Source organism: Hibiscus syriacus, unplaced genomic scaffold (genome assembly GCF_006381635.1).
Source record: "Hibiscus syriacus cultivar Baekdansim isolate YM2019G1 unplaced genomic scaffold, ASM638163v2 tig00110607_pilon, whole genome shotgun sequence".
Lineage (NCBI taxonomy): Eukaryota > Viridiplantae > Streptophyta > Magnoliopsida > Malvales > Malvaceae > Hibiscus > Hibiscus syriacus.
In genome coordinates, this window is record NW_024062799.1 from 1444674 (window position 1) to 1511295 (window position 66622).

Genomic DNA, 66622 nt, shown 5'->3' on the forward strand with positions numbered 1-66622 from the left:
GGCACAATCAAGAGTATGTTTCTCTGTTTTGTGACAGTCAAAACGCCTTGCATCTAGCAAGAAATACAACATTTCATTCAAGGACAAAGAACATACGAGTTCAGTACCATTTCATTCGTGAAAAAGTGAAAGAAGGGTCGGTAGATATGCAGAATATCCATACCAAAGACAACATAGCAGATTTCATGACGAAGGCGATCAATGCCGATAAATTTACCTGGTGTCGATCCTCTTGTGGTCTGTAAGAGATGTAAGCAACATGAAGGTACAAGGTAGAAAGAATGGTGTGAAGATATGATTGTTCCAATCAAATCTTCAAGTGGAAGATTGTTAAAAGTCATCATGGGCGGCTAATCTTCTAGATGGCAGCCAACTACTTTGATTTAATTCAAAGATGGTTACATTTTGTTGAAAAGTCAAAACAACAAGTAGTAAATTTTAGGTGGCTTTCGGTGGTGCAATTAATGCACCGAAAAGTAGCTGAAAATATTGAAATTTGGCATGGTAAAATCACTCATTTAATCACTAAACTTTAGAGTATTTACAAATTAGTCCTTAGGCTTTAACTATAAATATCCTAGCTCATTTAGCTTCAAAATCATCCCAAAGCATTCTAGCTTTCTTCTAATACTAGAGAGAATTTAGAGAGTTTCTTGAGAGTTGTTTTCTCCTTTTTATCAAGAGAAAATTATCATTGTTTTCTCCTTGGTAGATCGAGAGAGGTTGTAATTCCTATTTTCTCATAGTGAAATTCTTCTACCGTTGCCCGTGGTTTTTACCCTATATTATTTAGGGGTTTTTCACGTAAATTTTATGTCTCTTTTATCTTCATTTTTATTTTCTAAAAATTACCAGTTGCGATTTTGCTCTATCCAATAGCCGTCTTCCGCAACAATACAGGCTGAAGTTCTTGCAGTGTGAAGCACAAGATCTGAAGATAGAATCTCATGCTGATAACGGATGATTACCATAACAATGAAGTATCTTTGAGAATATCAGCATCGGTTACCTCTCTGATAATATTTTTGGTGGAAGGCAATCCAGCTACCACGTCTTCTTCGATACCGCACTCATTGGATGCCCTTCTTATCTTGAAGTAACCCTCCTGCAATGTGAAATACGAATATGATGATCAATATTTAAGCATCCAAAATACATTTTCCCCCTAAATGAACGTGGAGAAAAATATTGATGGAAAACATACATCACCCCAGCCTGTATTCCACTGGTTTGCAAGAAGCTGCAATAGGAAGAAATCCACTCGGTCATTTACATGATTCTAAATATTCTCAAAAAAGATGGAAGCATTCAAACATACCCAGTAACCCTCGCCATCATCTGAAGTTCCCCACCCGATAAGCTTAACTGAATGACCTCCCAAAACACCACCGGTCAGTGCTTGTAAACCCCAGTTTTGTAGTGGGCAAAATCCTGGAGAATCATGAGAAGAAATTAGAAAACCAATTACTTCTTATCTCTTCTATATGTTATGTGTTCATGCATTTTGGGATTGAACAGCCAAGTAACGTGCAATAAGTAGCCATTGTGAAGAAAAACCAAGACTGATAACTACTGTGATTGTTAAGGACCAAAAGCATCCTGGCCCTTGCTTGGAATTCATACATAAGTTTTAACTTCAAAGCCAAGCTACCCCATCAAAATTGCACACATCAGAAAAAACAAAGCGGCCAATTTAACTAGAAAAAACTGCTTGCTTTCTTTACCTCATAAACGGTGAAGGCGACCTCAATGGGTCCATTCTTATAACCTCATTGATATCAGCTGGATCCAAGTTGATTCTATATGCACTGACGCTATAGCGCTTGGACCGACTCCAGAGCTGGTTTCCCTTCTCACACTTCTTCACACATCTGGGAGTAGGATATGCACGCTCACAACCAGGGTGAGAACAGCCAATATCGTCAAAGTACGGATCACACTGCAGGACGAAGAATTTGCTCATTACTGAGAAAGAAGTGCATCCTTCCGTCACCATGCAGGAGTACATAATATAGAACAATGTATCAAGTGAATAAGAGGCAAGTAAAATATAGCAATAATTTTCAGTAATAAAATCAGGTTAGAATTTCAGAGTTTAATAGTAATAGTACCTCCTCGGTGACGACACCATCGCGCACAAAGTATTGCCATGCAGATATCTGAATCCTCCCATCACAATCATTTCCACATAGAAAGCCACAACATGAGAAAAGATCATTAACAGACAGATATATTCTGCACTGAAATATTTATAAATATGAACAAATTTGCCGTGAACTGAGCAAACGATATCCTGTTTTCCAAAAAAAAAAAAGTTCCATTTACCATGCCAAAATGAATACAGAACAGATCAGACAGTGATTCAACAGCACCAAAAGCCCAGCAAGAACCACAGTGACCCTCAACCATCAGCAACTCAAGAAAATAAGAATCTACATAAACATGAGATATAAAAATCGAGAGAAATGAAAATGGAGTTACCTGATCTTCAATTTCGAAATCATTCCAAGAATTGATTCATCGTACAAAGAGGGAAATGATCAGTTCTTCGTTCAGAGATAGCAAAATTTATAAACTAGCACATGACTCACCAAGAATTCTTCCAATTGTGCTACATTGTGGCCAAGCTGTTATCGCATCAAAATTATCAGACAACGTTAAGGAGTTGTCATGTGTTATAACAGGGACGCCCAGAAGTGACTTCTTTGGTGTTGGCTTGACTCCAAGTATATGCTTAAACTCACCAACCTTTGCAGCGAAAATGACAAATTTCGAACTAGTAAGTTTCCAGGACTACACACATACGTCTTAGAAAGAGAATGATCACTAAAAGGCCCTGTGCAAAATAGCCAACTTACTATGTAATTCGAAAACCGAGGATTCAGGGCAGCTTTCCATCCAGCCTGTGGGTTTTCATTTACTGTTTTGACAACCGAATCCTACATCATAATGGTGAGAGTGAAGAACTAATCATTTTTCATGCACCTCTTTTTTCACTTTAAGTCATTCAATTGAGAAATACCTGAAGGATTCGAGAGTTAAGCTTGACCTTAGAAAGTTGTTCCACGGTGATGACCTGCTAACAATACGGTTATCCATCGATTACCGATTAGAACTTCTAAAAATATTTTTGTCCAATAAAGCAACAACTGAAAATGAATAGACATGAAGAATATCTAATCTAGCACAAGAGTCCATCAATAGCTAATCTAGCACATCAATGATGTCAACCACAGATAAAAAGCAAAACTACGGGCATTACACTAAGAATTCTGTTGCTTCCCCTAAAGTCTCCCTTTGAGAAAACCATATGTAAAACTGGGTTATAAGTTTCAATCGTATATAAGCAAGCTCTATGAATCCTAAAGAACACATTTTGAAAAATGGTATTTTTCTCCACTCAAAAAAGGCAGAATTTTAAGAGTTTCAATCGAAAATACTGAAGCCAATCTGGTAGAACTCGTATTCTAAAATATTATTACCATTTCTCAAAGCCAAGCATCATGTCAGCTTCACATAATATATCGAAACAATCGAATGGAAAAAGAAGTTAAATTGGACCCAATTTAAGAAAAAGAAATCTCAAAATACATTTGGGTGAACCATGGAGAGAAGTAACTGGAAGGTAGTCAAAAAGCGCAGAGGAGTCGCCATTTTCCTCATCTCCGAGGTTGAAGAAAAGGGCAAAGAGCTTTGATTTTAGTTTACGGATCTTTGATTTTTTTGTTTCTCTAATACTTCTCTTTATTTCATCATCATCCTCTGCAACAATGAAAAACCCAATATTATCGTAACATACTTTTACGGAATGTCAGTTATCCTATGTATTGTTTAGGCAAACGACAATGCCAAACATCTCTCAATTATTGTGATTAATATCCTATGTTATCTTGTTGCTTATCGTTGAAGCTTTTCTATATACAAAGGAATACAAAGAATTCAATCTCCATATTTGATAAGTATGTGGTTTCATTTTCGTTAAAATGGACTCAAAACGAAGGAAGTATTAGATAAACAAAAAAAATCAAATATCCGTAAACTAAAAAAACAAAATGACATGGTTTTATTTTTCAATTGTTTGGATATTTAAATTTTGCAAATACTCGAACCCAAAAATCAAACTAAGGGTCTGTTTGTTTAGCTGTAATTGGTTTTCCAGAAAATGAATTACTGGAATTTGAATTACTGGAATTTGAATTCTGGAAAATGAATTACATTTCTGTAAAATGAATTACATTTCTGGAAAATGAATTACATTTCTGGAAAATATCTGGAAAACGTTTTATGATGTTTGGAAGATGTTATTTAAACATTTTTTCGGTATATTTTACTGAAATAAAATTTTATAAATTATATTAATTATTTATTAAAGTAATAGTACTATATTATATTTTAAAAATATTAATTAGTATATTTTAATATCTTTACTAAAATATTATTGAAATATATAAATAATATTATTCATTATTAAATATATAAAAAAATTATTATATTATTAAAATAAAAATATAATATCTTATATTATTATAATATAATTGATTATTTTATATAATATTAAAAATATAATATTATATTATTATAAATATTAATAAATATATTTTAAATATTTTAATAATTAATATTTTGATGAAAATGATATTAAAATATTTTATTAATATTAAATTCATAAAATAAAATTATTTTGAGTATTTTTGCTTTGAAGTGAAAAGTTCGGAAAATGACTTACGGAAAATGAATCCGTAAGTCATTTTACAGAAAACACAAAAGAAATTCTGTTACTAGGAAAATGAATTACATTCCGGAAAACGAATTACGTGAAACAAACACGGGAAAACGTTTTCCGGAAAACGAATTACGTGAAACAAACACGGGAAAACATTTTCCGGAAAACGAATTACGTGAAACAAACACGGGAATTCGGGGAAAACCAATTCCGTAATTCCAATTACGGGAAACAAACAGACCCTAAATGTTAAGTTTAAATAACCCAAAATTAAAAAGAAAAAAAAAAGTTATTTTTTCAAATCAAATCAAGTTTTGTTCACACCTCTAATGAAAAGGATTATCATGCAATTCTAAGATTATCACAGAGATGTCCAAGTTCAGGCGTTGCATCCATCCAAGATGTGAATTTTGTCTCAGTTGGAGATGTGCAGTAAAGGTAAGACCGGAATGTGAGAAGGAAAAAGTAACGCCTGCGAATGAACAGCCTTAATGCCCATATCCATGAGGTATGCTCGGTGTTCATCGTCATCATGGGGAACTGCCTCAAGTTCCTTGCTATAATGAAGGATATCATCTCGTAAATGCCCTGCACCAGCACACCTTCACAAAATGGAAGAAACTCAACACCATCAAAGGGTGAAAAAGAACCAATAAGTTGGTTAAACGATATGAAATAAACTAAAAGATGTGAAATGAAAAATAAAACAAGCAACACGAGCTCATGTTCAACTTAGTCTAGAAAGAAAAATAATAATATAAAGATCAATGACCTGAATATGCATACTGCTGGTACTGTAAAATAGTGAAGATAAAATTCATTCCAATTCCTTTAAAACTAAAAAAAAATAGAATGAACAAATAAATGATATAGACCTTCCAATAATGATATCAATATCTGCTTTGCTTTTTGGACCATGACTGAGAACTTTAGTAAGGCTTAGTATGTCACGGTAATCAACCATCCTTCGTGCTTCTTCTTCAGAAGTCCAAGATGCCATGCTTTCTTCAAGTGAAGAATTTAGCTGTGCATCTGCCAATGATTGTGTTGCACTGGATGTCCCAAAGTTCACCTCGGCACCAAGTCTGCATATGCGATTCCACCGAATCCAGTATGTGATACATAAAGGTAGCAGATAATTTAAGCCCCATTCTGCAGCAGATACTCTTTCAAGAGTATCGATTCCTAAATAAATAAAAATAATAATAATAAAATAATCAAACTAAAATCCTAAATTTACAAGGTTTATCACAAAAGATAAAAATAATTATTTAAGTCATACTGTCCTGGTTGAATTCAACTTCATCTTTTAGATGACCTTGTCTCATGTAAATTCCAAATTAAATATTCAAAATAATTCTACTCATCTTCTAGAAGATGAACTGGACCTTCGACATCTATTAGTTTTAGGCTAATTAATCCAATGAGGCTCATGTTCAAAATAAACCCAAAATAAAGATAAATCAGTAATATCTAAGCGATAAATGATAATAAAATATATAATATTAAACTCCAATCAGATCCGAAAGTACCTCTGCGTTAAACGTGAGGTGGAGGATCTCGACATTCTTTTATAAGTTTGTCTAAGTTCACAAATCACAATCTTAGTAGTTGGATGTATTATTATCTCAATTTTTTGTGGAACTTAAGCAAATAACTGTTCGTTTGGATAGAATTATTTTCACGTCTACACATATGGTCAGTGGATGATTCTCGATGCTCTGATGAGATAACGAAGAATGTGACATCATCTCGACGCTCTATAGGGATCAAAGATAAGTTTCTATAATCGTTGTGGAGGCATCTCAACTCTTTTTGGCCGATTGTCAAAGAAATTATCGGAGGCAACTCAACACCCTTAAAAAAGTCTGATAGGTGGGAAAAGACATCGTCACCTTGGTAGAAGTAATGTGGGAATTCCTTATCGGGTAAATGCATCTCGATACTCATTTATATCAATGAAGAGAGTCTTATTACTAGAGCCGAGCGGAGGCATCTTAGCTCTTTGGAAGATTCTTTAAGCTGTAGCAGTTAAAGTGAGAGGCAACTCGGCATCCCAATAGACTATCGCATAAGAAGTGGAGTCATCTCGACGCTCTCGAGGTGTAGGCCTCTAAATATTCTGTGAGCAACAATGGATAGAATCATCTTGCTAGAATATATCATCTCGGTTCTCTTTTGTATGGTGTTAGAGAGATAGCAAAAGAGTCCTTTTAGTTATAGAAGAGCATAGATATCTCAATACTCTCGGCTCGAGAGGAAACAACTCAGCTCCTGGAGAAGCACTACAGGATGAGCAGAGACGTCTTCGTGTACTCGGAGAAATACTACAACATTTATTGAGGTATCTTCACCTTGGTAGAAGCAATAGGGGATTCCCCTTGCTAGGACAAAGACACCTTAACACTCTTTAAAACACAATAGATGAACTTCTATTGCTGTAGTAGAGACAACTAGGCCCTTTGAGCCTAAATATCTGTCCCACAATCAATAATTGGTCACAAAGTCAGTTATCTGAGTAACAATAGGGAATGCGATGGTATGATGCAGAAAATCATGAGATGTAGAGGTTAAATCAAAACAATACAAGTCATGAGATGCAGAAAAGTCAGTAAAAGTGTCCTTACTATTTCATCCTTCAAAAAATATCTATCAGAATGAAATTTAAAAAAAAAATCAGATTAAGCTATGTAAACCTAGCACAAATAATAGATTTTTGGTAATCTGGCGAGCACAAAGCATATGGCCAAGACTTTAATGTCGTATAGCAGCAGGTATGACTACTTTTCCTATATGAGAGATTAAGAGTAGTAACCATTTACAAGAGATACCTTTCCCTTACCTGTATACTATTGTCGCTGCTAACCTGTCGCATGATGCATAGCATCTGAATCTGGGAGTCATTGGTCAACAATAAATATAATTCCTCGTGTAATCGTATTGTATGGTGTCGTTTCAAAAGTTGGCTTGAATGTCATTAGTAGATTTAGATAGTTGAGATACAACCCCTTTAAAATCTTGATCAAACTAAAGTCGGCATCCATTAATCACTAGATACTCCAGTTTGCCATATCATTGGCATTAAGGGTGAGAGGTCTACCCCTGATTGTTCACCGGAGCTACGATCATTGGATTGTGTCCCAGTTTACCATATAACCACTAGGACGACAATGAAGATAAGAGTCCGACTGTTAACGATCAAGTCATCAATTTATTATAAAATGATATCATTTTTACCTTAAATCTTAACAAAGTGTAAAGTTTCTCAAGCTTTTTATCTGTCTAGTTATTTTCCATATTCCATTTTTTAATAGTTTTTTTTCAAGATAAAGAAAGAGAAATCGGAGGTTATGTGACTTCCAATCTCTATCTATTTAGTTCCATAATATTGAATTGGATTTAATAATGGATAATATTATCCATAAATATTTTTTCAACACATTCAATATATTACATTCCATTACTCCTGCAAACCAATCTATTACAGCATATCAATAACACAAACACAAATTACCGCAGTGTCCAAACAGACCCTCAAATCATTTCAGCAATTTCCAATGGCCTGATAGTCATTTCTCTATACTAACAATACCCGACTGATTTCCTTAGAACAGTCGCAACGCATGTCGACTGGGCTGCAAAGCTTCAGTCAAAGACTTGAGTGCCTTGTCATATGATATAAACCCCAAGAACCAAAATTCATATCCATCTCTGGTGATCATATGAATATACTTTTCAGATGGCTTCAATCTGTTTGCTGAAGGATTAACCGCTGCCAACTTATCGAGCTCGATCACCACCTACATAGCAGGCAATAAGGCAATACAATAGCAGCATATCAGTACAGACGATTAGAAATTAAAAGAAATATATGATGATTCTAAAGTAATGGAGATACCTTATAATACATCCACTGCTGGTACCCTGGTGAATCATAGTAACAGAGGGGATAATCACTACAAAAAGCAACTCTTTTAGTGGATATGTAAAGAGTACCGATCACCGGTCCGGAGGACGTCGATAGATAGCAAACATATGAATGTAAGAGCTTTTCCCCAGGCAAGATCTGAAATGTCTGCTGGAACAACCTATCATGGCCTCCTTCTGCAAGCAGCTTTGTCCCTTGAGCAAGCCTTGCCACTGCAGCTTCAGTGATACTAGGACTCACCTTCACTGCTTCCACAGACAAAAAAAGATTACATGTAAGATCAAGAATCACGTACGGGAACGAACTTAGAACATTCTAGAAGGCAAAAACATATTACTGATACAAAATATAAAAAATATCTAAAATATACGATAATTCAAAATTTCTAGAGACGTCTGTCCCGTCCCGTCCCTCTGTACATCCCTGATCACACGTACATGTACAATAAAATCAAGAGGAATTCAAATTTATTGCTAAATAATTGTATCGAGAAAAACTTACGGTGGTTCCAAAAGTTGTCAGCAAGGTCTTCGATCTTTTTCCCACATCGGCTCAAGGCATCACATATACTAACCCCTGTAAAACCAACAACCAGTCAACAAGCGCAGTTTCAAGATCAACCAACAATCTAAAAGATCAAATAAAACTTACTCCTGCCGGATGGAGGAACTGGTGAAATGGAGAGGTAAGGACTGTTGTTGTGAGAAGCCATGTCGAATTGGTGGTTGGAGGAAGAAGATGGAGCTTGAGGTTGGGGTATCATCCGTGTAGTCATTTTACAAATGCTTAAAGCTTCTTTTTTTCTCCCCTGTTGGCTTCTCCACTAGAGAAATTAAGCCTTTTTAAAATCAAATTGTGGGTTCTGAGAATTTCCAAAAGGATGAATTCGGCTCAGTTCCTTGGACTGTTCGATCATGTTGATGGTGTGGGAAAGGAATAAGTAGTCGGAATAGAATTTGCGGAAAAGGCAGCGAATATAGGAGCAGAGAATGTAAGCCACTAAAGGTACTTATCTTTCAAAGATGCCCCTGTTTTTGTTCCTTCTCTCTCTCTCTTTTTTTTTTTTTGCCATTATTTTGACGTATCATATTGCCAAGCTAAGAACCCGATTGTAAGGTAATTGATCACGACCTGATCAACCATAATGTTAGCTGGTTTATTGGATAACATTAAATTATACATACTTCCATATAAGGTATAGTAAATCGAATTTGAACGAATAAAATTATATTTAAATTTATGTGTTTTTGTTTAAAATATTTATATTTAATTTGTTTAAAGTTAACAAACATGTTCATTTAATGTTTTCGTACATATTTGTTTAACATTATATTATGCAATCAACACTCTTTTTACCTTTTCTTTTTGAGAGCCAAAGAAAAATGTTAGAAATTATACTATTAGACCTCAAGTTTTCTAATGATTCACCAATATTTAAAATTTAAAAAAAATGAGAATTGAGTAAATAAGCTTTCAGGCGAACTCGTTCGTGATCATAAATGAACCGATCATATCTCTATTTGTTACCGTTCGTTTATTTAAATGAACAAAAAAAATTTATTCATACTCATTTATTTAACTTAATAAATAAAGATAAACAACGCTGTACAAACCGTCTATCCATTTACATTCCCTGCTTCCATGAAAGATCACTAGTCACTGGGCTGTTTAACTTAATCCTGATGCAATAGTTTTCGAAGGTCGAGATCCTCAAATTTTGTAAATCTCATCTTATGTAAACTCTAGATTTTCTTTTTTTTTTTTTCTGATTTAAGTTCCACCATAAATATGCATTATTTATATTTTGGTCCTAAACCTTTCATCAGATCTTATAGTGCATATCACTGAAATGAAAATACAATGGCCGTGATCGGATTGATATTACCCTTAATTGACATTTTACAGTGAAAATATATGTGGAGAAAAGTTGACAAAAATCTGAGGACGATAATAAGAACTTTCTGACATATATACCGACTTAAAACATACAAAAGAAACCTCTAACAGAGGGGTGATTTTACCACAAGATGTGGGAGGTTTTTATATTCGGATGGAGGAGCTAACTACATACTAGGCCTTACATGCTGTTCAAGATTCCCTGTTCAAAGGAATGTTTTCCCAACCCATGAATTTTATCTTCAATGTCTTCACATTCTCCCCAAAGGTTGGTTTGGTTAATTTGGATTAACAGAACTTATATCAGTACCTGTTATCAGTGAGTTGGTGAAGCCTGGCGAGTTTTTTGCTTGGGGCTTTCTTCGTTTGTATGTCAAAGGATGGGTATCATACTTGATCTCTGAACCACTAGGTTTACTTGGCTTCTCTGTAATTTCAACTTTAAAATCACTTGGGTTCTTCATTTGGTTGGGAAAAGCCATCAACTTGTCCTGCATGCCTCCTTCAATTCCTGAACCCGAGACTGCCCCAGGAACTCTTGGAAGAATGGCCATACACTCTTTTTGCATGATTCTGGTATGCCTCTCTCCTTCATGATATTGGTTGGTGAATGGGTATGAAAACAATCCTTTCTTCCCCATGTCGAGGTTATGCCCCATATTCTGATCAAATTTGTATCCCTTTGAGTCAATTACGCTTTCGTCATCAAGTTCAAACAATTTATGTTTACCTAAATCAGCAATGTCAACTTCCTTGCTTCTACTTTCACTAGAGTCCTGTAAATATCTACGGCTTCTTAAAGCACTATCCTGATGAATTAACATACTTCGAGATTGCTCAGGGTTCATTTGGCCACCGGAAACCTTTTCCCATAGAAACAGTGGCCCACTAAAGTTACCTGCATTTTCCATGTACGCAGGTGCTGGCAAATTAGGCACTACGCGGACCTGTAAATTTTGGGCACCCACATGCAATGCCTTCTGTGACCTTCTTGAGAACACTTTTGATACTTGGAGTAAGACATAAGGAACTTTGGGAACTACTTTCAATAGTCCCTTTGGTACCGGTCGAATTTGTTCCAAAAGGTCATCCACAACCATCTTTTGGTTGTAACTGTGAGTCGCACTGCCAGTAGTCTTAACCTCCAGAACACCCTTTGTACTGCAGTTTGGCAGAATAGTGTTCATTCCATTGGCAGATGCACTGGCAACATTAGCTTTTTCTTTAACACTATCCCAAATTTTCATTCTCTTTGGTAAATGGGGCATGACTGCATCCGGGTTAACATCCTCAGTTAACAAATATCCATCACTAGGCACTGCATTAAGGTCAAGCAAAATGGTATTGGCATCCCCACATTTCATCCTTGTTCTCCACATATAAAATCTTTCGGGGATGCCAACACTTATGTCACATTCATCCCACAACCTTCCCATGTCTATGAACATTTGTACCATTTTGTGATGATAAGATCTTATTGCATGGTAATATTTTCTCCTCTCAAGAAACTGCAAGGAATCTCTAAGTCGAGAAATCTTTGGAGGATAAAATCCACTTCTCAATCTTTTGAAAAATGTAGCCACGGGATTCCCAAAATAAAAATCACTACCACTGAAAAGATCTTTCATAGTCAACCAGAAAGTCCATTCGTCCATATCTGGAAGGTAGGCTGACAAAGAGAACCACTCTTCCTCTGTCAAGCACGAGTTCCATGTCTCTAACGACAGTATCTCCCTTAAATCCGGTAGATCAAACAGTTCATACGGTATACTGCATATCTGACCTTCCACCATGCCAAGCTCACAGCCAATTCCCTCGAAATCACAGTCATCCAGATCATCACCCGAGTTGGCCCCCTTAAGAGGGTCATCATGTTCCTTTTCCTTGCCCTCACCTTTTAATGAGACAGGAAACCAACCATGGCAACTACTAACCCCTGATTTCCATTGCCAAATCTTCTGTATGCCCATGGACACCAGAAGGATGTTTAGGTCCACAATCTAGTTACATTGACAAGGAAAACAACCGTGCAAAAACTTTATTGCAGCACTAAATCTACCTGCAAAGCACACCGATGCTTTAGCCACCAACACTAGAACAATGCACCTGAACAGTAAACTCAATTTCCCTTAGTTTACTATCAGCAATTCAGAATAGCTTCCACAGCAGAAAGAAATTCGTGGATACATACAACATAAACATGATAAAAATTTCAACACAATACTCCAGTGGAAAAAAACATTGCTAATATACACTGTTAATTTCGGTTCAAACTGATTTCTAACAATAAGATCACAAATTCTTCATCTTGAGAAACCAATGGATTAGATAAAGATATAATAAGATTAAGCAGTTGAAAAATTCAGTAGAATTGAAGAAAATATAAAGTATACATGCAAGAATTGGGAAAGATGAAAGCAAACGATAGGTTGAGATTAAGACGATGAAAAAGGAAACACTCACTGATAAGTGGGGGAATTGGAGGTAAGCCGAAACAAATGAGATGATCAAAGGATGAAGCAAATCCACCAGAGAAGAATTAGTGGTGGGACAGTGGGGAATTGAGCGAAAGAAAATTAGGCAACAGTAAAGGAAAGCGTGAATCTAGGTATTCATGAGTGGCTTCGCACCTTTACCTTTTGTTGCATTTCGAGAGAAAATGTGCAATTTTTATTGATGTTGTACATGCACTGTACGTCCAGTCTCCTGCGTGACTCGGGAATGTCTCAGAGAAATACGGGTTAATATACTGTTAATATATGGTGTTATCGGATATATTAAAAGATATTTAATAAATTTAGTTTAGCGCTATCGGAAATGTTGACTAATAATAATGTAGTAAGTCTAAGTCATGAAGAAATATTAAAAAATTGTGCAACCGGCAAACTTAACTTGTCGGTTCGTGTCGATCCAAATTAAAAATGTATCGATCCACAACGATATAACAGGTAAAACTATGACAAAACAGGTATTGAAATGATAAAACCGGTAAAGCGGTACCAGATATATTTAAAGTGTCGGTACTTTAATATAAGGATCGACACTTCGTTAATTTAAAAGAGAAGTAGTTTTAGCGCCTATAAAGTGTCGATATTTTAAAAAAATGTATCGATCCACAACGATATAACAGGTAAAAATATGATAAAACCGGTATCAAAATGATGAAATCGATAAAACACTATCGGATATATTGAAAGTGTCGATACTTTATATAAGGATCGACACTTTGTGAATTTAAAAGAGAAACAGTTTTAGCGCCTATAAAGTGTTGATACTTTAAAAAATGTATCGATCCACAACGATATAACAGGTAAAAATATGATAAATTGGTACCAAAATGATGAAACCGGTAAAACGCTACCGGATATATTGAAAGTGTCGATACTTTATTTAAGGATCGACACTTTGTGAATTTAAAAGAGAAGCAGTTTTAGCGCCTATAAAGTGTCGATACTTTAAAAAAATGTATCGATCCACAACGATATAACAGGTAAAAATATGATAAAACCGGTATCAAAATGATAAAATCGATATAACGCTACCGGATATATTGAAAGTGTCGATACTTTCGTAAGTACGTGTAATAAATTATCGATACTTTCAAAGAAATACGTAATTATCCTTTCAAAAGTATCGACACTTTTATATTTGTATCGATTAAATATAAATAACATATCCGATGAAAATATAAAGGCCATAGCTAAATATCCTCTGAAAATAGATAGAACGGACGAGTTTTTGAAATCGAAGCGTAATTGTTGCTGCATTTCAGAATGCGTTTCTAAAGCGAAGTTTGTTTGTTTGTTGCTGCAGTCGAATCGAAAAGTATGTTGTCGAAACCCTAGTTTTTTATTATTACAGTAATCGCGAATAGGGTTTTTATGTGTTGTTTGGGGTTTTGGAGTAAAGAAGCATTTGGGACCGATTGCAGGTAGAAAGTGATATTCAAGGTAAAATATAAATGTCGATACTTTTATTAAATATTATAAGTAGAAAATAATATTATAGGTTGTATAAATGTGCCGACACATTTTGTAGTGGCCATTCAAATTCTTTTTGAAGAAAACCATTTTACCACAAGAGTAGTTATCTATATTTGTATATTGAATAAAGTGTATGTAACAAAATAATTTGATTTGCGTAAACTGATATATGAAGGAAAAATGGAGTCAATGTGTTGGAAAATTGTTGGTGGCGCAGATGACTTTGAAATTGAGGCCGAGACTCGAAAGCAACCAAAGGGTGGATATATGTACTTCTAGTAAGTATCAATGTCTTTTTGTTATTATTGTTGAAATGGTAATTGGATTAAAGTATCGATAAACTTTAAATTGATTACAAATTTTAAATGTTGACAGTATAGTCGAATGCAAAAGGATGAAGGAAGATGGCACACAGAGAGGTTTGGTATGTAAAATGAAATTGACATTGAGTATTATTTAGTGTTAATGTATTGATTAAGAAACATTTATGTTTAATATTAGGTGACAAAAGATGTGAGGTCTAAATGGAATTCGATGAGTAATGCTGAAAAGGAACCTTACATCACACAGTCAAGGAATGATAGTAAAGAATACAAAAAACGGAGGAAAGCACATGAAAATAAGGTATTCATTAAACTTGTAAATACGTTGATACAAAATATATAAGAACTATAACATTATATATTGTTAAAAAATGTAGGAAGTGTCGACAAGATGCAGCATTAAAAGGGTGAATTCATTAATTAAACACTGTCAATCCTTGATGGCGCAATTTGATGTCAGACAATGTATTGCTAAGTATGGTGATTTTTCATTTCCTCTCGGGATCCCATGTGCTGCAGCCGTATTGGGAGTAGAAAATGAAGGCAAAAGTGTTGTAGAAGTCTGTAAGAGTAAGGACCAGAAAGCACTTGCCTCCAAATATGGTTTGAAGCAGAAGGTGACATATGCTGAAATTGAAGAGGAAATAAAAAGTGGATCTTACAGGGGGGATGAGCTGAAGGCCAGAGTTCTATTATACCTTGTCGGTATCTTTCTTTGTCCAACGGGTGATACGTCAACGAACAAGGAATATATGAAGCTCATTTACGATGAAGGCTTGAAGGGTGAATTCAATTGGACTGAATATATCCATTCGAGATTGATTGAATCAATAATCACCTTTAAAAAGGGCAGCCAGAGATACCTCAAAGGGTGCATAACAATCTTAGAGGTAAATGAGTTGAAGAACTTTTTTGTGTTTTTATATAAAATGATAGTATAGTTATTATATAAAAATATAAATTTTATTATAAATGCAGGTTGCACTGTTCGATTTTTGGTCGGGCTGTGAGGCAGTGCCGGCTTATGAAAGAACCGGAGTGGCACACATTCGTGCATGGGGGAAGGAAGAGGTGGTTAGAGTGATGGTGAAGTTGAAGTTGGATAGAGCGAAGAAGCAAGAAAGGGTAATAAATTTAATTAAATAATATTAAGAAAATAATCAATGTCTTAATATTGTAATTTAATTTTGAAGGTTATTGGCAAGGATGTAGAGGAGGTAGTGGAGACAGAGGAGAAGAAAGGAGAGATGGTTGTATTGGGGGATGACGGTGAGGGGGACGACGGTGAGGGAAAACATAGTAACTTCAACATTTTGATGTCTGAATTGGCTGATATCAAAAAAATCCAATTTTATATCATGCAAAGACAATCAAGAGTCGAAGAGAAACTTGATAGAGTCGAAGAGAAACTTGAGAGAGTCGAAGATACACTTGAGAGGCATAAGGGGGTAGTGGAAGGAAAAATAGATGGAGTGGTGAAAGAAGTAGAGGTGTTGAGGGGTGAAGTGGTGAAAGAAGTTGAGGTGTTAAGGGGTGATCTTAAGATGGTGACGGGTGAAAAATTTGAGGGAGTGGTAAAGGAGGTTGTTGAATTGAGGAGTGAATTTACGGGGGAGAAGGGGGTGGTTGATAAATACTTGGATGAAGGAGATCAATTGAAGGGTGAAATAAAAGAGATGAAGAACTATGTAGAGAAAAAAATACGATGAACTGAAAAAATATGAAGAAGAAAAGAGGGAGGAGGAAGAAGAAGTGATGGAAGAAAAGAGGGAGGAGGAAGAAGAAGAGATGGAAGAAAAGAGGGAGGAGGAAGAATAAGAGATGGAAGAAATGAGGAGGAAGGAAGTCGATGTCATTTATACATTGGAGAGTGTTATAGCAGCAGATTTGGATTCGGAATGTCCTGCACCCCAGAAGAAGAAGCAGAAGGTAAGTTGAATAAAAGAAAACTTAATTTGATCTTTATTATGTTGTTGTGACAAAAAATTGTATGCAAAATTGTAGGTTGAAAAAGCGGATATTCCAAGCGGAATTGATGACATCGAAGCTGTAATTTGTGATTATTTATGGAATAGTGAGTTAGAATCGGGGTAAGTGAAATATATTGTTTTGTAAGTGATATTTAAATATTTCATGACAACATATTAATCCTAATGATTCATACAGATATTCTGTAATCTCAATGGGAAATCAATTCGCTATTGTATACGACGTTGCAACGTTGAAGCCTATGGAATGGGTTGGCGGTGTGGTAAGTAGAAAGTAGAAAATGTTAAAACTTATTGAATATGTTTTGATTGTGTAATTAATTTTGTTAGGTTATTTATTTGCTCGCCTGGACAATATGCTACGATTCTCAAAAGTCAATCCGGAGGATTGACTACCTTCCATACCTCTTAGCGGTGAGTTAAATTAATAAATGTTGAAAAGTAGTGTTATAGACGGTAAATTAATAATGTTTGTTGCGTAATTGCAGCAACAGGCGTTGGATGCCAACAACAAAGAAAGTTTTGAGAGTATTGCTACCTTCTGGGGTCCCATATTGGATAACTATGTGAAATTCACCGACTGTGAGAAGGTAAGACACCATACCAATTGCAAATGATGTTTTCGGATATAGAATGTTGAATTTTGTCAAATTGGGTGTGAAATTTGTTGCAGATCATGATCACAATAAACTACCATAATTCACATTGGTATCTGTTGGTGTTGGATATGATAGATCGTGTTGCAACAATATATGATAGTATGTTTACATCTGAAGCATCTAAACAGAGAGTGAAGGATGCTAAGAGATTGGTATGTATGTATGTATGTATGTATGTATGTATGAAAGCACATTATGTAAATTATAATGCATATTTTTTTTGGATCATAACTTCTTCTTTTTTAATGCAGATTAAAATATTAGATTTTTATAATAAGAAACGCATTTGGTTTGAATACTGTGGATCTCTATGAAAGTTTCCCTTGAAAAATTTCAAATTTGTGGAGCATAAGAAGAATAAGCAATTGAATGGGTATGAGATGTTATCATAAATAGAAAGCTTAATTTATGCAGGATTCATCATAATTGACATGTGTGGTTTTCAAATTTTGTAACAGACATGATTGAGGCATGTATGTGATGATGTGGATGGAATCGATCGGTTCTACAGGGGCAACTGGTGATTTTGTAAGTGGAAAGAAAAATCCGTTTGTGGTAAAATTGTTAAAAGTCGTAGATTGAATGCTGTAGTTTACAATACTTAACGTTCTGACAATTTGAATATAGGTTGTTGGAGAGTGGGATCGATCGCGAATATTAAACGATCTCGTAAGCCACAATCAAAATCAACGAAGACAGTAGATAACAAAAGCTGCCATGAGACATAAGAATAACAAAAGGATGCAATGATGTAAATGTAGGGTTAATTTTGTATAAGATTTATAATTTTGTATGTGAATGTAATTATGAATGAGATGAGAAAAGTTAGCAGTAGGTTGTTGTACATGTTTCTTATACACATTAAGAGTCATGTTGATACTTACGATATATGGAGATTGTTGACTGTATTATACCAAATGTCATCATAATTGTCATCATGTGCGAGACTGAATGGCCATTCCATATTGAGGGTATGTACAATAACTACAAAATTAACTTTAAAGTAAAAGGTAAATTTACAATATGGCAAACATGGTGCAACCATAAAGTGTCAATCCATATATAAAAAGTGTCGATCCCAGAAACATCGAAACCCATAAGTATAATGTAATAGATAATTTTTCAATCTAACCGGTATAAGTATACCGGTTTTATGAGAGATTAGGTATATAATATGTATCGACACTTTTTAATTTTGTGTCGATACTATTGGTCCAGAATGAATGGCAAACAGGGTGCAACCATAAAGTGTCGATCCATATATAAAAGGTGTCGATCCCAGAAACATCGAAACCCATAAGTATAATATAATAGGTAATTTTTCAATCTAACCGGTATAAGTATATCGGTTTTATGAGAGATTAGGTATATAATATGTATCGACACTTTTTAATTTTGTGTCGATACTATTGGTCCAGAATGAATGGCAAACAGGGTGCAACCATAAAGTGTCGATCCATATATAAAAAGTCTCGATCCCAGAAACATCGAAACCCATAAGTATAATGTAATAGGTAATTTTTCAATCTAACCGGTATAAGTATACCGGTTTTATGAGAGATTAGGTATATAATATGTATCGACACTTTTTAATTTTGTATCGATACTATTGGTCCAGAATGAATGGAAAACAGGGTGCAACCATAAAGTGTCGATCCATATATAAAATGTATCGATCCCAGAAACATCGAAACCCATAAGTATAATGTAATAGGTAATTTTTCAATCTAATCGGTATAAGTATACCAGTTTTATGAGATAATAGGTGTAATATATGTATCGACACTTTTTAATTTTATGTCGATACTATTGGTCCAGAATGAATGGAAAACAGGGTGCAACCATAAGCTGTTTCCCATATATAAAAAGTGTCGATCCCAGAAACATCGAAACCCATAAGTATAATGTAATAAATAATTTTTCAATCTAACCGGTATAAATATACCAATTTTATTTTATAATAGGTGTATAATATGTATCGACACTTTTTAATTTTGTGTCGATACTAATTTAAATATCGAGTGTTTTTCCCCGTTCATTATATATAGTATACAAACTCTAAATTAACAAACCCTAAACCTAAAAGCAAGCAGGCAGAAGAGAACTCTTCCTCTCCGAAGAATACTAGCGTTATCATAACAGTGACGATCAGATATTCAAGTAAATGAATCGATATTTTATGGGTTTGATTGATTTCTATATTGGAGTTTTTTTTCCTGAATGTGTTTGTGTTCCATTGTAATAGCATCCAACTAAAATGGCTCCAAAACGTCAGCATCAGAAGCGCGGTCTTTCTCAAAGCTCTTTTCAACCTAGTTCTTCTCAACCACAACATCCTTCTGAAACAAACGATTCTTCTGAGGAAATCAGGTCCTTCGAAACTCTGAACTTTAGATCCGATATGGAGAAACAAAGATGGCAGACGAGTTTTAAAGTAAGGAAGATTCGTCCCGAACGTGTCATTGACCTGGGTTTCTTGTTTGATGATAAATATGCATTTAGTTTTAAATCCACATTTACATCTTGGGGTTGACTTGAATTCCTTGGTGTAGAACCAAAATATTACCCTAACCTAGTTAGAGTCTTCTACAACAATGCTTCCTTACAGCACGAGCCTAATAAGACTAATATAATAGGAATTAATACACATGTCATGGGGAATGATATATATATATTTTCGTAAACTATTGCGGAGGGTTTAGGTGTAGCGAATAAAGGGGATTCAGATGAAAATGATGTAGATTGGTCTACAATTAAACGGGTTGCTAGAAATAGCCCAATTCACCTAGATGTTGAGTCGAGAATGTTTCACAAAATGCTCATATGGTATATCCAACCTAGTGGGGGAAAACATTCAACGCTTCGAGACAACGATTATTGGTGGATAGCAAAGTATAAATCCAAATCCAAAATGGCTCCAAACATTGCTAAACTCATATTTAATACAATTATATATATGGTCACAAAGGGAGCAACAATTTCAACTTCACTACCATATGGATGTGTCATCACCCATCTGTTGAAGAAGAAAGAAGTTGATTTTTCGCATGACGCCCCTGTTCGATTAACCCGCAAGATTGACATGTTATTTATTTAAAAAGCGGGATATGATTTTGTGGAAAAACTCGGTTGCAAGCGTGTCAATGAGGTCGGATTAGATCAAGAGAGGGAGGAAATGGACCCCATTGGCCATGAAGAAGAGCAACCAATTGGAGACGCAATGATGGAAGAAGCTCCAGTTGCAGAGGATGTCACAATTAAGACCGTGATGGAATACATGGTCAATTTTTGAGAGCATATTGATTCCCTTGTGAGTGGAATGCGAGCCGATATTTCATCATTGCGCGATGAAGTCTCCATGTTGCGTGACTAATTACGTCAGCGACATCAAACGAGTTAGGTAATTCATTATTTATGTTTCTAAATTTTTACACGTTCTGAACTGTATTTTATTTTCTTTTAACAGATGTGGACAACCAAGTGGTCAATGAAGATGAAGCTGACGATGATGATGATGATGATCCAAACAAGTATATCGTGTCTGCAACGTCGCCTTCAAGAAAACTTTTAATTTTTGATCTCAATGGTGTCCTTGCCTACATCCCAAGACTTCCTGCAGGTTTTAATTCTATGTTGTAGATGTTGTCCTCAGAACAGGATTATTTGAATTTATGCAATTTTGTGTCGACAATTTTGTTGTTGCCCTTTGGTCTTCAAAGATGAGGTTAGAACATGTTTGGAGCAATTGAATTACTATAGTCAAAATCGTTAATATACATTTGAATGTTAAGATTCAAACTTGATTACAATCTCAGGCATAACGTCGACCGTGTACTTGAGAAACTACCTTTATTTTCTGAGCATTTTCTATTCGTTTGGGTAAGATGAATGTCATTACAGTTTGCTGACTTTTCGTTGTCTATGATTCCTACATATCTATGTTCGACTGTTTGTGAACAAGATCAAGCAAAATGCAAAACATACGATAACGTTACCTACTGTAAAGATCTCAATGATGTTTGGAACGTGTGTCCTGATTTTAACGAGCTAAATGCACTTTTGGTCGATGATTCAGCAGAAAAAATGATTTATAATCCGGTAAGTTGCATTTATGCAATATGTTTTTCCAGTTGAACATGTGTTCAGACATTGATTATTTTAACAACTTATGTGTTTATATAGAAATACAATTACATATGTCCACATACCTTTGACGTTGCTTCCCATTCGAACGACAATGCTCTAGGTATGACACAAATTTATTCATGTTTATGCGAATTTAGTTAATTGTTAGTAAAATTGCACCTCATTAGTTTGATAATTGAAATTATTTCTGTATGTCCTCAGAAAAAGGCGGAAACATACGAGAGTATTTGGAAAATTTGTTGAAGGCCCCTAATGCTCCAGACTTCGTTAGAAATAACCCTTTTTCATCGGATTAATTTCGTTTGTCGGTACATTATTTGAACATTGTTGTGTATGTATCTTTTGGTTTAATTATATTGTGTGTATATTTTCATTAATTATTCCATATTTGTTTCTCTGTATACATATACATTTGAGGATTATTGAAATATCAATACTAGTTATTAATGTATTTTACATCTGCTTGCAAATGTATCGAAACACATTATTAAAGAATTGTTTTCCATGATATCCACGACAAAGTTTTCATACTTAGAAATATCAGTCGATTGAAAAAACATCGGAACCCATAATTATAATGTAATAGGTAATTTTGTTATATAACCGGTATAGATATACCGGTTTTATGAGAGAATAGGTCTACAACCTATATCGACACTTTTTAATATTGTGTCGCTACTTTATGTCCAGAATAGATGAAAAAAATGTCGATACCTTTACAAAAAGTGTCGATTGAAAAAACATTGGAACCCATAATTATAATGTAATAGGTAATTTTGTAATATAACCGGTATAAATATACCGGTTTTATGAGAGAATAGGTCTACAACCTATATCGACACTTTTTAATATTGTGTCCATACTTTTAAGTAACGCGGTTTTTCTTCCTTCATTCAATATTTATATGTACATGTTTCTTATACACAATAGGAGTCATATTGATACTTACGATATATGGAGATCGTTGTCATTCCATTCCGTCTTCGAAAATATCAGTTGATGTAGGCTGTGTGCTTGTACTCAAACTGAGCTTGAATTGAGGACATGTTAGTTTTTTTATGTCCCTCACCGTTGCAGTACCCACATCGCCTAATTTTCTTCTCGACCTTGTTCTTCGGCACTTCTTTTCGCTTGCGTTGTTTTCGTTGAGGGTCACGAATGTTGTTTACTACAATGCTCTGGTTGACTGAATCATTCAAACCAAACGAGTTTTCTAATTCTTCTATTAGTTTTTTCATCTCATCTCTTACGGTTTTGAAAGACTCGTTTGTCTTTGATGCAATGTAGCATAACCTACTTGACGTTGAACGTAGAGCAGCGAACCTTGCCATTTGCATCACTTCTAGAGACACATTCATGTCAACATAACTGGGTGAAGAAGCCTTCGCATCATTAGTCCACCTACTTTGAATCAAAGTCCCAGGAAAATATGTGTAATCCAAGTGCTTCAAAATGTGAAGTTGATGGCGACATGGAAATCCAACGGTCTCGAATTTTTTGCATGAGCAAATTAGAGTTTTCGTACGAGAATCAAAACTAATTTCAAATTTCCTAAATTTTTGCTGCGTACTTTGACAAAATATAATGTTGACATTCATCTTATAAGGACTTAATCTCTGCCTCAATCCGGTACAATGTCTCCCGTATAAGTTCATCTTGGAACGCACGAAAAGATTCGCGGGTAAAAATCGCAGCGGCATGGCTTTCAAGGTCAACCAGTTTTATGATCTGGAAGGGCTTCGTATGTGAACTTAAGCAATCCGTTTTTTCAACTCGTTCATACGCATTCTACTAATTCCATCTTCAATTGCACGAACAACATCTAAATATGTCTTCTTGTGTTTCAGTGCAATCGCTAGTGAAGCATTCATAGACTCGCAAATTTGTGTTGAGCGAATATTGGCAAAGAAATGACCGGATAGATATGCTTGTGCCCATAAGTGTCGTGTATTTCCCTTATCAATCACCCATGGATGCTTTTGGATGTTGAATTCTGAAACAACCGAACACCATTGAATATCAAATTCCTCGGTTGTCCACCAGGAAGCTATGCATTTTGAGAATGCTGCTGTAAACTTCGGGTCACCAATGTTAGCTTGTGCATTGCGAGAAAGATGCCAAGAACATAATATGTGCTTAGCATAAAGGATAACAGATTTGATAGCCCTCTGCATTGCCCTATCCCCATCGGTGACAACTGAAATAGGTGATTTATTCATCATGGCTTCTAAAACATTCTGTAGCACCCACTCGAAAGGTTGAGACGTCTCGTCAGCGATTATGGCAGTGGCAAACACAATTGTGTTATGGTGATGATTGACACCGACAATAGGCATAATTGGTCGACCATACAAATTATCTTTGTACGTTGTGTCGAACGCAATTACATCACTGAAGCATGTGTAATCCGATCTCGATATAGAATCCGACCAAATAAGATTATACAATGCCCCCGATTCGTCTACCGAGTATGTCATAAAAAACTCGGGATCATCATGTTTCTTATAATCAAAGTAGGCAATAAGCGCATTCACATCCTCATCGACGATTTCCTTTGCTTTACCTCTTTGAAGTGCATTGTAGAGGTCTTTATGTGTAAATCCAACATTATGATAGCCCCCTGCCTGCTGCGTTAAATAGTTCATTACTTGTAACGTGCCAACACCGACCTCTTTCAATGTTATTGCCTCATCGATATCAACCTTACTTACAGCTCTATTAGAACGCATTAATGGTGTCATAATAGGTGTGCACAATGCATGATTATGTTTCTGATCAGACTTGCTTATAACCCACTGATCGTTTGTATTTGTTGATGTAACTAAGACTCTAGCCTTACATCCTATTCTTGTGACTGGCGTATGAGCACGTTGACGATCAACAGTATTGACTTTTGATACTCGAAACCCTTCTTTGGAACAACAAAATTCTTGTGTCTTCACATTCCCTTCCACGTCAAGCCGTGTTGTTCCCTTACGTGCACTAAACCCATGTTCCCGTGTGAATCCCTTGTAAAAGTACCAAGCTTGATCACGTGAACAGAAGAGCTGACCAACCAATCTGTCAGATTCATCAACATTATGTACTTCATGGTATTCCTCGGTTGGTTTAACATTATCTACATCAGTATGATCCATGGCAAAAATTTTGTTGGGCAAGTTCAGTGGTCCCGGAGTTGATGGAGATGTAAGCAAAGGTTCATTTTGAACATGTTTCAGTCGTGTTGCTTTCAATAGGATGTGGTATTGGTAGTGGTAGTTAAAGGGTGGGTACAACATTAAATTCGCAGTACATATTTAGGTATGTACAATAACTACCTAAATATGTGTCAATACATTTTCTACAAGTATCGACCCAAAAAACATCAAAACCAATAATTATAATGTAATAGGTAAATTAACATATTAGGTAAATTTTACCTTTTTTTCATAATGTTACCTGATATGTTGAAAGTATTGATCCTTTTTATAAAAAGGATCGATACTTTACAATATAATAGGTAAAAATATAATGTAATAGGTAGTGCTTATATTGTAAAGTATCTATCCTTTTTATAAAAGTGTCCATACTTATTTCACTGTGGAAAACATTAATTTAAGGTTATCTTTTGAGTGAGTTTTAAAATATATAAATTTAGTAATTATACGCGTCTAATGATTTATTTTTTATGTTACGGTATATATTATTATTAAATTAAAAACAATAAACATATATATTACATATTTATTATTATCTTTGGTTAATATTGTTAAATTTAAATTCTAAATAATATTTTATAAAATATCAAAACAATTAAATAATTTTTTGTGTAAATGAAATTATTAAATTTATATTGTAGGTGGAAAACATGAAACACTATTAAAAATTTTTGAAACATAAATTACATAACTTTAAAAAAAGTATCGATTCTTTTTACAAAAAGTATCTATACTTTCAACATATCAGGTAAATTTTATCGGTTTTGTCATAATAAAACTGGTTTTGTCATTTTTTTACTTGTTATATTGTAAAGTATCTATCATTTTTATAAAAGGATCGATACTTTCATTATATCAGGTAAATCGCTACTGGTTTTGTTATTTTTTTTACCTGTTATATTGTAAAGTATCGATCCTTTTTATAAAAGGATCGATACTTTCAATATATCAGATAAAGCGCTATCGGTTTTGTTATTTTTTTACCGGTTTTGTTATTTTTTTACATGTTATATTGTAACGTATCGATCCTTTTTATAAAATGATCGATACTTTCAATATAGCAGGTAAAGCGTTACCGATTTTGTTATTTTTTTACCGGTTATATTGTAAAATATCGATCATTTTTATAAAAAGATCGATACTTTCAATATATTAGGTAAAGCGCTACCGATTTTGTTATTTTTTTACCGGTTTTGTTATTTTTTTATCGATTTTACCGAAAATGTTAAAAAACATTGATGTTTTAGGTAGAAATAATAATTTTTAGGTATTTTTTATGGATTTTGTTATGCCCAACAATAACAAAACCAGTAAAAATAGACTTTTTAATAATAAAATTAGTAAACACAAATTATACAAATTAATTTTAATTTTTTAGTTTGTAAGTTGCCACCATATAACTAATGAAAGAAAGACATGGTATTTCTATTTCGATATTAGCTTTCTAATAATAAAATAAAAAAAAATAAAAAAAATAAAAATATATATATATATAATTACAATATAATTTTAAAAAATAATCATAATAAAATGATGGAAAATATTCATAATTACAATATAACTATAAGCATTAAATACAATAAAATAATATTATTTATTAATAAAATAATATTATTATTTTTAAAATATTAGAATAATTTATTTAATATTATCTATGTCAATATTATTATTAAAATATTATATCTATAATTTTATAAATAAAAAATTATGATTATTATATTTTATTAAAATAAATTTGCAATGTTACCGGTATAAATATACCGGTTTTATGATAGAATATGTCAATATAAGCGTTACCTATTACATTATATAAGCACTACTTAATATGTTATTGTGTTTGATAATGTTTCCAGTAATTAACATATTTTATTATATAAGCGTTACCTATTACATTATATAAACGCTAACCTAATATGTTATTGTGCTAGATAATGTTTCTAGTAATTAACTTATTTTATTATATAAGCGCTACCTATTACATTATATAAGCGCTACCTAATTTGTTATTTTACTTGATAATATTTCCGGTTGAATGATATAACATAAACGGTCTAAATTTTAACCGGTCACTTGTTTAACCGATCACACCATTTTTTAGCCGTTTTTTAACCGCTGCACAGCAGAACTACCTCACTTCCCCTTAGGTCTTTGGCTTGAAAAATGAAAACAATATTCGCTTTTCTCAAGTCCGTCTGTTTAGGGTATACAACATATTTGGTCATCCAATTATTATCATATTTCTGTTTTGGTCACTAATTATTTTAGTAAATTGGTTGCTCATGCTATATTTTTATTTTAAAATGGCATCAATTGTTATAAAATTAAAATAAATGATGACATAATATGATATAATAATATATTTTATCAATTTAGATATAATTCAGAAACAATTAAATAAATTTCACCTTAAATATTTGCAAATGGTCATGAATTGTTTAAACATTCACGAAATGATGGCATTAAATGATATGATGATAATTTTAATCATTGAAGCTTATATATTTTATAATTTGGTCATAATTAAAAAATAATTAAATAAACTTCACCTTAAATAGTTACAGATCTTTTCAATTTGGTCCTCATTTTAATTTTAAATATTCTAATCAGTTTAACTCTCCGATAAAACGAAGAGACATGATGAAGGTATTTCGGGCTACACTTAGCCTTGGGTGCTTAGGATTTCATGAGTAATGAGAACTTCTGTTTGATAGTTTCCAGGTCCTCATTCTTTACAGCTGAAGCGGTTGAGCTTTCGTAAACACAAATACTCTGCCACGACCGACGGCTCTACCCAACAGCATGTTCCGGTCCAGATACGGAAGGTAATAGAGTCCTCCCACCGATCTTCTGCAATAAGACATGCTTGAAAATTCATATGGACCAGATTCAGATCAGTTTTAAGCCATGACAATACATGGGTCGATGATATACCTCCCAGTCCCGGGGTTTGTTACAGGAACTTGAGCTGTGAATGTTCGGAGAAACTACAAAATCTGCATATACAAAACATTAAATTATTTTTCATAAACATAGACTAATGTATGATCAACAGTAAACAGATGTGGAAACACACGATTCTACTTGATTGCCTGACAATCGGATGATTTGAATATGCTGAGACACCAAAATGAATTTTAAGAACATCACTTTCCGGAGATAAGCTAATAGTACATAAGATGACGAAACATCAAAGCCAGAAAAATGTATTACATTTGTTCATTTTGAACTCAAATCAGTCGCTAATTGAGCGTCAAAGAAGATCATCCAAAATCTAAATTAATGGATGTAATTGAGTGGACTTCAAGTTTAACATGGACATCATGCAAATGGCCAAATACAAAATCGAACAATGGCATGTGTAGACACCCGTTTTTGTTCGGGTCTTTCTTGTCATTTAATTATTATTATTATTATTATTTTATTAATATTATATTTACATTTTTTTGCATGGTCCAATTGAAGCCCAAATACAAAGGAAGCCCAATACTGGAGCCCAACCTATCCTAACCCATTCAACGGCTAACCCAGTAACCCATTGGAGCCCGACCCGTTTGAAGCCGAACTAGCCCAGCTCCATACCCGATCAGCGACCCGACCCGACTACCTAGGGTTTCATCATAACCCTAGGTAGCTGCTGATGCCGCCTCTTACTGTTGCTGTCACCTTCGACCATTCTGCCGTCGCCGTTTTCACCTACAGTGACTCCCACAGTGATCAAATCAGTCAAAGGATAACATACATCAAAAAACCAAATAAAAAATAGAAAACAAATCACCTAAAATCTCAAGGGGATTTAACAGATATCAGAGGCATCAACAAATCAATCACATGGCAATATAAAAAGAAAAAATCAGAGGAGATCAAGAACCATTGGGGTTTGAGAGAAAAAAGAGGAGGAAAAGAGAAAGTGAGAAAATAAATAGAGAAAAAGGGCCTTCGGTGAGAACCCAAAACGAAAAAAATAATACAAAGAAAATCGAGAAGAAGAGAGAGGGAGAGAGTGTTCTTACCTCTGTTCGAGGAACCAGGAAGCCCAAAAGTCACTGTCGTTCGTTCTTCGAAAGGTAAATTTGTAGATCTAGTGATCTAGGGAGGTTTTTAGGCTAAGATGAGTGAGGATTTGGGCTTAGGGTGAAAGAGGGGACGTTTTGAGGACTTTCGATCTACTCCGACTGCCGTGCGTCACCGTGATCATCGCCGGCGGCTGCCATTTCATCTTCCCCAACGAGATGAAATCGGGAGAGTTTAAGAACTCTCCCTCCCTCTGTTTTTAAGTAAGTGACCAAATGAGGGGAAGAATGGGAAACAAAGCCCATTTTGGGCTTTTATAGTTCATTCTAAATGACGCCATTCGGTGGGTAGAGGGTTTCAGCGTGTTTTTATAAAAGGGTTAATCTCAGCTTTAGTCCTTACTTCTTTGTAAACTCATACCCGTGTCTTGGACTTTAGGGGTTAATGTTATATTTGGTCCCTGTAGCCTTGAAATATAACATGTGTATTCTATTTTTTTGGGGATAATTCGTTTTTTGGTCCCTTCGTTTTGTAAATCCTTACATTTCAGTTATGAATGAAAAGTTAATCCATTTTATTTCGATCTATTTACTTCTGGTTTAGTGTATTTTTGTCCCTATTTAGTTAGTTATATATCTTTGATGTTTTTTTATTTGGTTATTTATTTTTAGGGTAAAGTATAGTAATGGCCACTGAACATTTCTGAAGCTTGCATTTAGGTCCCCCAACTTTTAAAACTTTCAATACAGTCCCCCAATATTTATTCCGTTTGCAATATGGTCCCCCAACTTAAATCACTGTTAGAAAATTAGGTTAAATTATATAAACGGTCATTGAACTTTTCAGGCACTTGAATTTAGGTCCCCAACTTTTAAAACTTGCAAAACAGTCCCCCAATAATTTTATTTTCTTATTAAATATAGATGTATAGAAAATATAAATGATTCAATTTATATTTAAATGTATGAATCATTTATATTTTTGATATATTTTATTTTTCTTGTATAAACTAGTATTTAAAATATGTTTATATTTTAATCAAAATATTTCAATATACGAATAAAAATATATTTATATAAATGTATATTTATATTTAGATGTATAAATAAAAAAATATTCATATATTAATGTATGAATCATTTATATTTTTTGAATATTTTATTTTTAATAAGAAATTAAAATTATTAATTATATTAGAAATACTCAACTTAAGATTATATATATAATGAATTATAAATATGAAAATATAATTATTAAATTTAGTTTAAAAATATATAAATCTTAAATTTATTCTTTTAAAATATTGTATCAACTAATATTTAAAAACTATATTAAATCTATCAAACAATTTATCAAATATAATATTTTTTATTGTAAAAAAATATAATATTTTCCCATCATTTATTGCTTTCAAATTTTTTGCCGAAGTTCAAATCTCATTATTTCCATTTTCCATTATATTCTTTTTTTTCTGGCATTGGTCATACTATTAGTATATGTATTATTGTATATCTCTTAACACAAACGATGTTGTTAGCTTAGTGGCTCCACCCTGTATCTTTCATTTGCGTGACTCAGGTTTGAGTTTGCCCAAGACCCAAATTTTACTTTTTTGTAACTTAATTTTCTTCTAATTAGGTGGTGACATGTGTCACCAATAACATATATCATGATCATGTGTTAACACATGTCAGATCCTGGTTAAATGATTAATTTATTAAATTTTATTTAATTTAGGACCAAATTGATAGCATATATAAATAACTAGGTGGTGACATGTGTCACCAATGACACGTGTCATGATCATGTGCTAACACATGTCAGATCCTAATTAAATGATTAGTTTATTAAATTCTATTTAATTTAGGACCAAATTGATTATATAAATAATAAAGACTGAATGTATAATAATGTCAATTCCTTTTAACTGCCACTTCATCATTTGTATCAATTGGTAATGACTAGTGGCTTAGTTGAAACAGTTAAATAATTATGTGGTATGATTGATAAATTTAAAAGATCGATGACAAAAGTAAAAAGGGCTAGATAGTTAAGTTGTCAACCTAGTAGTTTACACTTTTATTTATACGTCAAAATAACATTTTATAAATTTAAAATTCGAATTATTTTCAACCTCTTCTATATCCTAACTATTTTTTTAATTAAAAAATTTCTTCAACAAATAAGAATTATACTATTATATTTATATAAAAAATACGTATCACATGAAATAAGATGAAATTAAATAATAATAAATCTGACATAATTGAATTTAATTGAATTATTTTAAAATTTAGGGTTTAGAATGAAATTGAATTACTTTGGAAATTGGGGTTTAAAATGAAATTGAGGACTGTTTTGCAAGTTTTAAAAGTTGAGGGACCTAAATTCAAATGTCTGAAAAGTTCAATAACCTTTTATATAATTTACCCTAATTTCTAACGGTGGTTTAAGTTGGGGGACCATATTGCAAACGTAATTATTTTTATTTGCTTTCATTTTAGTCTCCAGTTTGTTTTATCTCATTGATCTGTTAATATTTTTTGATTTGGATATCTAATATGTAGAATGTTCATTTTAGTCAATCCTTAGGTTTTTTTACAAGATCAGTCACTCCACGTTTGTTGAGTTATTATCTAGTCATTATTTTAATTTTGCTTATTTCGCATATATGTAAATATACGTATTATATATTTCGTTTGAGTCCTTTGTGATTAATGCAAGAAATGAGTGTTCTATTTGTGCTCTTAATCCTTTATTTACTTCTTTGTATTTGATATATATATATATATTTATATATGTATAATATTTAATATTAGATTCTCTATCAAGTATTAGTAACTCTTCAGCTTTATCTTAACTTCTACATGGTGTTTGATATTTGCAATCTTATTTTCGTCTTTATTACGTCTTTATGTGTCGGTTCTTAGTCTTCTTAACATTGTTTGATGTTGTATATATGTGTATACGTAGATACATATCTTTAATCATTATACGCTTCCATATTTTGTATTTTCATTCTATTATTTTATTTAGTTTATTTATTTTATTTTAGTTTACAAAATGTTCATTTGTCGATTTTCTTTACTCAATTATAATATATGTTGAATTTCTTCGAATATGTTTTTAAGAACTTGTATTTGTAGAACGGGCGTAGAAAGTATCACTTGATCGAAGTTGTACAATCCGATACGACGTTTGAACAAAATGAGAGCTTGAAATAAATCGAAGTTAATTTTTAGCGCTAATTAATTTGTTTTATTTCAAATAGTATAATGCATGATAAAGTAAATAACAATTTATTTTGTTGTATGCAAAAAACAATGTCGGTTTTCAATTTATATTCCATTTGTGTTTTATCGAAGAGGGAATATCTTTTACGGATAAGAAATAGTCGAAATAGTTTTCCCGACTGAAGATTGTTAATCTCGAGATTTCTTTTCAAGTTAAAGAATTTTCTCTAATTAATTGATTCGAAGCAAATTAAATTAATTTTAATAAATGGATCACAATTTAACTTTATATTCGATTCATCATTTTCACTATTACGACAACGTGTAAGCGATACAATACTAATTTTGGGCATTGTGGGGGTGTTAATCATTCCCCACACGTAATCGACTCCCGAATCCATTTAATAGAATCTTTGGTGATGCAGACCAAATTTTATCTTATAAAATAATTTTTTAAATTGTTTTTAAAAGACGTTTTTAGGTATTCGACCTACCTAACCCAAAGGTCGATATCGACTCACTTCCAATTTAATCCAAATTAATTCCAAATCACCAATTTTTCCAAAATTAAAGTCATAATTATTTTTTAAAATAATAATTTAATTTTTAAAAAAATGATTATGACATGTTCTAACCAGAAATGCAGACGATGATTAGGTACCTGTAGACTTAAAAATGACCTTGGAAGGAGAGCTGGAGCAATCAGAGCTTGCAGCTGTTCACTGATTTTTATATCTTGAATTTTTATCTGTCAAATACATCTTGCAGACCTGAGATCAGTTAAAACAAATATACAAGTATGTATATATGACCAGTTTTAACTTCCATTAGAATTTAGAAGAATCTTTAAGCATGGTCTGGAAACAGTACCAAAAGGCCTATTTATCAATATAAAGTTAATTTTTCTTTGCAAATAGAAGGGCATGGTCACAAAGGACTCACTATAGATGAGTTTATGCATATAAATGACTCACAAGAAGCTAGTGATGCACTGGGGATCACCTGAGCATTCCTTTTAACGACTAACTAGGCTCGTTTAAGGCTATTTTATCAAGCAAAATTGTTTTCTGGTAGTGCAAACCTGGGAAGATCTCACCGATTAATCGAACTTAAATGGCCATGAATTGCAGCCATGCATATTCTTCAATGTTCGACTAATGTCCCGGATTGAGAAATAGTTGCATGTGACAAACCTTAACCTTTTAGGAAGTAATGATTTTTGAAGTGGAAAATGGGAAGCTAACCTCTTCGAACTGAAGATAGATGTTTCGCACAGAAACAACATCAAACTTTGCAGAAACAACCAGTGTGGCACCTTCTTGTTCCTGTAAAGTAAAAGAAAGACAACATTTGTTGGTACTATATTTTTTACAACAATAATCAGTTGAATACTTGAATACCTTACTTGGAGTATAAAGGTGCAGGAAAACAAACTGCTTCAGGATCTGTATCTTACTCAAGTATATTAGCATTCAAGATAACAACGGTGGACATATTGAAATTTGAAAGTTGAAGTTTACCTCTAACAAATTCAGAACACTCCACCGAACAACATTTCTGATAACACCTCCACGGAGCTGATCCTGGCATTCGAATTTCTGAAAGATCTGCCCAACCTAACCCAATTTGACAAGCAAGGTATCAAAACAAATCTCTTTAGTTAACATTACATGAACTTTGTAACATCTGAGAACTAAACCTTATCCTAAAACATGAAAACCCTACTACCTAGGATTGAATTCAATCAATCTAAACGACAACTGCATTCTAAAACTAAAGGCAACACCTTTCAAAAAAAAAACTAAAGGCAAAGGAATCGGTGGTACCTGGAAAAAAGAAGCTTCGAAGAGAACGAGAACATCAGGGGCAGAAGTGTACTGAAGGCGCCAAGTTCCGTCCAACAGCGCCATGTCAATCGGTGCACCCATGTTGTATCCCTTTACGCTGAGCTACAAAATTTCACAGCACACCCAAAAAAGAAAATGGCTTCTACTTCAAAATTAGCACTATTTCCAGTTTGGGTTTTGGGGGGAAGAGATTATTTATACCAGAGCCTCCTCGATAATTGAACGTTGATCAGCAGTTGTAACAAGACTTCGTTGTGTGTCTTGAACAGCAAGGAGAAGATCATGTTTCTTGCTCTCTAGCTCAACCAAAGATACCTTGAACCCAGAAAAGCAAATCCCATCACTACCCCAAATTCGAAGAAAATTAAATAAAGAAATGTTCTGGAAAAGGATACAAGAATGCAAACCCTATTCCCGTAAGGAGCAACAGCAACTGTGCATAGAAACTTGTTGTAAAAAGACCGTTTCTTGTTGGTAACGAGTTTTGAGCTGAGAGGTCTTATCTCGTAGATACCTCTCTTTCCATGCGTCGGGTATATCGAAGCAGCAAATGCTAATTCCATAATGTTTCAGATATTGGGCGACAATGGGGATTAAGATTATTTCCCAAAACAACAGTTGATGAAATGAAGAAACCGAATCCAGTTAATAAAATGATAGAATTCTGAGTTCCATTTTTGTCAGCCTTAACTGTTGCTTATTTTGTTTATCTTACAGACTAATTACTGGCTTACAGTACTCCTTTGGATCCAATGGCTTCGGTTTTCTCTTTTATGGTATGTGATTATACAAAGTAACCCGCCGGAGATAACCCGACCCGAAATCGGGCTATTTAAACGAAGCCAAATCGAATATAGATATAACTCAGTTCGTCCAAAGTCAGTTCATTTACCCTTAATCATCTTCGCTTTATTGCTATTTTGGAACCTTTCTACTCGTTTTCTTAACTTAAAATATTCAGATTCTCTTAGAGTACTAAGTCTCCTGAACAGCTACTGCTCAGCAAAATCCAGCCCAATATTGGCATGGCACTGGCAGTTATCGTGTTTGGGATAAAACGTTTATGAAATTAATGGAAAAAACAAGAAAAAAAGAGCTCGATGTTTGCCTACTTTGTTACTAACGGAAGACAATGAGAACGATGGAAGTTCCATCCAAAATTCCCACGGCGAAACCGATGTTCCATGCTTTCTTCTTATATAAGATTCTTTTCTGGCATCAGGAGAACCACGTTTAAGCAACTGAATCTGATTCAATCATGGGATTCCAAGGAGATAAAGAAGCAGCTGCAGCTGCAAAGCACCTGCAATATCTCTTTTCAGGTACAACTCGCCCCTGGTCCAGGTTAGCTTAATAGGTCTAGTATGCTTCTGTTGTCCCGGCATGTTCAACGCCCTTTCCAGCATGGGAGGTGGCGGCCAAGTTGATACTACGGCCGCAAATAATGCTAACACGGCTCTGTACACGACCTTCGCGATCTCTGGAATCCTTAGTGGTAGTGTTTACAACATCTTTGGACCTAAGATTACCCTTGCCATGGGCTGATCCGCTTATGCCCTTTATGCTGGCTCCTTCCTCTACTGCAATCACTACCGAGACCATACTTTTGCTATCATTGCCGGTGCTGTTCTCAGCATCGGTGCAGGCCTTCTTTGGGACGGACAAGGTGCTATCATGACCTCCTATCCTACTGCTGGTCGTAAAGGCACTTATATTTCTCTCTTCTGGACAATTTTCAACTTGGGTGGACTCATACCTTTCATCCTGAACTACCACCGGGAAGACTCGGAAACCGTCAACGAAGGGACACATATTGCTTTCATGTGTATCATGTCAGTTGGTGCTCTCATCTCATTGGCAATTCTCTCCCCTGATCGAGTTGTCAGAGACGATGGTACTCATTGCACCAACATCAAATACTCGAATGTTGCTTGCCACCTAGGCCAACGAGATCCTTGAGCTCTTTCGTAACTGGAAGCTGCAACTCATCACCCCAGCTGCCTGGGCTAGCAACTTCTTCTACACCTACCACTTCAACAATGTCAACGGCTTGATGTTTAATCTGAGAACAAGAGGATTGAACAATGTGTTCTATTGGGGATCTCAAATGATCGGTTCAGTCGGAATAGGATACGTTTTAGATTCAGTTTCAAGAGCAGAAGAACAAGAGGCTTGGTTGGGGTAGGAATTGTCACCGTGCTCGGGACCACAATTTGGGCCGGTGGCCTTGCCAACCAGTTGAATTACTCTTTCGACAAGCCTCCCAAGCGGCTGGACTTCAAAAGATCCGGCAGTGATTTCACCAAACCGTTCGTATTGTACTTTTGCTATGGTTTATTGGATGCCATGTTTCAAAGTCGGTTTATTGGACGATTGGAGCATTAGCTGAAAACTCAGAGGTTCTCAGCAGGTAATGGCTAAAATAGTTAAATTATATATGACGCGCATATGATTGAAAGTCCAGAATAGAGATTCTCCACATAAAACTTGCAGATATGTAGGTTTCTACAAGGGAGTGCAGAGTGCAGGAGCAGCAGTTGCCTGGCAAGTGGACACCGTTGCTGAACCAACTGATTGTGAATTGGGGGCTGACCACTTTGAGCTATCCGTTGCTGGAGCTCCTCGTTTACAACTATAAAAAAAAATCTCGAAAATGGTGGAACAATGGACTTAGTTAAGAAGTATGACTAAAAAGTATTTTAAAAAATTAACTTTAAAGTTTAAATGTTTGATGTTGTTATTAAAATATAATTGTAAATAGATAAAATATTTATTTTAAATATAATATTATAAAATAAAATAAATAATTTAATTCGTTAATATTAAGATATATGAAATAAATTAATTTAAACTATAATAAAATATAAAAATGGTTTTCTTTTTTTAAAAAAATTGCAACGATAAACATAAAACACTTGATTTCAAAAAACTCATCTATTCTGAGGTGAGATCAAAACCTAAATAATATTTTCTTTTAATTAACCACAAAATTGATTTTATTATCAGAATTGAGAGAAATGCATATTTGTATAATGATAAATTTATAGTTCTATAAATGAAATAGTCAACTTTTATCGACATAAATATGTAGGGCTGTAAATGAGTTACTTGAGATTGATTCGATTAAAGCTCGATAAATACTCGATTTCAATAGACTCGACTCGAGTCCTTAACGAGATGAAACAAGCAACTTGATACTCGACTCGAAAAGCCCGCGAATAACTCGAAAATATAATATATTAAGATTTTATTTTTAAAAAATATATTAGTAATAAAATTAATATTTATGTTTTGATTTCTTTAAAATATAATATAAGTTTTTCATATATTTAAGGTTTAGGTTTAGTTTGAGGCTTCAATCGAGTTTAATTTAAAAAAAAATTATTTTGAGCTTTTTTGAACTTTAATTCATGGTTTTGAATTTGATTCAAGTTTAAAAACTATAAACTTACGAATTTTCGAATCAAACTCAACAATACTCGAGCTTAACTTGACTCGTTTACAACCCTACGTAAATATGTATTAATAGTATAGTGAAGGAAAGAAATAACTTATACCCGGAAAAATATAATTGATAGTTCAATAAGAAAACTAAATTATATATATTTAATTAATTTTAAATATGTTTATGTAAATTATATAATTTTTTAATTTCAATTTAAAAATATAAAAAAATTAGATATTAAAAATACATACGAATATAACCACTATAAATTTATAAAATATTAATATAAGTTAAAAATAAAATAATTTTATATTCAAAATGAATATTATAAAATATATTGTTTTATAATGATGCATACATAATTATTAATTTATTAATATTAAATAATTAAAGATAAAAATATAATTTCACTTTAAAATCAGTTTTCTCACCGTAAAACTAAAAACATTAAATTTTTTTGATCGGGAGAAAAAATATTCTCTCACCACAATTTTAATATAAAAGTAAATTGGGCTCTTTTTTTCATTACAGCCAACACAAATAAAATTTAGAGATTTAGGTAACATTGGTTTTTAATTAGGGATATATGGTATTTTCTACAGTGTAGAAGAAACTCGTCATCTCGAGGTGACGAGTTCTTTTTAAATATTATTAATTTTTTTTTCGTTAATATACTTAAAATTAAAATTGGAAAAAAAGTCGTTGGTACTCGTCACCTTGAGGTGACGAGTCTCTCTGAATAATACTCTGACAATGTTTTTGTCGTGATTTTTTATGTTTAATATTATAATTAAATAAGAAAGTCGTACTGCTGATATATGGAGAAAAAATAATGAAACATGAGAAACGCACATTAAGAAGTAATATTACAACACAATTAATACTTTACCTTAAGGACATAAATAAGATAAACCTTACGCACACACTAAACAGTAAATCAAATAGTAAATTCATAAACATTTGTTGCATTATTCTTTATTATGTTATACTCTTCGTAATCAGTAGACTCGTAATAAGTAATATTAATTTCTTCAATTCTCCATGCTTTTTCTTGTTGTCGTTCACGTACAAATTGGAACCATGCTTCTGGGTCTCCATCATCTATGTTTGTTGCTTTGTCATTTGTTTTAGTTGCTGGGATGTTTTAGCTGGCCATCTTTAACCAAACGAGCAAGGTCGAAATCATCGAACTCTACAAACAAATCAACATTAAACAAAGAATAGTTAAGTATGTCTCAATCATACTAGCAAGGTCAATATCATCGCTTAGATGAAACCTCATGCATGATAGTATAATTCTATAATATAACAAGGATATTCTTCTACTGCTTCCCAGTTGAACCCTTCTTTGTATACTGAACTTCAACTCGTATAGTTGATTTTTTTTGAAACACATGGTTATAGATTTGCAATCATAAAAAATAGTTGCACAAATAGTTGTCATTGTTGCAAAAGAACTCAAGATTTGGAAGTGAAAAACTGAGGTTGTTCTAGACCGGTAAAATAGGTTTCATCAGAAACTTATTTATAGGGAAAAAAGTTTGTGAACTGATAATTTTATGGCATGGTGCATTATATTAGATAGCTGTTGAAATGCATATTGTACCTGGTATGAAGTGGTATATCAATACTGAAATTTTTCCGAAAGGAGTTGTCATTTCACTGAAACGTTGTTGAAGATGATTGATGGGGCACTGAAAAGTTGTTGGAGAGTATTAATGACTTGTTTTAACATTTTCGGGCATGGTGCATTATTAGAGATAACATTTCATTGAAATGTTGTTGAAGATGATTGATGGGGCACTGAAAAGTTGCTAGCATTTTCTAGCATCTTGCATTATTAATGGCCCATTTTGCATTATTAAATTGTCTTATTTCATATGTATCTTCAACAAAAACCATTCTGAAACTATGGCTAACAAATTTTTCATTGTCGTTTACTCAAATGGCCAAGTGACCGAGAATGAGTTTGGTGTTATGTTTATGTCACATAAGCTTGCAAACATGATGTTCCCTGTCGATGTATCACATAAGCAAATGAAGAAAAAAATTGAGAGCAAACTTGGAGCTTTTATATTATGTTTGAGTTATCAACACCTAATTTTTAGAGAATCCCATCAAATATGGAGCAATCCAGCTTGACAAAGATGATGATGTAGGTATTATGGTTGGCCTGCATCAATATTTCAAATAATCAACTGGTTGAGTTATACGGTGAAACTGCATATTTTCCTACATTCTCAACTATTGCACCTGAAAAAGTAAGACTATCATAAGATCTAGATGACCTTGTCGGACAATTTGGTGAAACCCTTGGTAATTTTAGTGAGGAAGATGAAACTTTTGTTCCACTTATGCTAGACGATTACACACCAACAATTGATGCTTCTGATATTGCCAAGGCTACTTCAGAGGGCCAAGGTTTTGATAGAAAGAGTGATATATCTTCATAATTCTGATTACATTGTCCAAGAACTTTTTTCGATCATAAGATAGTGGGAATTCTTCCACCTAAATTGATAATTTGAATAGAAGATTGTGTGACTGTGGTCGATTTCAATTCTTCAAATACCTATGCGCTCATGCGATTGTTGTGTGTATGTATGTCAATGTAGACCCATACTCATACTTTGATAATTGTTATTGTTGAAAACATTTTGATATTTCAATATAACAAATTAAGTTAAATGAATTTTAAGATTTTCCAAAAAGATTTTCTAAGTATATTCGATATAATTATTCGAATATCAAAACATTACTCTAAATCTTTCAAAAATAAGTGTAAAATTAAGTTTTAATCTTAAAATAATTTCAAAATAATTTTACAAAGTATTTCAAACCATTTCAAAGCCAAAAATTCCAGATTGCTCAGAGGGAACAGATTCCCCCTGAATGGTTTGGCTCCGAGAATTACAGTATGCTCGGAGGGAACCGATTCCCCCCCAGGGGGTACCGATTCCCCCCTGTGTAACGGTCGAAATATTTGAATTTTACACTTAGGGAACCGATTCCCCATAGGGGGTATCGATTCCCCCCACGCTCCAAGTTGTTTTATTAATTGTTTTCACACTAAAACAGCTATATTATCTTCTCTAATCATCCCCAACGTTCATAAGTGATTCAAGGTGTATTTAAGCAAGCTTAGAAGCCATTGATCAAAAATAAGAAATATCAAGCAACTAGAATCAAGAGAGAATCAAAGAGAAAGCATCAAACCTCAAGTTTGAGTATTTCAAGCCTATTTTTCATTCAATATTCATCTTACTTTCAAGAACACTTATTGTGCTCAATTGTATTCATTTTTTAGTGTTCTTTTCTTTATTCTAGAATTGTACAAACAATCTACCTTGTGAGGATTTCCTTGTAAGTTTGTAAATTTGTATTTTTCTCTTTGGGAGAGAGTGTTCTCGAGAATTTGGGGTAAAATTCTTGAGGGTTTGTAAGGTTACTCTTTGTCCTCAAAAGAAAGATAAATTAGTGAATTTGTGGAAAATCCTTAGTGTGGATAGCTAAGGTAGTGGACGTAGACTTTGGTTGAGAAAGTCGAACCACTCTAAATCGCTGTGCAATTTCTTTCAATTTTCTGCAAAAGCTTCCACCAAAATTTTTATTGCCAATTCACCCCCCTCTTGGCCAATTCCGTCAATCGATTAACTCAAAAATTGGCATCAGAGCCTAACTCATTTGAAGGTTTAATCGCCTCTTGAGTCAATTCGGGAAGAGTTATATCGATAATCAAAGTCATCAATGGTCTCTACTTCAAACTTCGACTCCAGTCTCGATTCGATGCCCGTCAACAAGCCTCGTTTCTTCAATGGGGCTAATTATGCCTATTGGAAAAATATAATGATGTACTTCATTCAAGCAAGTGACATGGGAGAATGGAATGTCGTAGAAGAATGATACTTCAAGCCTCTCACTCATCCAAGATTATGGAGTGATGGAGAGACAAAAATGTTCCAGCTCAACTCCAAAGCCATCCATATCATATTTTGTGCTCTTGGACCAGATGAATACGGAAGAGTTTCATCTTGTACAACCGCAAAAGAAATATGGGACAAACTTCAAGTCATTCATGAAGGTACCGATGAGGTAAAGAAATCTAAAATTAGTATTCTAACGCATAGTTATGAAAATTTCAAGATGAAAACAAATGAAGATATCAAAGCTATGATGGATAGATTCTCAACGATTGTCAATGGTCTCAAATCATATGGAGAGATCATTTCAAATGAAAAGCTTGTGAGGAAGTTAGTCTACTCCCTCCCAAAATCGTGGCAATCAAAGAAGACGGCAATCATTGAGTCTAAGGATCTAACATCCTTAACTCTTGAAGAGCTAATCGGTTCACTCCTCACTCATGAAATGATGCTTGAAGATGAGGTGGACCTTGATAAGATTGAAGAGACACTAAAGGAGAAGGAGAAGAAGAAAAATATATTGGAGTTGCTCTCAAATCCACAAAAAATGAGAGTGATTCGGATGAAGATGACAATGACGAGGAAATGACATTGTTTGCCAAACGGTTCAGAAAAATGATAAGACCTTACCGAGGAAGAAAATTCAAACGAAATAAAGGCCTCAAAAATGAACCAAAAGAGAAGGACCCGATCATTTGCTATGAATGCAAAAAGCCGAGGCATGTCAAATATGATTACCCACAATTGAAGATAAATGGTCAATCAAAGAATAAGCACAAGGCTCATGTGGCTACATGGAGCGATGAAGAAGGTTCCGATGAAGAGGAACAAGAAGTAGCAAACTTGTGCTTAATGGCATTCGGGGAAGATTCTAAGGTAACCTCTAACTCATCTGATTTTGATGATTTATCTTATGATGAGCTATTAGAGGAATATAATGGGTTGACTTTGGATTATGAGAAATTGTTTTTTAAAATATAAAAATGATGTTTCAAAAATTGAAAAATGAAAATAAACTCATATCCAAAACCAACAACAATCTTGAAAGTAAAATCAAAGATTTGCAAATCAAACTAGAAGAGTTTGAAAAGAAAAATTTAGATTTGCAAAATTTACTTTCAAAAGTCAATGATGATCATCAAAAGAAAATTGATGATCTTAAAGCTTCTTTTGATAAAGTTGGAGCAAAACGTTTTGAAAATGGAGAAAATTCAAAATCCAACTTTGTTAGAAAAAGTTTTAAAAACTACAATCATAGAGGTCCCCAAAGAACCTCTAATGGAAAAATCGTTAGAAGTATATGGGTTCCTAAGGAGCTCATTACTACTAAAGATAAGGATATCCTACACAAATGGATACCTAAGGGGACTAGGATTTTGGAAACTAATGAATATGAACCCAAAAGAATTTGGGTACCAAAAATTAGAAATTAATCTATGTTTGTAGGTAAAGGAGCATTGCTACAAGGCACGGGAAACAAATCCAAATTCATGGTACCTTGATAGTAGATGCTCAAGACACATGACCGGAGACAAAAACCGGTTCATTGAGCTTAATGCCAAAAATGGAGGAGAAGTGACTGTTGGTGATGATTCAAAAGGTCACATTGAAGGTATTGGTACTATTGGTAATACCTCTTCCATACAAATTAAGAATGTTTTATATGTTAATGGATTAAAGCATAATCTATTGAGTATTAGTCAATTTTGTGATATGGGATTCAATGTCATGTTTGATATTAATGGTTGTAAAGTCATTGACATTGCATCTAATCGGATTATGCTTGTTGGTCATAGAATAGGAAACATATATATGGTGCATTTAGATTCTATTGATATGACTAATTTGTGCCTAGTTGCTAAGGATGAACATGATAGTTGGTTATGACATAGGAGACTAGGACATGCTAGTATGAGTGTTTTGCAACAGCTAATTCAAGGTGATTTAGTTCGAGGGTTGCCTAAGCTTAAATTTGATAATGATAAAATTTGTGATGCTTGTGCTAAAGAAAAACAAAAGCGAGTTTCTTTTAAATCCATTAATGACGTAAAACTAGTAGAGTATTACAATTGATCCATATAGATCTTTTTGGGCCAACTAGGACTACTAGCTTGGGTGGAAAACAATATGCATTTGTCTTGGTAGATGACTACTCTAGATATACTTGGGTTCTATTCTTAAGTACTAAAGATGAAGCATTAGAAAAATTCATCACGTTTTCAAAAGTAATCCAAAACGATAAATGTTACTCTATAACTAGTGTTTGGAGTGATCATGGCACTGAATTTAAAAATCTTGGATTTACTGAGTTTTGTAATTCTAATGGTATTAGTCACAATTTTTCAGCACCTAGAACCTCTCAACAAAATGGAGTTGTTGAGAGGAAAAATAGAACTTTAGAAGAAATGGCTAGAACTATGCTTTGTGAAAATAATTTGCCAAAATATTTTTGGGCGGAAGCCACAAATATCGCTTGTTATGTTATAAATCGAGTAATGATTAGGCCAATTTTAAAGAAAACTCCATATGAAATTTTCAAAAAGAAAAAGCCTAACATTAGCTATTTTCATCCTTTTGGATGTAAATGTTTTGTTTTAAACAACGGTAAAGAGAACCTTGGCAAATTTGATGCTAAAAGTGATGAAGGAATTTTCCTGGGTTATTCCTTAAATTCTAAAGCTTATTGAGTATTTAATGAAAGAATTTTAGTTGTAGAAGAGTCTATACATGTTGTTTTCGATGATAATCCCCTTCCGAGGAATGATTCTTGTGTGAATGATGATGTAGGTGTTATAAATACAAATGACGTTAGACATGACGTTGGAGAACCATCATCAAAGGAAGAAACGAAAAATGAGGAAACTCATGATCCTCTTGAGAATCCAACCATTGAAGAAAGGGAAGTATCTTATCCAAGAGAGTACAATTATGTCAAGGATGGTGAAATTATAGGTGATCCATCCAAAGGGGGTAACAACTCGATCTTCTCTTAGAAATATTTGTAATTATGTTGCATTTATTTCATGCATAGAGCCTAAGAATATTAAATAAGCATTAAAATATGAACATTGGATTATGGCTATGCAAGAAGAATTAAATCAATTTGAGAGAAGTAAAGTATGGACAATAGTTGAAAGGCCTAGTAATAAATCTACTATATACTAGAGGGTATTTAGAATAAGCTTGATGAGTGGTAATATAGTGAAAACAAGGCTAGACTTGTTGCTCAAGGGTATACTCAAGAAGAGGCATAGAGATATGATGAAACATACGCTCCCGTATCTAGGATGGAAGCAATTAGAATGTTACTAGCATTTGCATGTTTTCATGAATTTAAATTATATCAAATGGATATTAAAAGTGCATTCTTAAATGGTTTTAAAAGAAAAAGTGTATGTGGAACAACCTCCAGGTTTTGAAGATTCAAAATTTCCGGATCATGTTCTTAAATTGACAAAAACACTTTATGGTTTAAAACAAACTCCAAGAGCTTAGTATGAAATATTGTCAAATTTTTTAATTGAAAAAGGTTTTTCAAAAGGGAAGGTTGACACTACATTGTTTTTAAAGCATAAAGGTAAAGATTTATTAGTAGTTCAAATTTATTTTCCAAGCTAATGCAAAGTGAATTCGAAATGAGCATGATCGGGGAGCTCTCATTTTTCTTGGGACTCCAAATCAAGCAAAGAAAAGATGGCATCTTCATCAATCAAGCTAAGTACGTCAAAGATATGCTCAAGAAGTTTAGACTGGAAAATGGCAAACCTCATGACACTCCAATGAGCTCTTCAACAAAGCTTGACTTAGATGTATGTGGTAAATGTGTAGATGTTAAATTATATAGGTCAATGATTGGATCTCTACTTTATCTAACTGCAAGTAGACCGGACATTATGTTTAGTGTTTTCTTATGTGCTAGATTTCAATCATGCCCTAAGGAATCACATTTACTAGCTGTTAAGAGAATCTTTAGATACCTTAAGGACACTCCTAGTTTAGGACTTTGGTATCCTAGAGACTCTAGCTTTAGTTTGCATGCTTTTTCTGATGCGAATTATGGAGGATGCAAATTAGATAGGAAAAGCACCTCCGGGACTTGTCAATTCCTTGGAAATATGCTGATTTCTTGGTTTTCAAAGAAACAAAATTGTGTTGCATTATCTACCACTGAAGCTGAATACATTTCAGCTGGTAGTTGTTGTGCACAAGTTTTATGGATGAAACAACAACTTTTTGATTGTGGAATTAAAGTTGGTACCATTCCTATCAAGTGTGACAATACTAGTCTATTTGTCTCACTAAAAATCCCATCCAAAACTCTAGAACTAAGCACATTGAAATAAGACATCACTTCATTAGAGACCATGTCACTAAGGAAAATGTAGTTCTAGAATTTGTTGATACTTTGCACCAATTAGCGGATATGTTTACAAAACCTTTAGACAAGGAAAGATTTTGGACACTTAGGAGAGAATTAGGTTTAACCAACCTATCTTCACTTAGTGTTTAAAATAATTTTAGCACTTTTAAGACTAAATGAAAAATGCTAATTTTTAATTGCATTCATTGCTATTAGTTAAGGGGAGTTTATGATTCTTGATGAAAAATTAATTTTATGTTCAAATATCGTTTAAAGAATAACTTGATTATTTGAACATGATTAATTTTCAATATATGAGTTGCCAATACCACTAGAGAAAATTAATTTAGCATTTTATGTGTTCAAAATCAGATTTTAGCATTTTGGTGCAGAGGGAATCGATACCCCCATGAGGGAACCGATTCCCCCTTTGAAGGGGAACCCATTCCCCCCACAGGGGAATCGATACCCCCTAGGGTTCTGGATTTTAACACGGGCAGAATCCTTAAATCCTCAAAACCTTATCTTCTTCTTCCTTCCGCCGTTTCTCCTCTCTAACCTCTCAAATCTCCATTTTTACCTCAAATCATCAGTTTTAATCGGAATTCACTTCAAATATCATCTTCTAAACTTGCTATCATCATTAAAATCGTGCAAACAACATCAAAATCCACTCAGTCTCGTCCTTCAAGGTAAAATTTCTAAACTCTCTATTTCATCAATTTATGAACATAGAACTAGTTTTAATTAGTTCTAGGTTGAACTTTAGATCGAGCATTGATTGTTTAGTGATTAGAAACTAGATATTACAACTAATTTCATCAAAAACACAAGAATTTTCCAAAATATTTAAAATTTTCGAAATATAAAAAATTTTGTTTTTCAAATTATTGTGTTTTGATTGAATTATGTTGTTGTTATGAAAACTATACATATATTGTTTTTCAAAATCTTATTTTTCAAATAGTTTTCAAAAACTTTGCCCATTAGAATTGAATTAGAGAACCTTGAAATATTGAGGACTCAATTGAGTTTTGGGATTAATTGAATTGCATACATGTGTTTTCTAAATTGCAGGTTATCCATCCTATTCCGATTTCCTAAACCATGTCCAATCCTAAACGAGCTAGGTCATCATCTAGTCACTCACACCGTCAACCAAATCCACCTCCAAATCCCCCTCATATTCCTAAAATTCCAATTCCTAATCCCAATGATCCTAATTTGACTATCCAAAACTCGTGCTTCAATCATCCTGGTCCTAGCAATCATCGTTTTTGGTATTATCAATATTTCGACTCTTACAAAATTATAGAAGAACATATCCCTTCTCATCAAGCTATGTTAGATATTAATTTTAAATATCTTCCTCTTTTACAGGAGTGGAAATTTGATAAACTTTTTGATCTTGAACCCATTGTCTACCATCAACTTGTTCGTATTTTCTATTCTAATATCGTTTGTGTTAAAAATCAAAACTGAAACCGAAACCATAGGAATTCGTTCCTACTCCTGGACAATCTTATATATTGACTCGGCTTACATAGCCAATGCATTCGTATTAGATAATGATGGTATTTCAAATGAGAAACAAATCTTAGGATCTCGTTATAAAAGAAGGGATAGTGCAAATGTCTTAGACCATCACAAACGTTTTCTTTATCTAATGATTTCCTGGTGGTTTCGACCATCTGGAGGTCGTTATTCTACTCTTAGAGACTTGGATCTTTGGTGGTTACATTGTTTTGAAAACGGTATTAAAATAAACCTACCTCAGATCATTTTGCTGAAATTGTTGAAACCGTAAACCTTGTACTAACAGAAACTATGTTCATCTCTAGTTTACGGTTGCATTTTGAGTAACCTATTTTTGGATCTTTGGTGGTTACATTGTTTTGAAAACGGTATTAAAATAAACCTACCTCAGATCATTTTTGCTGAAATTGTTGAAACCGTAAACCTTGTACCTAACAAGAAACTATGTTCATCTCTAGTTTACGGTTGCATTTTGAGTAACCTATTTTCTAAAGACGGGCTTAGAGTTGGTCTAGATGCCTCATTTCCTCTAAAGAAACAAATTAATCTTCTTTCATTAACGAGAGTGGGATGGATAAAGGATAAGGAAACCGGTGAATGGATTCGATCGTCTGAACATACTCCGGGAGCTAGTTCTTCACGAGCTCAAACAGAAGCTAACGATGATCCTGAGCTTCAACAATTAATGCGAGATATCGATGAAGCCGAAGATGAGCCTGAGTAGCCCGAGGAGCAAGCACAACAAACGCATCAAATGCCTCCATATTTTCAATCCTTTATGGAGACATTCGATTTCCGATATGCTACCATGGATTCACGCTTTACTTCTATAGAGTCCCATTTATCCACAATGGGAGCTCAATAATTAGAAATCCTCCGAGAGTTGCGCACAAACAACGCTTCGATGAATGAACGTATTGATGCACTCTCACACGAGATGGCCGCTATGCGAGCTCGTTTTCCTCCTCCCGATCCGGATGTTTAATTCTGTTTAACTTTAAACTTTGAACTAAAAGATTATTGTTTCAACATTTTGAATATTTTGGATTGTTTGATTTTGTGGATTGTTAGACTTTGGATTTGTTTGGATGTTTGAATTTATATATTTGATTTAATTAAATTTATTGCATCATTTACAACATGTTAGATATATGACCAATTTTACCATAAACATTATTTATGAATATTGATTATGAAACTAATGGCTAACGTTTCTCTTGATTGTGATCTTAGCAGCTTAAACTATAATCAATTTGGCTAAATGATTTCAAAAACCTTGTTTAAAATCTTTTACGAATCTTTTTGATTTAACAAAAAGGGGGAGAAGTGTTAAAGTAAGGGAGAGTAATTTTTCAAAAATGTCGTTTTTGATTTCAAAATCTTAAAATTACTAAAATGTTTTGTTATATCAAAAAGGGGGAGATTGTTGAAAACATTTTGATATTTCGATATAACAAATTAAGTTAAATGAATTTTAAGATTTTCTAAAAAGATTTTCTAAGTATATTCGATATAATTATTCGAATATCAAAACATTACTCTAAATCTTTCAAAAATCATTTTTAATCCTTACTCAAGTGTAAAATTAAGTTTTAATCTTAAAACAATTTCAAAATAATTTTACAATGTATTTCGAACCATTTCAAAGCCAAAAATTCCAGATTGCTCAGAGGGAACCGATTCCCCCCCAAGGGGGTACCGATTCCCCCCTGAATGGTTTGACTCCGAGAATTCCAGTATGCTCGGAGGGAACCGATTCCCCCCTGTGTAACGGTCGAAATATTTGAATTTTACACTTAGGGAACCGATTCCCCAAAGGGGGTACCGATTCCCCCCACGCTCCAAGCTGTTTTATTAATTGTTTTCACACTAAAACGGCTATATTATCTTCTCTAATCATCCCCAACGTTCAGAAGTGATTCAAGGTGTATTTAAGCAAGCTTAGAAGCCATTGATCAAAAATAAGAAATATCAAGCAACTAGAATCAAGAGAGAATCAAAGAGAAAGCATCAAACCTCAAGTTTGAGCATTTCAAGCCTATTTTTCATTCAATATTCATCTTGCTTTCAAGAACACTTATTGTGCTCAATTGTATTCATTTTTTAGTGTTCTTTTCTCTGTTCTAGAATTGTGCAAACAATCTACCTTGTGAGGATTTCCTTGTAAGTTTGCAAATTTGTATTGTTCTCTTTGTGAGAGAGTGTTCTCAAGAATTTGGGGTATAATTCTTGAGGGTTTGTAAGGTTACTCTTTGTCCTCAAAAGAAAGACAAATTAGTGAATTTGTGGAAAATCCTTAGTGTGGATAGCTAAGGTAGTGGACGTAGACTTTGGTTGAGAAAGTCGAACCACTCTAAATCGCTGTGCAATTTCTTTCAATTTTCTGCAAAAGCTTCCACCAAAATTTTTATTGCCAATTCACCCCCATCTTGGCCAATTTCGTCAATCGATTAACTCAACAATTATATATTGCATACTATGCGTAACATATATAGTTGTGAATTTAAGTATCTCCCAAACGTTGCATATTGACCACTAACTATTTTTGAGGAATGGTTGTCAAATCCACAATTACGAAAGAAGTTAAATGGTCATTCTGAATCTAGTTGAATTCATATTAATATAGATGATCCGCAACGAAAGTAAGGTTTACTAAAGCTTTGTAGCCACTGTAGAGGTGAAGGCCATATTGACTGAGTCGATAAACCTTCGTATTTGTATTGCTTCAAATGTTGTTTATTGTGCATGTTATAGATAACTTATTAATATCAATAACCATATATTTAACTGAACTCAAATTCATACATATATTTAACTAAACTCAAATTCATACAATATTTAAAACATTTTTTTTCAACAAAATAAACAACTTTTCCTTTTCTTCTTCCTCTCGATAAGTCGTTTGTTGTGTCGGTTTTCTAAGTCTTTATTATTATTGTTATTATTATTATTATTATTATTATTATTATTATTATTATTATTATTATTATTATTATTATTATTATTATTATTATTATTATTAACTCTATAAACTGGCCCAACTCTTTTATAAATGAAATATTCTCAAAATGACTGTCGGAACTCGTCACGCCCACAAGACGAGTTCCGATGGCTATAAAACGGCTATAATCCAACGCGACTCATTATCTCGAGGTGACAAGTTCCAATGTCTTTTTTCAGTTATAATAATAGATATATTACCAAAAAAATTAATAATATTTTAAAGCAACTCGTCACCTTGAGGTGATGTGTTCCTTAAAAAAGAATAAAATAATATACATGTAATAAATAAATAATTTTTCATGGAACTCGAGGTGACGAGCTCCACTACATTATAGTAAATGCTGTAGATCCCTAATTAAAAATCAAAGTGCCCTAAAACCCTAATTTTTTAATGTCGATAATGGCAAAAAATCCAAATAAATTGTATGGTATTGATTATCGACTATTTTGGCCCAATAGGGTTATTGGAATAATAATTTAGGGTTTTTCCCATCATAAAAAAATCATTTAGGGCTCTATGACATTTGCTATAATGTCAGGCAATCTCGTTAGCTCGAGCTGACAAATTTCATATAATATTATTTTTTATTAGACCTGGATGAGTGGGTCCCACATTAGTTGATAATTTATTAATTTTACTGGGGCTCGTCACGTTGAGATGACAATTCCGTTTAAAAATATTTTTTGATTATTGAAAAAAATTAAAAATAGATTTTTTTTTAAAAAAAAAAGGGTAACTCGTCAGGTGATGAGTTCCTTCGAATTCAAAAAACTAGTTGTTGATCAATGGGCAGTTATGCAACGGTCACTTGGAACTCATCACCTCGAGGTAATGAGTTCCATTGGATATTTTTATTATAGTCGTTAGAATTTGGGCTATAAATAGGGGTTTTGGGTTTTTATTTTTCATTAAACCCTAAATTCAATTTTTTTTTAAAAAAATCCAACTTTTTGTGAAAATCCCAAAAAATGACTAAAATGACTTCCCAAGCAAAAATGTTGCACCTTGATAACGTCCATTCGTCAACACGAGATGACTGTAAGAGATCTGTATATGCGGATGTTGATATATCTTCAGTAATCCGATCTTGTTCCAACCATATTTGTATGTGGCTTCAATGTGTATCCGACATTGATTTAGGCTATGATTGAACGTTGACGGCCCGAGACGCACATCTTCCATTTCTTGAGTAGTGAAGTGGAGATTACCTTGGAAGACATCGCTTACCAACTCAGTGTTCCCGTGAATAGAGCCCCCGTGGTGAGGCAAAACAATTGCGAGCCCAAGACATTGATCTATGAAGTTTTGGAAAAGATGTCACCATCTGAGTGCATTGATGGCTATCGGGTACGAATAACATGGTTGGAGTCTGAATTCCATGGCTATAAACTCTAATTGATCGGAGGGATATTAATATCGACTAAATATTGGTAATTTGGCGCACACTCAATATCTTCAAATATTAAATGACTTCACTGAGAGTCGCAATACCAGTTGGGGCTCGACGATTTTAGCTTTTTTGTACCGAGAGCTTTGCAAGGCTACAATTATCAAGCAGGGTCGAAAAGAAGATGTAGCAGGCCGTTTAATATTGCTACAATCATAGGTGTAGTATCAGTTCCCATTTTTTACGTCGATTACAACAACCCCGGTCGTCTTTCATCTTTTTTTAATTTTTTAAAATTGAATTATTTTTTATTTGTTTTTAATATTTTTCTATTTTTAAATATTTTAGATGGTGTCATAAAATAACAGAGACGAAGTTGTCAGATGCTACTGCAAAAGATATACTGATGAGGATCAATATCGCCAATCGATATGTGATATACATTTGTTCATTTATGATTTTTTTGGGTCCAATTTTAAACTTTATATATATGAAGTTTGATATTTAATATTTATAGTTTTTTTGGCTTTCTTATGCTGACGACGAGATCTACCAGTTATTGCCACCGTATTTTTTAGGGGTCCAATTTATAGTGTGTCGCGATGTCGTTATTATATTTTGCGATTGTTGAGGGCACGCCGTTGATAGAGTACTACTAAAATATACGTCACATCAGTCGATTCCTACGCAAATCGTTGATATGGATGCACTCCATATAATTGATACGTATAGGAAACATGCCGAAAATTGGCTTGCAAAGCACGCTTACTACATCGAGCTATGGAAGCAGCGACACCTATCGCTCCCCCATTGTACGATATTACACCGTTAGACCTAGATTTTTACCATTCTCCCTATATCCAAAATTACGAAGCAAATGGGAAACCATATCTCACGACACCACAAGATAGGGGAGAATGAGAACAACATCATGCCTGATTCCCCAAGTTCAAGAAGAAATCATTGGCGTTTTCTTCTTCTGCTTCAGCATCTGCAGCTGAAGATTACTATAATGCATCTCAGGCGAGTTTCGGTTTCAATCTTGCATATCATACTTCAACCGAGACTCAGCCGACTTGGGTTGAAGGTTCATGGGATGCAATGCAACACACTCAAACATCTTCGACAGAACATATCGTTGAGAGTGAATGAGATCATATTGTATATGGTCAACAACATAGTCACCAAGTCAATTCAGTAACGGCAATGATAGCGTTAAATACCATATGCCAATCACCGTATTTCGAAGGTGGATCTCAAAGTGTGTTAAGTACACCTCCTCAGTAAGATGAAGATGACGACGACGACGATCAAGGCCGACGACCCTGCCGTACTCGACGATCCCCGCGCCATTATCATTCGACCACTCCTCGACATTATCAAGAACTTAGAAAATATAAATAAATTTTATTAGTTTGTAAATAATGTTCTTTTAGTAAAACATAACATTATTTTTTAATTAATTTATTTTTTTAAAATTTAATCTGGGAGAACTCGTCACCTTGAATTTGTAGAATTGCTCGTTAAAGAATTTCCCGTTGACCAACGACTACAAAACGACTATTTTTTGAATTCGAAGAAACTCATCACCTCGAGGTGACAAGTTACCTTTCTTTTTAATTTCTATTTTTAAATTTTTTTCAAAAATAAAAAAATATTTTTAACGGACTCGTCTTCTCGGCTTGACAAGTCCTAGTAAAAATAGTAAATTATCGGCCCACGTAGGACCCACTCATCCGAATCCATTAAAAATAATATTTCGTGTAACTCATCATCTCAAGGTGATGAATTCGCATGATACTATAACAAATGTCGTAGATTCTCAAATAATATTGGATGATGGGTAAAACCTTAAATTATTATTCCAATGGCCCTGTTGGGCCAAAAAGGCCATTGGTTATGTGGCCCATAAACAATTTTTGGCGTTAGGCCGCATTGAGCCCACATGTCCCCAAACAGTGGGTGAGGAGCAGATTATGTAGTCTTACTTGAGACCCGTGAATTTCGATGAGATAGCCTTCCCCAACCCCCCAATCATCTTCTTTCATCCACTTGCTCCACAAAATCCACTCCCAAAAACCTCTCCAAATTCTTCATTCCTCTTTCTCAAGTTGCACCCACGAAGATAGGCTGGTAAAACCACAGGTTCCTCCGCCAATTCTCTTTATTTCATACGTTGTCTAAAGGAACGTTCCAATATCATATTTCGGCTGCATTTCTAAGATGGTCTAATCGTTTTTAGCACGTTATCCACTTTTTGGGTTTAGGGTTATTGCTTTTATTGGATTTTTTTGAGTTTTTTTTTTCCTGATTTCTTGTGTAGTTTGCTGTGATGAGTACTCCTCTCCCTCGTGAATGGCTCGGCCTTCAACAATTCCCCGCCGCTACTCAAACAAAATTGTTTGATTTGCTGGGAAAATTGAAGCAAGAGGTTTTGATGAACCCTTTAATCTATTTCATTTACTTCGACTTAATAACATGTTTACACAAGATTGTTTAATGTAAAAAAAATGCAGAATGTCGATACTTTGACTATTCTTGTTATGGGCAAAGGCGGTGTAGGAAAGTCTTCTACTATCAATTCTCTTCTCGGGGAGCAAGTTGTTCGAGTCACTGCGTTCCAGGTGAATATTGGTTTTATCTGTTCCATTGCGGTTCTTAGCTTGATTCGTTTATGCTGTTTTAATCTTCTTAAGCTTTAATCGTCATTATATTCGTGTATTTTGCAGTCTGAGGGGCTGAGACCCGTAATGGCTTCACGCACATGGGCTGGATTTACATTGAATGTAATTGATACTCCAGGGCTTGTAGAGGCTGGCTATGTCAATCACCAAGCTCTTCAGTTGATCAAAGGGTCAGTAGAGTAATTAATCTGTCTAGCCTAGAATCTTATATTCTGCAAGATGAATATAGTTCTTAGTGAATTCTAGTCAAATTTTCATTGTAGGATTATGTTTAGTTTTCCTACATGTTATTGTTCATTTTGGTTACGAACAAAATCTATTATTCGCCATGCAGGTTTCTTTTGAATAAGACCATAGATGTTTTGCTTTATGTTGATCGCCTAGATGCATATAGAGTGGATGATTTGGATAAGCAGGTCATAAGGGCTATTGGCAACAGTTTTGGCAAAGAAATATGGCGCAAAAGTTTGCTGGTGCTCACTCATGCTCAGCTTTGTCCACCAGATGGACTGAATTATGACGTTTTTTCTTCTAAAAGATCAGAGGGTGTCCTAAAGGCCATTCGCGTTGGAGCTCGTATTAGGAAAAAGGAGTTTGATGTATGTATTTTCTTTCAGGTTTATTTATGTTAGACATGTTGGATCAAAAGTTTATTTGTTCCCGCAAGATTCCTTGATGTCTATGTAAAATAGTTTGTCACTCGTAATTCCGTTGTCTGAAAAGGATATCTTAGCTTGTAAATTTATCTTTATTAGTTACTATTTCTTTCTGTTGGTATGCTTAGAGTGCTGTGATTACTTTTTTTTATAGATATTTCCTTGCTTTTGATGCTTGTAGGATTCTGTCATTCCTGTTGTTTTGGTTGAAAACAGTGGAAGGTGCAATAAAAATGACAATGAAGAAAAGGTTTGAACGCATTTTTTTCCTTTCATATTATGCTCTCTATTTATCACCTTTTCATATATTTGATTGCCTTGATTCTTTGATAATTACATGTTATTTCCATACAGATTCTTCCCAATGGCGAAGCTTGGATTCCGAACTTAGTAAAAGCCATCACAACTGTTGCAACTAACAAGTGTCAAGTCATTGTAGTTAGCAAGAAGTTGGTTGATGGGTCTGACGCTAACGATAAAGGAAAATTGTGGATCCCAGTTATTCTTGGGCTTCAGGTAAAGTTTCCACAGTTTATTAGTTTCTGTTTGGGCTGAATTGGAACACAAATGATTTTTTTGTAATGGCCAAATTGTTTTGTTGTTCCAGTGGTTTGTTATCAAATGGATTCAAGGAGCAATAAAAAGGGATATTGCAACTGGCAATGGGCCTAAATGAGAACAACATAAATGGGATCTGCTCGAATGCAAGTTTCATCTGGCCTTCTTTTACTTTCCATATCATGTGTTTTCCTTTTGTTTTGTTTTTTTTTGGTAAATTGAATAAGAATCCTAAGAAGTTTGTTTTGTTAGTTCTATGCATATGCTTTAACAGGCAGAGTTTGTAGTTTTGGGATACCATTGAGCTTTTGTAGGATTTAAGCACATATATGCAGGCAAAGGTTCTTTTTGTTTCACTTCCACGTATTCCCATCTGTTTCTTTTGTTTTCTTTTCTCGAACTACTTGTATTGGTGTCTTTGTTCAGAGACAGATTTACGATTTCCTCCAGAGTATGTTCATTTATATTTGAAAGTACTTTTTACATAATCTTTTGTTCAAGGAAAGAATTAGCTCTTTCTTGTGGAGCATTTGCCTTTGTTGTTTAAGGTCGTAAAGGTGCAAGGAGCATTTATGGATAATGAACATGGTCTGGCCCAGCCAGCGTTGCCAGGCATGGTAGTGGTGCAGTATAGCTGGTTTACCTTATTTTTGGGTGCGTAAATTGCGGGGATTTGTGCAGGTTAACTCCCCACTATTACATGCTTGAATCATTATTGCATGCACTTCAATCACTGCAATACTTTATTTCATAAATCATTTTGCTGCTCTCCCCCCCCCCCTTTTTGACCCCTCTTTTTATCCATGTTACATGCTCATTATCATTTGCACTCAAAATACGGTCAAATTTAGCTTGTTAATATCGGCTTATTAAATGTCTTCTATTAAAGATTTGGAATTTTTAGGACGATGTCATGTAAGATCTTAAGTCCTAACTATGCTCCACCAATGGCTTGTAAGAAAAAGAAGTCTTACTAAATTTTGCAATTCAACTCGGAAGGCAATTCAGATACTTTTCCTTCTTATTACATTATCATTTGGTTAATTTGATATTATAATAAGGATTTGAATCCAACTATATAGATAAAATTACATGTACCTATGTCAATTAACAAAGAGTTAAGTTACGGGAATTTTAAATAATTTTTATTTTTATTGATCTATGTCAATTAACCATGCCAACCCAAAATGCGGTCCTTCGACAAAAGCGTAGTCCGAAAATTATGTCGAGGAAGCATCGTGATTGAAGATTCGGTTGAGGCATGGGACTGGAACCCATGCATGCGCCACCCTTGGTCTGCATGCCCAGGTGAAAATCAACCTTATCATTTGGTCCTCTCTTTAGCCGTGTCCCACAGGGCAGTGAAATAAACCAGTTGCTATAAAAGTGGTGCCTCACTTGCTCTCCCTCCGACCCCCAAGGCCCGGGAGAAAGACAAACATGAGCAGAAGAAGCAACTTGAAAAATGCCGTCGTGGCATTTCTTGTTCCTCTCCCTTCAATTCTGTTCTATCTTTATTTCCTTAGTCATTTCCAGAGCAACTGTGCTCCTCTGTGGTCATGGTGCTTCCATCACCCTCTTCTGTTAGCAAATGTCTTCTTTTTCTTCAATGTCAATGTCCTCTTCTGGCTCATTGGTTTCATCCAATCCAGCAACTGGGTCAGTGCCTTCTTTTTATTACTTGTAATTCTTTAAACATTTATTTAAATTCTACTCCTTTTGGTTGGTTTCAGATGATTGATCTGTATTGGATGGTGATACCGGTGTTGTTACTTCATTACTATGCAACCCACCCTTTGGCTCAATTTGATCCTTGGAGATCAATGATCGTTACAGTGTTGACTTGGGTCTGGAGTATTAGGCTGGCCCATAGCTATTTCAGGCGAGAAGAATGGCAGTGGGGTGCCAGAGAAGACTGGAGGTTCGCTGATATGCGCTTACAGTACGGCAAGCATTGGTGGTGGATTTCCTTCTTCTCTGTTTACGTTTCTCAACAGGTGAGTCTCCACTCTCCGGATATTTTGCATTATACGTTTTGATACTTTCTCTAATAACAAATAAAAATTTGAAATGAAAAAAGCTGATGAGAGAACATGAACTAAACTAACTGGTGTTTCAACTCTGCAGATACTTCTGATTGGAATATGTCTTCCACTGTATGTCGTCCACTCGGTTGATAAGCCCTTAAATATCTGGGATTTTGTTGCTGCTGGAGTTTGTTTGTGTGGCATTGTCATAGGGTACTTGGCAGATACACAACTGCATAATTTTGTGATTAGAAATACCAAGCTAAAAGAGCTCGGAAAACCTATGGTCCCGAACCTCGACCGTGGCTTGTGGCGGTACTCGCGGCATCCAAACTACTTTGGGGAACAACTATGGTGGTGGGGAATGACTGTATTTTCATGGAACTTGGGTCATGGATGGACCTGTGTGGGGTGTTTGATCAATAGTATGTGCTTAGCTTATGTTACTTTCCTTGTGGAGCAGCGGATGTTGAAGCAGGAGTACAGAGCTGAAGCATACAGGTTATACCAAAAGACAACCTCGGTGTGGGTACCATGGTTCAAATCTTCTGCTATAGCAGTGAAGGATAAGGTTACTTGATCTAATATTTTGTAATTCTGCCAGTATTTTCAAAAGGAAAAAAAAATCATCTCCAATCTTTTTCCTCTATTGTTTTTGGTTTCTCTCACGGAGAATGTAATCAAGTTGCTCATCCATTAGTTGAGTTCAATCCTATGGGTTTTTCTTCAATAAAATTACATGCAAGCCCAGATGAAATGGGTTTGGGCTTATTCTGGAAACGGGAATTGATCTACAGAAGAAATTGAATTAAATACCTGAATTAAACAAGAAAGAAAGAGTTGAATAAATAAGGGTTAAAATTATTATTGTCTCCTAAATTGTATCATTTGTACTAAATTGTTTATAAAATATTTTTTAAGACGTTTTTCCCTTGAACTTTAAATTATTATCTTGTTTTTCTTGAATCGTTAACACGTTAAAAAAATTATTGATCAATTAGAACATACTATATCACCCTTAATTTTTTATTTAAATAAATGAATATCATTTTAAAAATTAACGTTCCTAAAATGCCCCTATTACAACCCCCCCCCCCCCCGACATCCCCAGTCAACATCAAATTATATCAGTTCATTTCTCGTACAGTCAAATAAACATTGTCTAGGACAAATTCACGGTTCGAACACAAGAAAGTCATCATTAGAGATCCAAGTTCTCCACAAAGAATCATTAAAAAAATCATTTTCAGTCCACCAACATTAGCCCTATGAGCAGTCTCTAATGTTAAGTTCTTGTAACTTTCAATTCCATTGTCATTAATCAACCTAGATCTATTTTCGATTATGAAGTCTGTTGGAGCTGAAAACAACTCAATTCTCCTCAAATATGAGGACTAAATATGATTTCAAAAACTTCACCATGAGAACTAAAATCACGCAGTAACAAGAAGCCATTAGTTAAAATATTAAATTTTACATATGTCAAATCAAAATTTTGAGCTTGAAATGGAGGCGTATTGTATAATATGGGGGAATCCGGATATGGGTTTTTGTCAATGAATGAAATCCAACTGGATTTAGCTAAATCGACTATAAAGACGCGATTATAAATTGAATTGTTGGCGTTTAAGCAACAGTTGATGAGAAGCTATTTGCAGGGACGAAAGATTTAGCTAAGCAAAAGAATGGAAGGAAGAATAAAGTTAAAAGGTAAAACTTTCGATCATCTATGAAAGGTCACAGAGGAAAGAAAGAATGCTCTTGAAGAAATTGGGTTCACTTGGAGGTTAGGAGAAATTATAGAGTGAAGAAGGAGAAAAAGGGATGTTGGGGGAAAGGGAGGGTTTGACGGTGGAGATTTGGGTGGGTCGTTAATTTACAGGGGAGTTGGGTTGAGGAAGGACGATAGTGTTGATGGAAAAAAAGAGTAATTTTGAGAGTTTATTTATTTTATTTTATTAATGAGGCCCTTAAGATGTTTAGAATAGATTGTTTATTTTAAATTTTGTATTCAATCAAAGAAAAAATATTTTATTTTATTTTATTAATTGATTTTATTTATTTAGATGAAGAAAATAAAAATTAAGAGTTGAAATAGTATGTTTTGATTGGTTTGTAATTTTTTTAACGATATTAATAATTTGAGATAAACAAATAACAATTTAAAATTAAGAGTAAAGTATAGTAATGGTCATTGAACTTTTCTAAAGCTTTCATTTAGGTCTCTCAACTTTTAAAACTTGTAATACAGTCCCCCAATATTTAGTCCGTTTGCAATATGGTCCCCCAACATTTAGTCTGTTTACAATATGATCCCCGACCATTTGACGTCGTTACACTGCCGTTAGCATGTTTGTAATATGGTCACTAAACTTTTCAGGCACTTACATTTAGGTCCTCCAACTTTTAAAACTTGCAACACAGTCCTAAATTTCATTATAAACCCCAAATTCCTTTTCAATCTCGAATTTCCTTTTTCGCTTCTCTCTTCTCATTTTCAGCGTAACTTTTCAGTCGGGGATGCATGGGAAATTCTAATATAACTTTGAATCATGTGGAGATGTTGACTTGAATAAGGGTCTATTGAGAGAAGACCCGACCAAGGGACTATCGAGACCATCAACGATTCAAGGTGTAATGTTAGATACAAGTCATCTCAGGTGAATGGATGTTCGATAAATGCTTGTGAGAAAAAATGGGTTTAGAAATGCAGAGTTGACAAATACTACTAAGATGAAGTAAGTATCATTGTTAAAAATCACCAACAAAGCTGGAATTATTTTGTATAAATGGCATATAATAATTTCTTCGTTTAATCCTTGTGCTTAAAGATTTTCCAACAGATGATAAGTATAATGAAATCCCAAATAACACATTCACCTCTCAGTCTCTTTTGTAACTCGAAAGGCATCATGACAGTGTCAAGTAGCTACTCCAAATATACTACGCTGTCATCATGCTTTTCGAGTTGTGTGCATGCAGAATTATCTTCTAAAGCTATAATTCAATACAATTCAACTGTAAAATTTCCAAAATATGTAAAAAAAATAATTCGTTCACAATATATCAGTCCCATAATCAACATGAACTTATTAAAAAGAATACGAGCTCACAGGACGTCGAAAACCACAGGCCGGATCAATAAATTCCCAGTAAACTAGCACCAACAATCTCTTGGATTGAGCCTGGCGATTTCACTATGTCGATACTCACAACCAATTCCATGATTTAAAGAAAAACCAAACAAGAAGATCAAAAAAATTTAGCCTAGGACCCTATTTCACTTCTATTCTGATAGACTGAATATCTTTCATAGAAGTACTAAAAGTTTTGATTAAGAAGAAAAAAAAGAAAATTAGATGGTTTTGTAACATCCTCAACACCGGGTTTGTGATTAAAGTGTAAGATTTTTAAATTCAATGACCAAAGTAAATAAAATGAAAAGTGAATGAATTAATTAAAAGATGTTGGTGTTGGATGAATTAATAAGTGAATGAGAAGTAAAAGGGTAAAAGGGTCATTGAGCAAATAAATGAATAAAATATTGTTTGGGTTATCTTATAACCCACGTGGAGCACAATTGTGGGAAACAAAAGTTTCCAGACAATTCATTCATCTTCATCTTCTTCTTATCTTCTCCCAAACGTGAAACCTCAAGCTCAAGGTGAGTTTGATTTCTTTTGGTTAATCTTTCAAATTAAAGTATGGTTTTAATTCATGAAGCTTTAGGAAAGATGATGGAGATGAAAAAGGTCATAAAAACTCAAATATTTGTAAGTTATGAATGATTAAAGATAGGAAGTGGATAAGTGAAATTTTGAATAAGAAGGTTTAAATGAATTTTGAGGATGAATTTGACTTGTCATATATGAGAATAAGAAGTTAGAAATAAGTTTGGATTACATGGAAATTTTGGTATGATTCTTAGTTTTAAGAATTTGAATGAGATATGGGAAATTCTAAAGTGTTGGAATGATAAAAGCTAGTTAAAATGGTTGTAGTTGAGTTTAGTGGTATGAAAGGAGGTTTATATGAGGAAATTTAATGAAAAGTTGTGGAATTTTCGGGTGAAACCAGTTTATTATTGACATGTGCATCGATGCACTATGAATGGGCACCGATGCACTAAGACAAAATTTGAAGGTGCATCGATGCATGGGATTTTCAAACCTAATTTGGGTATCGATGCATCCATAGTGCATCGGTACACCCCTAAAGAAAAATTGAATTTTTGGGTCATTAAATTAGTTCAAGTTATTAGTATCGAATTATAAGGTTGTCTTCTTATAATTGTCTTGAAAATTATATTTATGTAGATATTGAGCCTAAACGAGTTCCGGAACAAGTGACAAGTAAGATTGATCGAGGGAAGGACAAAGATATATAGATGAGTGCATATTATAAGTATGGTACGATGAAATAAGACTTGTGATAAGTCTAATTCCTATGTTGATTTTCATAGTACAATAATTATGAACATGCAAACATGATAATTATTATGATACATGCATAAGATATATATGTTCATATGATTTGATAAATGATATATGTGAATAGATTCAAATGCACATGTGATATGATAAATGATACGAGCTATGCGATCACAAGAGAAAGGACATGAGTACATGAACATATGAAACATAAAAATAATGCCCATGGTATATGATATGAGAGCTATAGGTATAGTTGACATGCCAAGAGTCGAGGGTTCTACGTGGTCCTTCGGGACATATATGTATCATTTGGAACATTTATAGGGTCTTTTGAGACAGATTTGATCCACTGGAATATGTATATGGTTCTTAAGGAGTGGTCATTCGGAACAAATACAATATATAGGTCATTCTGGACAAAAATCATATGCCCCTAGTGTGACCCCATACGAGCTGTGGTGACAACAATAGTGCATAACCTCAACTTACTCGAATACCTTGAGTTCTCAAAAATGTGCATGGGCCTATAAAAGGTTATCAAAGGTAATTGCATTATTATAGTTATATGTTACCATATTATTATTGTTTACATTGAATTGCATATGACATGATTGAATGGATAGATTGCATGTTCATATTCATGTGGAATGCATTATTATTATATTTATATGGCTTACTAAGTCTATGACTTAGTGTGTAAGCGATTTACACATAGGTACTAAGAAGCATGAAGATCAAAGCTAAGCTTAGACGTAGAACATATCTCCACTTGAAGGTCAGATCAGAAGTATATTAAGTAGTATGTCTTATTATGTAAAAATAGTTTAGCATGTAAACAAAGTCGGTAAATTAAGTATTTATGCTCTGATCGAGTTTTGTAATGTTTTAAACGTATTTATGTAAATATAAATGCAAAGTAATAAACGGTTAAATTTTTACGAGTTTTATGTACATTTTACGAAAATCGATGTAGCAGTGCATCAATGCACAATTTGCATTTGAAAATTTTGTACATCGGTGCACTGTAGCAATACATCGATGCACTGTAGCATTGTTCTTAGTATTGTTCATTACTGTTTACGGTACTACTCATATCGTATAGTACTATTCATAAATACATTTTTGCCTTAAATTTTATAATGAAGCATAATTTAATAGTATTTTCTTAATATAAGTCCAAAGGTTCTGTATTTTGTTAAAAATTTTGTTTTTAAAAGTCAATGTGACATCTCAGACTCGTATTCGGGTTGGGTACGAGTTGGGGTGTTACAGGATTTGGTTCAAAACTAACACTGAATATCCAGATCATTGACATGCAATTCAAGAAACATAAAAATTTCAACAAAAAATACACAATGCGAGTTTAAAATGGGAAAGTGCAAGAGAGAAAAAGCTTACTTTCGGATAGTCCAAAAGAGAAAATAAATACATTCTTGCAAGTAAGGGGAGAGGCTAAGAAATAAACGCAATCGGTGTTGCGTTCAAGCAATTCTTCCTCTATTTTTTCTTTGTAAATAAAAAGCTGAAAAATAGAGCACTGCTTGGGTTTACAATTTTACATGGCGGAAAATTGAAAAACAAAAACCAAACGAGAGGTGAATGCGCTGTTTGGGATTTCATTATATTTGATCATCTGTTGGAAAATCTTTAAGTACAAGGATTTAACGAAGAAATTATATGTCATTTATACAAAATAATTCCAGCTTTGTTGGTGACTTTCAACAATGATACTTAGTTCATCTTAGTAGTATTTGTCAACTTTGTATTTCTAATCCCATTTTTTTCTCACAAGCATTTCATCGAACATCTATACTTCACCTGAGATGACCTGTATCTAACATTACAACTTGAATCGTTGATGGTCCCGATATTCCTTTGGTCGGGTCTTCTCTCAATGGAGCCTTATTCAAGTCAACACATCCACATAATTCAGTTAGATTAGAATTTCCCATGCATCCTCGACTGCAACGTTACGCTAAAAATGAGAAGAGAGAAGCGAAAAATGAAATTTGAGATTGAAAAGGAATTTGGGGTTTAGAATGAAATTTAGGACTACGTTACAAGTTTTAAAAGTTGGGGGACCTAAATGCAAGCACCTAAAAAGTTCAATGACCATATTGCAAACGTACTAACAAAAATGTAATGGCATCAAACGACCGGGGACCATATTACAAACATACTAAATGTACGGGGACTATTTTGTAAATGAACTAAATGTTGGGGGATTGTATTATAAGTTTTAAAAGTTAGGGGACCTAAATAAAAGCTTTAGAAAAGTTTATATCAACATTTAACTAAATGTTTACATTGTGGAAATTCTTCATAGATATTCATAATAATAAAAAGATGTAAATTATTTTTGTTATCTAAGATATAATATTTATTATATCTTCTATATACAATAATTTATTTATTTATCTTTTATATTTATACTTAATTTTGAATACTTTATCATTATTATTTATCTCATAAATTTATATTACAAAAACATAATTCAAATAAGTAAGAAAAAATAACACTAAAAATCATATTGTCTATAATTTTATATTTCACCGTCATTCATTATTATCTTTACTAATATTTTAATAAAATTATTAATACTCAGTTCTAATCTGATTTGTACTTAACTATTGATTACGAAAAGCAAGAAACCCAATAATTCATGTTTCCCAACCTGTAATTTCTCTCCGAACATACAAAAACCGATAGAGGCCAAACTTTGAACATACTAGACCGTTAATTTCTTTCATCAATATATGCTGATCTAGATCCACATTTAACCTATAATCAATCACATAAATAAAAGTTCATCAAGAAATACAATCTCAGTATTGTAAACATAAAACTAACGTAAATCACTTGCCGAGGAATCAAGCCTCTCGCAAAAGCGTTCAACTGCTTCAACATTGAACCAGTTCTTTTTCATCAGCAATGTAAAATGGGCAATTAGTACTTATAATCCACATTTGAAAAAAATATGCATCATAAATGAAACGAGATTCGTACAAAGAGTTCATAGATGTTGATCTACACTCACATCTAAGCTAATCGATCACATAAAAAAAGGCTCATAAAAAATGTCATTTCTAAAGTTAATGAAAATCACATGCCGGAGAATCGAGCCTCTCACAAAAGCGTTCCATTTCTTCAGCACTGAACTAGTCTTTTTTCATCTGCAAAGTAAAATAGGCAATTCGTACCTCATCATCATACTTATAATCCACAATCGAAAAAAATACACTTTTTAAACATTTTGTACTGTAATCACCTTAGTGACCAAAAGAGGAATTTGATAAATTGTCTGTTTATTCTCCTTCCTTCAGCTTTATAAATGTTGAACATGAACATGCTAGCAAGAAATTCATATTGAATATTAGAAACTGTGGCAATTTTACTCGGCTAGTAACACGAGTTATGCAAATGAGTAAATATACTTTCTTATATCCGGTTCGTATCAATCTGTTATTTGTCACAACCACAAGATATGATCATAGTTGTAGAGTTTACATTGTATGGCATGTTGGCATGAAAGCATATTTCTGACCATTTAACAATGTAAGACAAACAATACATGGCTTAAGGGAAAACCTACCGATTCACATCGGGCATATTTAGAATGGAAGCAAAGAACTTTTCCAGGGTAGATAGCACCACAACTTCGATCATCCCAGGTTCCTTTTTCTGTAATTTCGAATCAGTCACTGCACTTCCTAATCCATTTACTAAATAGCTCTGTTTTTTCAGTATAGCAGCAGTTAAACCGGCTGCCCAGACCTGTAATGAAAAGAATACACGACTCATCAGTATTTCCAGTTTCCAGAACAAGTATATAATTTATCCAAATGAAATTACAAAGTTCAAAGCTGAAACAATGAACCTACGATCTTATACACCAGCAAACAAGCTTAAAGAATTTTAATTATGTTTTTTGTTTTAATGCTAGAGATGCTATGTATGATTTCCCAGATTTTTGAAAACGAAAACGACATTCAGGTTTAATATTGCAAGTGTTCTAGGATAAGATGAGATCCATTTTCTTCCCTCCGGATGATAAACCATCAATGAAGCTTCCATTCAATGATACCGATAGAGCTAGCGAAAAGCAAAATAGTATGATAGAGCTCTAAACAAACTTGGAATAAGTAAAGATATAAAATTGTTGAAAGCTTATTATTCAAACATCCCGAGGACGAACATAAGCATTCCAATGTCTTTTATACGGCTAGTAGTACATGAATCTAAGATTTACAATTGAGTAAACAAAGCACAATACATGGATGTTAATTTGATAGAGCTACCACACGCAGAAATTTCCTAATGTTCACAACTAGAATCTGGATTCATTCTCATTCTCTTGGATAAGGCAAGATGAATCACAGTCCATCATTCTCTTGGATAAAGGACTGGAATCATAAATTTTTTGGAATAATCAAGGTTAAGAAGCAATCAGTATAACCATTGAAGCAGCCAAACAGTCCAATACAACAACCAAAACTTAACAGAGGAAGCATAAAGAAACAAGCACATTATTAAAATTGAAAATGTCAGATCAGGCATAACTGAACAACTGCTCCTGGTAGGAATTTGGCCCAGAGTTTCATCCATTGAAATTAAAAGTTTAGCAAGACTCTGCAGATTTGAAACTTTAAGCGACTCGGGGAGAAGAAGATATCGCAGT

The 66622-nt window shown here is 33.8% G+C and overlaps 6 protein-coding genes and 3 pseudogenes across 10 annotated transcripts; 3 read left to right on the top strand and 6 right to left on the bottom strand.

Annotated features, from left to right (window-relative positions):
- Positions 1 to 941: 941 nt before the first annotated feature.
- On the bottom strand, positions 942 to 3678 carry LOC120135344 (annotated as a pseudogene).
- Positions 3679 to 5065: 1387 nt separating this feature from the next.
- Positions 5066 to 6290, bottom strand: LOC120135399. The gene is made up of 3 exons (XM_039151665.1): positions 6256 to 6290; positions 5599 to 5808; positions 5066 to 5325 (listed from the first exon to the last, which is right to left on the bottom strand). Exons 1-3 carry the CDS (start codon positions 6288 to 6290, stop codon positions 5139 to 5141), a joined length of 432 nt encoding a protein of 143 aa, XP_039007596.1. The 3' UTR covers positions 5066 to 5138.
- A 1865-nt stretch (positions 6291 to 8155) lies between these two features.
- On the bottom strand, positions 8156 to 9647 carry LOC120135343 (GEM-like protein 1). Its single transcript, XM_039151620.1, has 4 exons — positions 9303 to 9647; positions 9153 to 9227; positions 8622 to 8896; positions 8156 to 8523 (listed from the first exon to the last, which is right to left on the bottom strand). The coding sequence occupies exons 1-4, from the start codon at positions 9424 to 9426 to the stop codon at positions 8329 to 8331; spliced, it is 669 nt and encodes a 222-aa protein (XP_039007551.1). The 5' UTR covers positions 9427 to 9647; the 3' UTR covers positions 8156 to 8328.
- Positions 9648 to 10447: 800 nt separating this feature from the next.
- Positions 10448 to 13209, bottom strand: LOC120135341. 3 transcript variants are annotated; one of them, XR_005517242.1, is made up of 3 exons: positions 13011 to 13170; positions 10742 to 12606; positions 10448 to 10691 (listed from the first exon to the last, which is right to left on the bottom strand). XR_005517242.1 is itself a non-coding variant. In XM_039151619.1 (2 exons), exon 2 carries the CDS (start codon positions 12515 to 12517, stop codon positions 10826 to 10828), a length of 1692 nt encoding a protein of 563 aa, XP_039007550.1. In that variant the 5' UTR covers positions 12518 to 12602; positions 13184 to 13209; the 3' UTR covers positions 10448 to 10825. The 3 variants fall into 3 exon arrangements, 2 of the variants coding, with proteins under 2 accessions (XP_039007550.1, XP_039007549.1); XM_039151619.1 differs by lacking the exon at positions 13011 to 13170 and adding an exon at positions 13184 to 13209 and having other exon boundaries at positions 10448 to 12602; XM_039151618.1 differs by having other exon boundaries at positions 10448 to 12606.
- Positions 13210 to 27572: 14363 nt separating this feature from the next.
- Positions 27573 to 34015, bottom strand: LOC120135400 (annotated as a pseudogene).
- Positions 34016 to 34129: 114 nt separating this feature from the next.
- On the bottom strand, positions 34130 to 34580 carry LOC120135401 (probable plastid-lipid-associated protein 10, chloroplastic). The gene is made up of 2 exons (XM_039151666.1): positions 34342 to 34580; positions 34130 to 34249 (listed from the first exon to the last, which is right to left on the bottom strand). The coding sequence occupies exons 1-2, from the start codon at positions 34495 to 34497 to the stop codon at positions 34130 to 34132; spliced, it is 276 nt and encodes a 91-aa protein (XP_039007597.1). The 5' UTR covers positions 34498 to 34580.
- Positions 34581 to 35192: 612 nt separating this feature from the next.
- Positions 35193 to 41875, top strand: LOC120135347 (annotated as a pseudogene).
- An 11734-nt stretch (positions 41876 to 53609) lies between these two features.
- LOC120135419 (translocase of chloroplast 33, chloroplastic-like) lies at positions 53610 to 55840 on the top strand. 3 transcript variants are annotated; one of them, XM_039151678.1, is made up of 8 exons: positions 53610 to 53719; positions 53910 to 54017; positions 54103 to 54210; positions 54316 to 54440; positions 54605 to 54869; positions 55108 to 55176; positions 55281 to 55442; positions 55534 to 55840. In XM_039151678.1, the coding sequence occupies exons 2-8, from the start codon at positions 53919 to 53921 to the stop codon at positions 55600 to 55602; spliced, it is 897 nt and encodes a 298-aa protein (XP_039007609.1). In that variant the 5' UTR covers positions 53610 to 53719; positions 53910 to 53918; the 3' UTR covers positions 55603 to 55840. The 3 variants fall into 3 exon arrangements, with proteins under 3 accessions (XP_039007609.1, XP_039007611.1, XP_039007610.1); XM_039151680.1 differs by having other exon boundaries at positions 53630 to 53731; XM_039151679.1 differs by having other exon boundaries at positions 53642 to 53765; positions 53909 to 54017.
- Positions 55841 to 56652: 812 nt separating this feature from the next.
- LOC120135418 (uncharacterized protein C594.04c-like) lies at positions 56653 to 58219 on the top strand. The gene is made up of 3 exons (XM_039151676.1): positions 56653 to 57143; positions 57218 to 57481; positions 57612 to 58219. Exons 1-3 carry the CDS (start codon positions 56925 to 56927, stop codon positions 58089 to 58091), a joined length of 963 nt encoding a protein of 320 aa, XP_039007607.1. The 5' UTR covers positions 56653 to 56924; the 3' UTR covers positions 58092 to 58219.
- Positions 58220 to 66622: the final 8403 nt, after the last annotated feature.

What these genes read in the sequence shown, in the direction of transcription:
- LOC120135341 (XM_039151619.1), bottom strand. Translation starts at nt 12,517, where the DNA reads ATGGGCATACAGAAGATTTGGCAATGGAAATCAGGGGTTAGTAGTTGC.
- LOC120135343 (XM_039151620.1), bottom strand. Translation starts at nt 9,426, where the DNA reads ATGACTACACGGATGATACCCCAACCTCAAGCTCCATCTTCTTCCTCC. An exon ending in AGTTCCTCCATCCGGCAGGA is followed by an intron (nt 9,228 to 9,302) that starts GTAAGTTTTATT and finishes TTGGTTTTACAG; the next exon opens with GGGTTAGTATATGTGATGCC. An exon ending in AGCAGTGGATGTATTATAAG is followed by an intron (nt 8,524 to 8,621) that starts GTATCTCCATTA and finishes CCTGCTATGTAG; the next exon opens with GTGGTGATCGAGCTCGATAA.
- LOC120135401 (XM_039151666.1), bottom strand. Translation starts at nt 34,497, where the DNA reads ATGGAATTAGCATTTGCTGCTTCGATATACCCGACGCATGGAAAGAGA. An exon ending in TTGCTCCTTACGGGAATAGG is followed by an intron (nt 34,250 to 34,341) that starts GTTTGCATTCTT and finishes TCTGGGTTCAAG; the next exon opens with GTATCTTTGGTTGAGCTAGA.
- LOC120135418 (XM_039151676.1), top strand. Translation starts at nt 56,925, where the DNA reads ATGAGCAGAAGAAGCAACTTGAAAAATGCCGTCGTGGCATTTCTTGTT. An exon ending in TCATCCAATCCAGCAACTGG is followed by an intron (nt 57,144 to 57,217) that starts GTCAGTGCCTTC and finishes GGTTGGTTTCAG; the next exon opens with ATGATTGATCTGTATTGGAT. An exon ending in CTGTTTACGTTTCTCAACAG is followed by an intron (nt 57,482 to 57,611) that starts GTGAGTCTCCAC and finishes TCAACTCTGCAG; the next exon opens with ATACTTCTGATTGGAATATG.
- LOC120135419 (XM_039151678.1), top strand. Translation starts at nt 53,919, where the DNA reads ATGAGTACTCCTCTCCCTCGTGAATGGCTCGGCCTTCAACAATTCCCC. An exon ending in GCTCTTCAGTTGATCAAAGG is followed by an intron (nt 54,441 to 54,604) that starts GTCAGTAGAGTA and finishes TTCGCCATGCAG; the next exon opens with GTTTCTTTTGAATAAGACCA. An exon ending in AAAATGACAATGAAGAAAAG is followed by an intron (nt 55,177 to 55,280) that starts GTTTGAACGCAT and finishes ATTTCCATACAG; the next exon opens with ATTCTTCCCAATGGCGAAGC.
- LOC120135399 (XM_039151665.1), bottom strand. Translation starts at nt 6,290, where the DNA reads ATGTCGAGATCCTCCACCTCACGTTTAACGCAGAG. An exon ending in ACCTCACGTTTAACGCAGAG is followed by an intron (nt 5,809 to 6,255) that starts GTACTTTCGGAT and finishes TCGCATATGCAG; the next exon opens with ACTTGGTGCCGAGGTGAACT. An exon ending in ATTGATATCATTATTGGAAG is followed by an intron (nt 5,326 to 5,598) that starts GTCTATATCATT and finishes CATTTTGTGAAG; the next exon opens with GTGTGCTGGTGCAGGGCATT.